The following is a 72,089-nucleotide window of genomic DNA, read 5'->3' on the forward strand; positions in this document are numbered from 1 at the left end:
TAGCTCCTCTTCCAAGCGTCTAAACTCCCAATTTCTCTTGGCCTTGATCGCTATCATTTTCCCTCTTAATGTAGCTTTTAACGTGTCCCAGACCGTGCAGGGATTGATGTCAGGGCTCTCATTATTTTCGGAAAATTCCTCTATTTCGTCCCCTAGCTTCTCTCTCAGCTTCTCGTCTCTGAAGCTATATGCTGGGAATCGCCACCACCAAAGTCCTGGGGGCCCCCCTCCTTCTGATCTTTAATGTAATGGGAGCGTGATCCGACAGTGTTATTGCCCCCACCTAGATATCTGCTATATGATGCGTTAGCATGTGTGAAACTCGTATATAGTCTATTCTCGAGGCAGTTTTGTGCACATGGGAGTCGAATGTGTATCCCCTTACGTCCCCCCTTTTCTCTCTCCATGCATCCACAAGTTCGTGGCACTCAATTTTCCCTTTAAGCTCCTTCGAGGGTTTGTTGTGGGATTGTGAGACTCTTGTGCTCCTGTCCCTGTCTGGGTCCCAGGTTAGGTTGAAGTCACCCGTGAGGATTATTTTCCCTTTTGCGAACCCCTCCTGTTTCCATAGTGTGAGTTGTATAAACCGGTCCTGACCCACATTCGGGCATACAGGGTGGCCAGTGTGAAGATTTTCTCTCTTCCCTGGAGATTCAGTGCTAAGAATGGCCTCCTATTATCACTAATATGATCTATCACTGTGAGGTCCAGGTAGTTTTTTATTGCTATAAGGACTCCCCTTTTTTGGCCGCCTCGTTAGATTGTTCCATTTTACTGTATGTCACGCTCACCTGATTCCCACGGAGGCGCAGGTCCGGCTACGAGTGCTGATGCTTCTTCAATGGTGAAGCGCAGGACTCAGAAGATGGATAGGAAGGGCCCCTCTACTCTGGCTTTTCTGGCTCGCAGGAATATTCCCCTTAGGGTCTGGAAGGATGAGTTCTCCATCCTGCTTCTGATGCAGGGGCGCGTTGAAACCCAGTTACTTCACTGGATTGAGGTTTGATGGGAGTTCAAAATAAGCTTGACTATTCAGGTGAGGCGCTGTAAGAGTTCTGTTGCAAGTTCAAAAGTTCAAGCTTATAATAATGTTCTTTGTCTTATTGCAGCAAGCGCTAATGCTTATGTCTTTTTCCCCTTTGGGGCCGGGGTTCAGAATGCCGGAGATATGGCGCCGACCCGAAATGAAACGTGCAGTTCCAGTAAATGACAGGTAAGTTCTGGATGAGCGTTCTGGTAATGTCTTTGCATTCGCTCACTCAATGTCTTTGTCTTTTTTCCACATAGGGGCCGGGGTCCGGAATGCCAGGAAGCGGCAGGACCCGAAATGAAATGGGAATGACCCAACAGGTAAGTCTTAGAAGGAAACTGAGCCTTTCCTATTCCCTTCCTTCTCTCACCTTGTCTTCTTGTCTTTTTCTCTCTAGGATCAGAGAAGTGGGTGCGGATCCGGATGATCGCTGCTGAAGATGGAGGCGCTCAGGAAAGGTGAGTGAAATGCAGCGCTGCAGCGATCGAAGCGAAATGCTTTTAAAATGATGTCTTCTCTTTCAGGATCGTCGGTGTGATGTCTCCGTGATGCAGCTTTAGCTGGTAAGGTCTTCTTTCTCTCCAGTTCTCTCTTATCTCCCTTTGCAGGCGACCCAGGATGCTGACAGGCGTGGCTGAAGTCCAGATGCAGGAGCTGACACGGTGACCGTCCAGCTGCGAGGAGCAGAACAACGCGAGCGTGAGTTGCTGATCGGGCGTGGTTTAAATAGCTTTGGAAGAAGTTCCAGGTATGTATCCTTCCACCGATCAGGTATGTATCCTTCCCTGACCACACCCAGGTGGAAAGTTGTCCCACAGGTAAAGTAGTTCCATTCAGGCCTCAAGAGGGCCTGGATGTAGCAGCATGGTCTGCATCAGGTAAGTGCACATTAAAACACTTGAACACATGTCTAGCTAGATGAGCCTGGCGCCTAAGGCGCCAGGACAGGGGTCTAACATGAGCCTGGCGCCTAAGGCGCCAGGACTGTGTCCAAATGGCCCCAGCTTGCTCACGCTGGCACTTCCCTGGGGGGAATGATGCCTGCCTCTGGGGTTGCTGGGTCGGACCTGGCTCCTTGGAGGTAGGCATCATGACAGTACCCCCCCTCAAGGCCCCTCCCAAGGTTGTTCCCTCCGGGGTTTTGGCTTGTTCGGAAACCTTCGGTGGAACCTTTGTATTAATCGAGGTGCGTGAACATAGTTACTAGGCTCCCACGATCTCTCCTGAGGTCCATATCCCTTCCAGTCAACAAGATAGAAGAGTTTTGACTTTAACACCTTGGAGTCTAAAATGTCTTTAACTTCGAATTCTAATTCCCCTTCAATTTGAACTGGGTCTGGAGGCTTGGACAGTCGGGTCCCTGGTTGTACTGGCTTCAAAAGTGATGCATGAAAAACTGGATGAATACGCATGTTAGACGGTAAATCCAGTTTAAAGGCCACGGGATTGATTATAGCCTTGATGGGATAAGGTCCTATGAATCTGGGATTGAAGGTTTGCGGGCCCTTGAGGGATAAATGTTTCATTGCTAGCCATACCTGGTCTCCTACTTGGTAAGGAGGAGTTTTACTTCGGTGCAAATCAGCGTTTTCTTTATACTTTTTCTTGGCTTGCTGTAAATGAGTTGCAGCTTCTTTGAAGGCTCGGGTTATTGTGGAATGCAGATGATTTACAGCGGGCATTTCCAGGGTCAGAGGTGGATCTAGGTCAGAGGTCCGAGGATGGTGACCACACAAAGTATAAAAAGGAGTTTGTCCGGTTCCAGAATGCACTGAATTGTTGTATGCATATTCTGCGATCCAAAGGATGTCTTTCCAATTTAACTCGGATTGGTGTAACATGCACCGAAGATATTGCTCGAGAGTCTGATTGGTTCTCTCGGTTTGTCCGTCGGTCTGGGGGTGGTGACTAGTGGATAACCGCACATCTATTTGTGCTAGTTGGCAACACTTCTTCCAAAAATGGGAGATAAATTGACTTCCACGATCCGAGACTAATATGGAAGGGAAACCATGTATGCAAACTATATTCTCCAGAAATTCCTTGGCCAAGGTGGAAGCTGAAGGCAAGCCTTTTAAAGGGATAAAGTGGGCCATTTTGGAGAATAGATCCACAATTACAAGGATAGTGTTGTAACCAGCACAAGGAGGCAGGTCAGTTATAAAGTCCATTGACAAGGTGTGCCATGGTGCCACTGGAATATCCAAGGGTTGAAGTAGGCCGGCTGGCCTTTTCTTTTGACCCTTGTTTTGGGCGCAAATTCCGCAAGACAATACAAAAGACTTTATGTCTTTTCTCCAAGAAGGTGTCATGATCACTGCTTCCAAGGAGTCAGGACCAGCCCAACGTCCTTGGAAGCAGGCCCCTAACCCTGATCCCAGGCACCAGCCGGTCCCCACAGGGACCTTTTGGACCTTGTCCTGGCGCCGGTGGCGCCAGGCTCATCAGAAGTATCGGTCCCGGCACTGGAAGCGCCGGGCTCATCATTGGTGTGAAGGTGCTTGGGTGGACTTACCTGCGGCAGACCATGCTGCTTACTTACCAGACTCTTAGAAGTCCTCGGTGAACTGGGACTACTTTCTTACCTGGGTGGGGCAGCTCCACTCCCTGGATACAGCACTGGAACTCTTCTGGAAGCAGGAACTCTTTTCTTACCTAGGCGGGGCCGTGGAAGGAGACGCCTCATCACTCCAAGGCTATTTAAAGAACACCCGATTGATGAAACGTGCTTCGCGTTATTCTGCATCTGCAGCAGAACGCTCACCGAGTCTGTTCCAGCCTTTTTTCTTTGGATCCTGAACCTGCAAGAATTAAACTTACCCTTCCTGTACCCGATCAACTTCAGCACCTGCAAAAGACCAGAAACAACAGGTTAGCAGAACGAACTTTAACACGCAGTGCTTACTTACCTGATCCATCGGCAGCGGCCGTGTCTTTCGCTGCACCTTCGCCGGCAAAGATAAACAGCATTTCCATACTTACCGGCACGCTGTGCATTCTGGCTTCTTCACGCTGCATCTTCACCTGCAAAGATAAACAGCATTATTCTACTTACCGGCACGCTGTGCATTCCGGCTTCTTCACGCTGCATCTTCACCTGCAAAGATAAACAGCATTATTCTACTTACCGGCACGCTGTGCATTCCGGATTCTTCACGCTGCATCTTCATAGACAACAGCAGTGTTACACTTACCGGCACGCGGCGAATTCCGGATTTCTTCATTCTGCATCGTCGCCTGCAAAGACAAAAAAAGAGACAGTAAGAGCGCTGGCCATACTTACGCAATTCCAGGCGCTTCACCGCCACGCCTAATAAAGACTAAAGGTGTCCAGAAACTTACCAGTCGTGCAGACAACGACGGTACCCATCCTCTGAAGTCAAGAGGCCAACGTTTCACCAGTGAAGGAACTGGCAACGGCACCCTGCACTAGACGCAGATGGAGAGCCCAGCATTCACCTATCTAAGGTGAGCATGTTGACCTGGGAGGGGGGATCAACAGACAAGCTGGGAGGAGAGAGAGATAGGGACATTCACGACCCAGACCTTTAATCCCCATATTATTTCACCTGCAGAAACCTCACCCTTCGAATCCGACACACAGTGAGGAGAGGTTCGACCCCAGAAGCCAACCGAATCCTGCACATCACGTTTCGTGTTACAGACACCTTCCTGCCAAGACCCGCGCCTCCGTGGGAATCAGGTGAGCGTTACAGAAGGCCACCACAAGTGGCGTTTGATTTTTTCCTCCGTTTTAGCGATACCAGGGTGTCCTTCCATTAATGATTCATGATGATGGGCAATAACAAGTTCTTGCAATTCTTTACTTGGCAGAAACAACTGCTCCTGGAAGTAGGGTAAATCATCCTTAACGGTGTAATGAGGACCTTTTTGACTCCATTCCAGTAAGGCTGAAGAGTCTAGAAGTTGTTTTACTTGCGTTTGGATGTCCTCAATAGTTTGCAATGAAGTTAGGCCTAAGATTCTTTGTTCAGGTATGATTGGCACAGGTTCTAAACTTGAATTGGGTTCTTCCATGCCAATCCGGGATAAGGCGTCCGCTTTACCATTCTTGCAGCCAGGGCGATAGGTAATTACAAAATCAAATTCCGCAAAGAATAGATCCCATCGGAGTTGTCGTTAAGATTGAGCTTTGGCCGTCTTTAAATACTGTAAATTTCTGTGGTCCGTAATTACGGTGATGGTGTGTCTTGCCCCGAGAAGGTAGTGACGCCAAGCCTTGAAAGCAGATTTAATAGCCAGTAACTCTTTGTCGGTAATTGCGTAGTTGATTTCAGGAGGAGAAAATGTCCTGGACCAAAAGGCCACAGGGTGTAGTTGTTTAGTTTCTGGGTCTCTTTGCGACAGGACAGCTCCCATGGCCGAACTGGATGCGTCGGTTTCCACAATGTAAGGGAGATCTGGGTGCGGGTGCTTCAATACAGGTGCAGAGGTGAATTTGGTTTTCAGGTCCTGAAAGGCTTGTTAGGCCTCAAGAGTCCATTCAAAGCATTTGTTTTTCTTTAGGAGAGCTGTGATGGGTTGGACTGTTCGGGAAAATTCCGGGATGAATCTTCGATAGAAATTGGCGAAGCCGAGCATGCTCTGAACTCCCTTCACCGAGCTAGGAGATGGCCATTTGAGGATGGCGTCCACCTTTCGCGAGTCCATTCGGACTCCTTGAGGTGTCAGGATGAATCCGAGAAACTCAACTTCTGTGGTATGAAAAACGCATTTTTCGAGCTTTGCAAATAGTCTGTGCTGGCGCAATTTCTCAAGAACTGCCCTAACATGTTTTCTGTGATCGGATTCTGAAGAAGAGTACACCAGGATGTCGTCAATATAAACAATGACACAGACATCGATAAGTTCCCGAAGAACATCATTCATAAAGTACTGAAAGGCGGCAGGTGCCTTGCACAAACCGAAGGGCATCACCTGATATTCGAAGAGCCCAAATTTGGTGCGGAATGCAGTCTTCCATTCATCGCCTTCTTTTATACGCACCAGGTGATAAGCTCCTCGGAGATCTAACTTGGTTTACACACAAGCGTCTTTCACCTGGTCGATAAGCTCAGGGATCAGGGGCAGAGGATAACGATTCTTAATCGTTATTTGATTTAGGGCGCGATAGTCTATACATGTTCTAAGGTCGCCCTCTTTTTTCGGCACGAAGAACAGAGCTGAGGAGACAGGAGACTTGGACGGGCGAATAAAACCATTGGCTAGGTACTGATCTAAATACTGACGCAAATGCAAGTTCTCAGGTTCCGTAAGAGCATAAATCCTACTACAAGGTAGTTGAGCATTGGGTACCAGATCGATTTGGCAATCATAAGACCGATGGGGAGGTAACGTGTTAGCCTGTTCCTTCTGAAAAACGTCTTGGAATTCTTGGTATTCTGACGGTAGCTGTACAGGGGTGGAAGTTGCTGAGGCTAGACCCATAACTGGATTTCTTGGATAACAAGTTGGTTCACAATCAGGAAAACTTCTTTGCTCGCCAGTCAATTCTGGGATTATGTGTTTCTAACCAAGGAATTCCAAGAATAACTTGAAATTGTGGGGCCTTGATCACATCAAACACAATTGCTTCCCGATGTCCATCTTGACCCACCAGTGTCATTTCAACAGTGGAATGCGTTACAGGCCCTGAGGCTATTTCGGTTCCATCTACTGTAGTAATGACATCTTGGGTTACTTTCGGGCGGTGAGGGAGCTTAATCCTGGAAGCCAATTCACGGTCTATGTAATTTCCAATAGCTCCACTGTCGATGTATGCTTTTATAGCATGCAACTGCTGAGGCTGTTTTGGGTCCACGAGCACCATTGGCATGACAAAATGCGAGGTCAAAGAGTTTGTTTTCAAGCTCGGCAAGCGGACCCCTACGCTTGTCGGGCTAGGTCGTTTCCCGAATCAGGTGTCAATAAATCGTTATCAGTGGCTCCAACCACCTTCTTAGGTGGTTTAACCGGAAAATTTCGAAGAAAGTGACCGGAAGTCCCGCAATACAGACAAAGTTGCATTTGCCGCCTTCTCTCTCGTTCCTTCTGCGTTAATGGTCCTTTAACACGCCGATTTGCATAGGTTCGGATACTTCGGTACTCTTGGAGTTAGCGTGGGTTTTGGTCGGTACTCGGGTTTCGTACTTGAACCGATCTGCTTTTCTATTTTGAAGTCTGTGATCAAGTTGAACCACCAAGTCTATGTAGTCTGCGCAGACCTGGGGTAGATTTACAATCTGAGCTAGAACATCCTTAAGCTCTCCGCGCAGGCCTCGATGAAACAATGTAATCCTTTTGTTTTCTGGCCATCCAGTTTCCACAACCAGTCTATTAAAGGTGGCAACGTAGGACAGGAGATCCTGATTACCTTGTCGAAAGGATAACAGTTCGTTATCAAGGGCCTGTCCTTGAGAGTGTCGAGCAAACAATCTTTCCATGCTGGCCTGGAAGCCCTGAAAATCCTGGAGAATGGGATCATCCTGATTTACCAATGGAATAGACCAATCGGCAGCACTGCCACTGAGGTAAGATAGTATAAAGGCTACCTTGGTCTGGTCGTTAGGGAAGGCCCCGGGTCTGCATAGAAAGTGTAAACAACATTGGTTCATAAAGACGGCATATTTCTTGGGATCCCCCGCAAAACGTTCAGGCGGGGCCAAAGGCATGTGTCCAGGTAGATTGATTTGTACCGGGTTATTCAAACACATTGATGTGGAAGTACCTCTGGGATTAGGTAAAGGAGTGTGCCCTGCCTGGGCCTGCAGTAACCTTTTGGCCAGGTCATCTGTTCTTTCCTTAGGATCAGTTCTCTTTTGAGAGCGTTAGTCTCCTGACGGGCTGAGTGCACCTCTGCCTGTAATTCCCCAAAAAGCTGGGCCAGCTGATCTGTCTCGGAAGTCTCCATAGCGCCCGGGTGGGAAATTGTGGGTAGGCTTCGCGTTCTGTCCCGCTCACCTGATTCCCACGGAGGCGCAGGTCTGGCTACGAGTGCTGATGCTTCTTCAATGGTGAAGCGCAGGACTCAGAAGATGGATAGGAAGGGCCCCTCTACTCTGGCTTTTCTGGCTCACAGGAATATTCCCCTTAGGGTCTGGAAGGATGAGTTCTCCATCCTGCTTCTGATGCAGGGGCGCGTTGAAACCCAGTTACTTCACTGGATTGAGGTTTGATGGGAGTTCAAAATAAGCTTGAATAAGCTTGACTATTCAGGTGAGGCGCTGTAAGAGTTCTGTTGCAAGTTCAAAAGTTCAAGCTTATAATAATGTTCTTTATCTTATTGCAGCAAGCGCTAATGCTTATGTCTTTTTCCCCTTTGGGGCCGGGGTTCAGAATGCCGGAGATATAGCGCCGACCCGAAATGAAACGTGCAGTTCCAGTAAATGACAGGTAAGTTCTGGATGAGCGTTCTGGTAATGTCTTTGCATTCGCTCACTCAATGTCTTTGTCTTTTTTCCACATAGGGGCCGGGGTCCGGAATGCCAGGAAGCGGCAGGACCCGAAATGAAATGGGAATGACCCAACAGGTAAGTCTTAGAAGGAAACTGAGCCTTTCCTATTCCCTTCCTTCTCTCACCTTGTCTTCTTGTCTTTTTCTCTCTAGGCTCAGAGAAGTGGGTGCGGATCCGGATGATCGCTGCTAAAGATGGAGGCGCTCAGGAAAGGTGAGTGAAATGCAGCGCTGCAGCGATCGAAGCGAAATGCTTTTAAAATGATGTCTTCTCTTTCAGGATCGTCGGTGTGATGTCTCCGTGATGCAGCTTTAGCTGGTAAGGTCTTCTTTCTCTCCAGTTCTCTCTTATCTCCCTTTGCAGGCGACCCAGGATGCTGACAGGCGTGGCTGAAGTCCAGATGCAGGAGCTGACACGGTGAGCGTCCAGCTGCGAGGAGCAGAACAACGCGAAGCGTGAGTTGCTGATCGGGCGTGGTTTAAATAGCTTTGGAAGAAGTTCCAGGTATGTATCCTTCCACCGATCAGGTATGTATCCTTCCCTGACCACACCCAGGTGGAAAGTAGTCCCACAGGTAAAGTAGTTCCATTCAGGCCTCAAGAGGGCCTGGATGTAGCAGCATGGTCTGCATCAGGTAAGTGCACATTAAAACACTTGAACACATGTCTAGCTTTATGAGCCTCGAGCCTAAGGCGCCAGGACAGGGGTCTAACATGAGCCTGGCGCCTAAGGCGCCAGGACTGTGTCCAAAGGGCCCCAGCTTGGGCCCGCTGGCACTTCCCTGGGGGGAATGATGCCTGCCTCTGGGGTTGCTGGGTCGGACCTGGCTCCTTGGAGGTAGGCATCATGACACTGTATCCCTGCATTCTCATCTTAAATTTGTCCCTGTGTTGTATGTGTGTCTCCTGAATGGTGACCATATCCGGGTTTTCTCTCTTTAGGAAAAGATCAAGCTTCTTTCTTTTTATTGGGGAATTAAGGCCCTTAATGTTCAGTGTTAGAACAAGTGTATTCAGTCTGGCCATCTAGTGGGGTGTGTGCATAATTGTCATGATGCTTACCCCCGGGCATCCGGTTCAAGCCCATCAGCCCCTGGAGCAGGCATCCAGATCTTTTAATAAAACCTCAGCAGCCCCGGCTGGGGGCTGTCTGGTTTCAGTCCTGGCGCCTTAGGCGCCAGGCTCATAATAGAAATCAGTCCTGGCGCTATAGGCGCCAGGCTCATAGACTTTACTTACCTTGTGCAGACCATGCTGCAAATGAATCCAAGCCAACGTGAGGCCTGGAAGGGACTATTTTACTACAGGGACTATTTTTTACTTGGGTGTGGTTCTAGGGACTTCTTACCTGGAACTACTTTGGAGGCTATTTAAGCCACGCCCGAACAGCAGCACATGCTTCGCGTTATTCTGCATCCAGCAGCGCAACGCTCAGCGTGCCTGCAGTCAGCATCCAGTCTTCAGCCACGCCCGTCTCGAATCCAGAGCACCTAGCAATAGAGGAAAGAAGAAGGAAAGGTTAGAAAACAGATATTATTTCAATCCTTACCTGAATTCCGGATCCATCACGTCTATGAACTTGAAAAGGACATTATTCTACACGCGTTGTATCGCCAGCTGCAGCGCCACGCCATACTCACCTGTCCTCACAGCATTTTTCGATCCGGCGCAGCCTCCATCATTTTCTCTGCCGTATTCCACCATCTACGGGACAAAAGGAACATAAGGTGAGCCGAGAGAGCCAACAAATACAACCTCTCCACCATAGAATTACCTGATTAACAACCTGAGGCATAATTCCGTAACAAACCGCAACTTCTTACGCCGCACCTGTAAGGAGAGTGAAACCAGCAATTTAAGCACACGCATCTTTTGACGGACAGTGTTGGGTAATACAGACTCTTACCTGAACACCATCAGCTGCCACAAGACAATCTTCCCTTGGACCCAGCTGCAACACAAGAAAGGAAGGTACAAGAGTGAACATCGGACATATTGAACTCTTTGAACTTTATACTTACGGGTTCTTGCCTGGAACCTCGGAGTCAATATTCATCCGGAACTCTTCCAACGCCTTCAAACCAGTGAAGTAACTGATATCTCCGCGCCCCTGCATTCCACGCAGGATAGAGAGCTCATCATTTACAAACATAAGGTGAGCTTACTGAAAGTGAATATCGGTGGTGATTAGTGGGGAGAACAGTGGGGTGCCATTACAAAAATCCACGGGTGGCTAAATCCCTTTCTCCACTTGCAGGAGAATACTTCTACGGGTCAAGCAGACGAGATTAGGCGGTCCAGTCCAGTCTGTCATCTCTGCACTACGCTTCACGTTGGAGGAGGTCGCAGCTGTCCGGGTCCGATCGACGCCCCTGTGGGAGCCAGGTGAGCGTAACAGAATGCAAAGCCTATCTACAAATTCCCACCCGGGCGTTATGGAAACCTCCGAAACAGACCAACTAGCACAATTATTAGGGGAATTTAGGGCGGAAGTGCACGCTGCGCGCCAAGAGACTAATGCCCTCAGGAGAGAACTGATTGTGTCAAAGGAACGCACAGATGATCTTGCTAGACAACTGCTACAAAATCAAGCTGGGCAAACACCCCTACCTTGACTTGGGGGAAACCCAGCTCCTGTTTCATCAAGCAATCCTGTGCAAGTAATCCTACCAGGGGCTATTCCTTTAGCTCCACCCGAACGCTTTGCTGGGGACCCAAAAAGGTTTGCAGTGTTTATGAATCAATGCTGCTTGCACTTTTTATGCAGACCTGGAGCTTTTCCAAATGACCAAGCCAAAGTAGCCTTTGTACTATCATATTTTAGTGGCAGCGCAGCTGACTGGTCAATTCCACTAGTCAACCAGGATGACCCTCTTCTTTGGGATTTTCAGGGTTTTCAAAGAAGCATGGAAATACTATTCGCCAGACATTCACAGGGACAGGCCCTGGATAACGAACTTTTATCCCTTCGACAGGGTAATCAGGATCTGCTAACCTATATCGCAACCTTCAATAGGTTGGTGGTGGAAACCGGATGGCCTGAGGAGAAACGAATTACATTATTTCTTCGTGGTCTTCGGTGAAAACTCAAAGATGTTTTGGCTCAAGTTGTGAACCCACCTCAGGATTGCGCAGAATATATAGACTTAGTGGTCCAGTTAGAACACTGACTTCAGAATAGAAAGGCTGATCGAGCTAAGTTCAAGAGTCGGGTATGGGTTAAACCCAATGTTACCCCCAAAGGAACAGATGCATCAGAACCTATGCAGATCGGGAGGGTTAAAGGACCCTTAACTCAAAAGAAAAGAGAAAAGAGACAGCAGATGCAATTGTGTCTGCACGTGGAACCACAGGACATTTTCTATGGGATTGCCCTATAAAACCACCTAAGAAAGTAGTAGGAGTTGCTGACAAAAGTCAAATAGAGCCTGATTCGGGAAACGACCACGCCCGACAAGCGTTGAGGTCCGCTTCCCGAGCTTAAAGAAGGACACTCAGACCTCCCACCTAATTATACCAATGGTCCTAATTGATCCAAGGCAGCCATCAGGTATGCACGCAGTAAGGGCATACATTGATAGCGGGGCCGTAGGAAACTACATGGACCACGAATTGGCCTCAAGGATGAATCTACCTCTTTGCAAAAAGACTGCTTCGGATGTCATCACCACAGTCGATGGAACTGAAATTGCCTCTGGGTGTCATGATCTCTGCTTCCAAAAGATCAGGACTTGCCCGACTCCCTTGGAAGCAGACCCATAACCCCGGTTCCGAGTGCCAGCCAGTCCCAATTGGGACCTTTTGGACCCTGTCCTGGCGCCAGTGGCACCAGGCTCATAAAGATGCCCAGTCCCAGCGCTGGAAGCGCCGGGCTCATAATGCTTGGGTGGACTTACCTGCAGCAGACCATGCTGCTTACTTACCTGCCAGTTGAACCCCGGATCCTCTTCTGTTTGGGACTACTTTTCCTGTTGGGTGGGGCAGGAGCCACTCCCTAGGTTCAGAACACTGGAACTCTTCTGGAAAGCAGGAACTCTTTTCTTACCTAGGCGTGGCTGTGGAAGGAGACACCTAAGCACTACAGGAGGCTATTTAAACCACACCCGATGGATGAATCTTGCTTTGTGTTATTCTGCATTCTCTGCAGCAGATGGCTCATCGTGTCTTCTGCTTCTGATCCTGGGCCTAAGGAAACAAAGGCTTACCATCCTGGAATCCAGTCTTCAGCAGCACCTGTAAAGACAAAGAAAGAACAGGTTAGCACTACGGTCTTCAGTGGCAGCGCATCTCTGACCTGGTCCATCGGCTGTCACCAACGCCTCGCGCTGCATTCCGGCATCTGAAAGACAAAGGCTTACCTACTCTTCGCATGTTCCGGAGGTCTTCGCACTGCATTCCGGCATCTGAAAGACAAAAGCTTACCAGCTCTTCGCACGCTCCGGAGGCCTTCGGCGCTGCATCCCGCATCTGAAAGACAAAAGAAGGTGCGTTTAAAGACATTGGGCAACTTTATTACTCACGTGCCATTACTCCTTCCCACGCCGAATCCAGTGGGTATTCCAGCACCCTTCAGCTTCTCTAAAGCTCCGAACTTGTACCTGCAAGATAAAAGGGACAGTTAGTGCGCATCGTGAAGCAGGCTACAAGCGCTTACCTACGTGCTTCCAGGCGCTTCTATTCCTCACGTGGGTTCGATCCTCAACTCTCATCAGCCCGCCATCCGCCATCGCCGGAACTCTGCAAAACAAGAGATATCATTACAAAAGACTTTTAAGACATTTGAAGCGCCCAGAACTTACCGTTCGTGCAGTTAACGACGGACAGCAGTCCTCTGAGGTCAAGAGGCCTGCACCCTTATCCAGTGAAGGAACTGGTTACGGCACCCTGCCCCGAGGCAGATGGAGAGCTCGGCGTTCACTTACCTAAGGTGAGGGCGTTAACCTTTGGGGTTCTACAGGAGAAGACAAAGGGAAGAGGAGAGAGGCACCCAATAACCCCAGTTCATTAATCCCATATTTTCTATCTGCAGACATCTTACTCTTCGAGTCAGACATACAGTGCACAGAGGTCCAGCCCAAAGAGCCAACCGTGTGCTACACATCACCTTTGAAGATACGGCATTCACCCAGTCAAGACCGGCGCCTCTGCGGGAATCAGGTGAGCGTTACAGAACACAAAGCCTACCGCAAAACTCCCACCCAGGCGCTATGGAAACCTCGGATACCGACCAACTAGCCCAGTTGCTTGGGGAACTAAGAGCAGAAGTGCATGCAGCCCGTCAGGAAACGAATGCTCTAAGAAGGGAACTGATTATTCCCAAGGAGCGAACAGACAATCTCGCTAGACAATTGCTACAGTCACAAGACGGACAAACTCCGTTACCCGCATCAGGGGCAAATCTTCCTTCAACATCCTCTACGAACCCAGTGCAGATCAACCTACCTGGGAATGTACCTCTGGCTCCGCCCGAACGATTTTCTGGTGACCCAAAGAGGTTTGCAGTATTCATTAATCAGTGCCGGTTGCACTTCTTATGCCGGCCAGCAGCCTTTCCAACTGATCAAGCTAAGGTAGCTTTCGTGCTTTCGTACCTTAGTGGCAATGCGGCAGACTGGTCGATCCCTCTAGTTAATCAAGATGATCCGGTTCTCCATGATTTTCAAGCTTTTCAGCTCAGTATGGAAAAACTGTTTGCAAGACATTCACAGGGGCAGGCCTTGGACAATGAGCTCCTTTCATTGCGACAGGGTAATCAAGACCTTTTGGCTTATATTGCGTCTTTCAACAGACTGATAGTGGAAACTCAATGGCCTGAGGACAAAAGGATTACGCTGTTTTATAGAGGTCTACGTGGAGAGCTCAAAGATGTGTTAGCCCAAGTAGTGAATCCCCCGCAAGACTGTTCGGACTATATTGACTTAGTCGTTCAAATAGATCACAGACTGCAGAACAGTAAGGCCGATCGTTCCAAGTTTGATGCTCGAGTATTTTCCAAACCACCAACTCCTTCCAAAAGAGTAGACTCCGGGGAACCCATGCAAATAGGGGGCCTGAAAGGACCACTAACACAAAAGGAGCGGGAAAGGAGAAAACAGTTGCAATTATGCCTCTATTGCGGAAACTCAGGGCACTTTCTTCGAGACTGTCCGGTGAAACCAGCCAAGAAGGCAGTAGGAGCTGCAGTTACCAAGGTCACAAACTCTGAGCAGGGAAACGACCTCGCCCGACAAGAATAGAGGTCCTCTTGCCGAGCGTTAAAACCAGTTCCGTGACCTCGCATTTCGTGATACCTATGGTCCTCATTAACCCTGATCATCCGGATCGATTACATGCGATTGAAGCTTACGTCGACAGCGGTGCCATCGGCAATTATGTGGATCATGAAATGGTTTTGAGGATGAATCTAACTCTTTGTCCCAAGGCTGTAAAGGACGTCATTACTACGGTGGATGGTACGGAGATAGCCTCCGGACCAGTAACGCATACCACTCAAGAAGTGACGCTAGTAAGTCAAGATGGACACCATGAGAAGATCGTGTTCGATGTGATCAAGGCCCCTCAGTTCCAGATTATTCTAGGAATACCTTGGTTAGAGAAACACAATCCTCAGATCGATTGGCGAGCAAGAACGGTTCAGTTTCCAGAATGTGTCTCTACTTGTCACCCTCCACCTGGTGTTGCACTGGCAGCAATTTCTTCGGAGACTCCCCAGTTACCTCCCGAATACCTAGAATTCCAAGATGTTTTCCGGAAGGATCAGGCTAACTCTCTACCTCCTCATAGGTCTTATGACTGCCAGATAGACCTGATACCTGGATCTACTCCTCCTTGTAGTAGAATGTATGCCCTCACCGAGCCTGAGAACCTTCACCTCCGACAATACCTGGATCAATACCTAGCGAATGGGTTTATTCGTCCTTCCAAGTCCCCTGCTTCCTCAGCTTTGTTCTTCGTTCCAAAAAAAGAAGGGGACCTTAGAACTTGTATAGATTATCGCGCCCTGAACCAGATCACCGTTAAGAATAGATATCCGTTACCTTTGATCCCTGAACTCCTGGACCAAGTCAGAAAAGCATGCATATATACAAAGCTGGATCTTAGAGGAGTCTACCACTTGGTACAAGTAAAAGAGGGCGATGAATGGAAGACGGCCTTCCGCACCAAGTATGGGCTATTTGAATATCAGGTCATGCCCTTAGGACTTAGCAATGCCCCGGCCGCCTTTCAATATTTTATGAACGATGTCCTCAGAGAGCTCATAGATGTGTGAGTTGTTGTTTACATTGACGACATCCTCGTTTATTCTTCATCGGAAACTGAACATCGGAAACACGTGAAAATGGTCCTCGAGAGATTGCGTCAACACAAACTTTACGCTAAATTGGAAAAATGTGTTTTCAACGTGACTGAAGTTGAATTCTTGGGATTCATATTATCACCTAGCGGAGTGCGTATGGATTCAAAGAAGGTCGATGCAATTCTCAAATGGCCATCGCCATCCTCCGTAAAAGGTGTTCAAAGCATGTTAGGCTTCGCTAACTTTTACCGCAGGTTTATCCCCGAATTCTCTCGAATAGTCCAGCCCATCACCGCCTTGTTAAAGAAAAACAAACGTTTTGAATGGTCTACCGAGGCGGAACAAGCTTTCCAGAATTTGAAGACTAGATTTATCTCTGCACCGATCTTAAAACATCCTCGGCCAGAACTCCCCTACATCGTTGAAACTGATGCTTCGAGCCTTGCCATGGGGGCAGTTCTATCACAAAAGGACCCAGTAACTAATCAGTTGCATCCCGTGGCATTTTGGTCCCGCAAATTCTCGCCTCCTGAAATCAATTACACTATTACTGATAAGGAACTTCTAGCTATCAAGTCCGCCTTTAAGGCTTGGCGGCATTATCTTCTGGGGGCCCGACACACCGTTACTGTGATTACAGATCACCGAAACCTGCAATATTTGAAAACCGCAAAAGCTCAATCCTCTAGGCAACTCCGTTGGGCACTATTCTTTGCCGAGTTTGACTTCATAATTACCTATCGACCTTGTACAAAAAACGGTAAAGCTGATGCCCTTTCTCGGATGGGAGTGGAAGAACATTTGATCAATCCTAAACCTGTACCTATCATTCCCGAACAAAGAATTCTAGGTGTAATCGCCACACAATCCATAGAGGAAGTTACGGATAAAGCCAGGCTACTGGTAACTCCAGCAGACATACAGAATTGTCATCTGCAGGGAAAGGACTTTACGGTGAAGGACAACCTATTATATTTCCAAGAACGGTTATACCTGCCCAGCACAGATTTACAGAAAAAGGTAATCTCTTGTTATCACGATTCTTTAATGGAAGGACATCCCGGTATGACCAAGACCTCGGAAAAGATCAAGCGCTACTTCTGGTGGCCGTCTTGGAAAAAAGATATCAGAGACTTTATAATGTCCTGTGGAGTATGCGCCCAAAACAAGAGTCAAAAGGAAAAACCAGCCGGCCTCTTACGCCCTATTGACATCCCGCCTCGCCCTTGGCATACGCTTTCTATGGACTTCATCACCGATCTACCTCCATGCTCCGGATACAATACGATCCTAGTAATCGTGGACTTATTCTCCAAGATGGCGCATTTCATTCCACTCAAAGGCTTACCAACAGCAGCGACTCTGGCCCGAGAATTTCTCGAAAACATCGTCCGACTGCACGGTTTTCCTTCAGTTCTAATTTCGGATCGAGGTAGTCAATTTATTTCTCATTTTTGGCGAAGTTGCTGTCGGTCGGCTCAAATTGATGTGAGACTTTCGACCAGCCACCACCCTCAAACCGACGGACAAACCGAGAGGACCAATCAAACTCTGGAACAGTATTTGCGCTGCATGCTACAGCAAACTGAAAAAACTTGGAAAGATATCCTTTGGATAGCCGAATATGCCTACAATAATTCTGTCCACTCGGGAACTGGGAAGACCCCGTTTTTTCTTTTATACGGTAGTCACCCTCGAACCTCGGAGTTGGATCCACTCCAAGATCTTGGAACACCAGCAGTAGACCACCTGCATTCTGCAATCACCCAAGCCTTTAAGGAAGCCGTTTCTCACCTTCAAAGGGCTAAAGAACAATACAAGAAAGGAGCAGACCAACATCAGAAGGAAGCCACCCAATATCAAGTAGGAGATCAAGTCTGGTTATCCACCAAATATCTACCTCTAAAAGGACCACGCACATTCAACCCAAGATACCTTGGTCCCTATTCCATCACTACCATAGTAAATCCAGTAGCGGTCAAGTTGGACTTGCCCCTTCACATGAAGATACATCCGGTCTTCCACGTCTCTCTATTAAAACCCGTGCAACCTCAAACCCGACTAACTACATCTCCAAAACCTATTCTAGTTGATGGAGAACTCGAGTTTGAAGTCAAAAGCGTCCTGGATTCCAAGATCTCCAAATCTAAACTATTTTACCTGATTGACTGGAAAGGCTACGGTCCCCAAGAAAAATCCTGGGAGCCTGCAGAATATGACCACGCGCCTCGTCTAATCAAAAGATTTCATCGAACATTTCCTAACAAACCCAAACCCCCGGAGAAGCCTGGTTTGGGAGGGTCCTTGAGGGGGGGTGCTGTCATGATCTCTGCTTCCAAAAGATCAGGACTTCCCCGACTCCCTTGGAAGCAGGCCCATAACCCCGGTTCCGAGTGCTAGCCAGTCCCAATTGGGACCTTTTGGACCCTGTCCTGGCGCCAGTGGCACCAGGCTCATAAAGATGCCCAGTCCCAGCGCTGGAAGCGCCGGGCTCATAATGCTTGGGTGGACTTACCTGCAGCAGACCATGCTGCTTACTTACCTGCCAGTTGAACCCCGGATCCTCTTCTGTTTGGGACTACTTTTCCTGTTGGGTGGGGCAGGAGCCACTCCCTAGGTTCAGAACACTGGAACTCTTCTGGAAAGCAGGAACTCTTTTCTTACCTAGGCGTGGCTGTGGAAGGAGACACCTAAGCACTACAGGAGGCTATTTAAACCACACCCGATGGATGAATCTTGCTTTGTGTTATTCTGCATTCTCTGCAGCAGAACGCTCATCGTGTCTTCTGCTTCTGATCCTGGGCCTAAGGAAACAAAGGCTTACCATCCTGGAATCCAGTCTTCAGCAGCACCTGTAAAGACAAAGAAAGAACAGGTTAGCACTACGGTCTTCAGTGGCAGCGCATCTCTTACCTGGTCCATCGGCTGTCACCAACGCCTCGCACTGCATTCCGGCATCTGAAAGACAAAGGCTTACCTACTCTTCGCATGTTCCGGAGGTCTTCGCACTGCATTCCGGCATCTGAGAGACAAAAGCTTACCAGCTCTTCGCACGCTCCGGAGGCCTTCGGCGCTGCATCCCGCATCTGAAAGACAAAAGAAGGTGCGTTTAAAGACATTGGGCAACTTTATTACTCACGTGCCATTACTCCTTCCCACGCCGAATCCAGTGGGTATTCCAGCACCCTTCAGCTTCTCTAAAGCCCCGAACTTGTACCTGCAAGATAAAAGGGACAGTTAGTGCGCATCGTGAAGCAGGCTACAAGCGCTTACCTACGTGCTTCCAGGCGCTTCTATTCCTCACGCGGGTTCGATCCTCAACTCTCATCAGCCCGCCATCCACCATCGCCGGAACTCTGCAAAACAAGAGATATCATTACAAAAGACTTTTAAGACATTTGAAGCGCCCAGAACTTACCGTTCGTGCAGTTAACGACGGACAGCAGTCCTCTGAGGTCAAGAGGCCTGCACCCTTATCCAGTGAAAGAACTGGTTACGGCACCCTGCCCCGAGGCAGATGGAGAGCTCGGCGTTCACTTACCTAAGGTGAGGGCATTAACCTTTGGGGTTCTACAGGAGAAGAGAAAGGGAAGAGGAGAGAGGCACCCAATAACCCCAGTTCATTAATCCCATATTTTCTATCTGCAGACATCTTACTCTTCGAGTCAGACATACAGTGCACAGAGGTCCAGCCTAAAGAGCCAACCGTGTGTTACACATCACCTTTGAAGATACGGCATTCACCCAGTCAAGACCGGCGCCTCTGCGGGAATCAGGTGAGCGTTACACTGGGCCTGTAACTCATTCCACTACTGAGCTGACACTGTTGGGTCAAGATGGGCATCAAGAAACTATTGTGTTTGATTTAATCAAGGCCCCGCAATTCCAAATAATTCTGGGAATGCCATGGTTGGAAACACATAATCCTTGTATTGATTGGTGAGAGAAGAGAGTGACCTTCCCAGATTGTGCACACACCTGTTATCCGGAAAAAACCTTGAACATAAGCCTGGCCACCATTACTAATCCAGTTGTGCAGTTACCTCAGGAATAGCAAGAATTTCAGGATGTTTTTCTAAAAGAACAGGCAAATACCTTACCACCTCACAGATCATACGATTGTCAAATTGACCTAGTACCCGGTCCACAACTTCCATGCAGTAGAATCTATGCCCTTACGGAACCTGAAAATCTTCACCTGCGACAATATCTGGACCAATGCCTTGCTAATGGCTTCATTCGTCCATCCAAATCTCCTGCATCCTCAGCTCTATTCTTCGTGCCTGAAAAGGAAGGTGACCTTAGAACGTGCATAGACTACCGCGCATTAAATCAGATTACGGTAAAAAAATGATACCCATTGCCTCTGATCACCGAATCACTAGACCAAGTAAAGGATGCTTGTATCTACACTAAGTTAGACCTCCGAGGGGCATATCATCTGGTATGTGTAAAGAAAGGCGATGAATGAAAGACTGCCTTCCACACCAAGTACGGGTTATTCGAATACCAGGTGATGCCCTTCACGTTGTGCAATGCACCAGCAGCCTTCCAGTATTTTATGAACGATGTCCTTTGTGAACTCATTGACGTCTGTGTTGTCGTATACATATACGATATTCTAGTGTACTCCTCCTCAGAATCAGACCATGTGAAGCATGTTCGTGCAGTCCTAGAGAAACTACACCAGCACAAGTTATACGCAAAATTGGAGAAATGTGTTTTTCATTCTACAGAAGTTGAATTCCTGGGATTTATCCTGACTCCAAAAGGAGTTTGAATGGACTCTCGAAAGGTGGACACAATCCTCAAGTGGCCGTCACCCAGTTCTGTTAAAGGGGTACAAAGCATGCTTGGATTTGCTAATTTCTATCGCAGATGTATTCCTGATTTCTCACATATTGTACACCTCATCACAGCACTTTTGCGAAAAAACAAACATTTTTTGTGGACTGAAGAGGCTGAAAGAGCCTTCCAAGAGCTAAAATCGAAATTCACGTCTGCACCTGTCTTAAAGCATCCACGCCCTGAGCTTCCATACATAGTTGAAACCGATGCATCCAGTTTAGCCATGGGAGCTGTCCTGTCCCAGAAGGATCCCGAAACCGGTCAACTTCATCCAGTAGCATTCTGGTCAAGAAAGTTCTCAGCACCCGAATTAAATTATGCGGTTACTGATAAGGAGTTATTAGCCATCAAGTCCGCCTTCAAGGCTTGGCGGCATTATCTTCTCGGTGCCAGGCATACCATCACTGTAATCACCGATCACAGGAATCTGCAGTATTTGAAAACAGCCAAGGCCCAATCATCACATCAACTTCGGTAGGCATTATTCTTTGCCGAATTCGATTTCGTGATCACTTATCGACCAGGTTGTAAAAACGGCAAGGCAGATGCCCTATCACGAATAGGGATGGGAGAAGTATATTCGAACCCGGAACCGGTGCCTATAATTTCAGAACAAAGAATTCTTGGCATAACTACTCTACAGACTCTAGAAGACATTCATTTAAAAATCCAACAACTTTTCGATCCAGCAGCCCTACAGGACTGGGTAAAGAAAGGCCAAGATTATTCAGTCATCAATGACCTGCCTTACTATCAAGAACGTCTATTTCTACCACACAAGGAACTACAAGAACTAGTCATCTCCAATTATCATGACGCCCTTATGGAAGGACACCCAGGTATTGCAAAAACTGAAGCTAAAATTAAAAGACAATTCTGGTGGCCCACCTGGCAAAAGGACGTGAAGTCATTTGTGATGTCTTGTGGTATCTGCGCCCAAAACAAAAGTCAGAAGAAAAAAACAGCTGGCCTTTTACAACCTTTGGCTATTCCACCTACACCATGGCACACCTTGTCTTTAGACTTCATTACAGATCTACCTCTGTGTAATGGATTTAACACCATTCTAGTCATTGTGGATCTTTTTTCCAAAATGGCCTACTTTATTCCTTTAAAAGGATTACCTTCCGCTTCGATTTTGGCCAAGGAATTTCTCGAAAACATTGCTCGAATCCATGGATTTCCTTCCGTATTGGTCTCTGACCGAGGTAGTCAATTCATTTCGCAATTTTGGAAGAAATGCTGTCAATTGGCGCAAATCGACGTAAGGCTATCAACCAGTCACCACCCCCAAATTGATGATCAGACGGAGAGGACCAACTAGACTCTTGAACAATACCTACATTGTATGCTACACCAAACCGAAAGCAATTGGAAAGATATTTTATGGATTTCCGAATACGCATACAATAACTCCGTACATTCAGGAACCGGACAAAGCCCCTTTTATACCATATATGGACATCATCCTCGAACCTCAGAACTCGATTCGTCTCAACACTTAGAAATGCCTGCAGTGACTCATCTGCACTCTACTATTACACAAGCCTTTAAGGAAGCAATAGAACACTTGAAACAAGCAAAGGAGAAATACAAGAAAAATGCTGATCGACATAGAAGTGAAACTCCACAATACCAGATTGGAGATCAAGTTTGGCTGGCTACAAAACACATACCTCTAAAGGGAACTCGAACTTTCAATCCTAGATATTTGGGACCTTACATCATTAAGGCCATTATTAACCCGGTGGCCGTCAAATTGGAATTACCCTCTAATATGCGGATTCATCCTGTCTTTCATGTTTCACTTCTAAAACCAGTTCAACCTGGGACAAGATTAACCAAACCACCTGACCCCATCCTAATAGATGGAGAACCTGAATTTGAGGTAAAGAATATCCTGGACTCTAAGATGGTTAAATCAAGACTTTTTTATTTAATCGACTGGAAGGGTTACGGACCACAAGAAAGGTCATGGGAACCTAGTGACCACGTTCATGCACCTCGGTTGGTGAAGAAATTCCATCGGAACTTCCCAGGCAAACCAGGACCAAGGGGAAGAGCAACTTTAGGAGGGGCCTTGGGGGGAGTGCTGTCATGATGCCTACCCCTGGGCATCCGGATCAAGCCCATCAGCCCCGGGAGCAGGCATCCAGATACTTAATAAAACCTCAGCAGCCCCGGATGGGGGCTGTCTGGGTTCAGACCTGGCGCCTTAGGCGCCAGGCTCATAATAGAAATCAGTCCTGGCGCCATAGGCGCCAGGCTCATAGACTTTACTTACCTCGTGCAGACCATGCTGCAAATGAATCCAAGCCAACGTGAGGCCTGGAAGGGACTATTTTAGTACAGGGACTATTTTTTACTCGGGTGTGGTTGTAGGGACTTCTTACCTGGAACTACTTTGGAGGCTATTTAAACCACGCCCGAACAGCAGCACATGCTTTGCGTTATTCTGCATCCAGCAGCGTAACGCTCACCGTGCCTGCAGTCAGCATCCAGTTTTCAGCCACGCCCGTCTCGAATCCAGAGCGCCTAGCAATAGAAGAAAGAAGAAGGAAAGGTTAGAAAACAGATATTATTTCAATCCTTACCTGAATTCCGGATCCATCAAGTCTTCGAACTTGAAAAGGACATTATTCTACACGCATCGCATCGCCAGCTGCCGCGCCGCGCCATACTCACCAGTCCTGACAGCATTTTTCGATCCGGCGCAGCCTCCATCATTTTCTCCACTGAATTCCACCATCTAGGGGACAAAAGAAACATAAGGTGAGCCGAGAGAGCCAACAAATACAACCTCTCCACCATAGACTTACCTGATTAACAACCGGAGGCATAATTCCGTAACAAACCGCAACTTCTTACGCCGCACCTGTAAGGAGAGTGAAACTAGCAATTTAAACATGCGCATCTTTTGACGGACAGTGTTGGGTAATACAGACTCTTACCTGAACACCATCAGCTGCCACAAGACAATCTTACCTTGGACCCAGTTGCAACAAAAGAAAGGAAGGTACAAGAGTAAACATCGGACATATTGAACTCTTTGAACTTTATACTTACAGGTTTTTGCCTGGAACCTCGGAGCCAATGTTCATCCGGAACTCTTCTAACGCCTTCAAACCAGTGAAGTAACTGGTATCTACGCGCTCCTGCATTTCACGCAGGATGGAGAGCTCATCATTTACAAACATAAGGTGAGCTTACTGAAAGTGAATATCGGTGGTGATTAGTGGGGAGAACAGTGGGGTGCCATTACAAAAATCCACGGGTGGCTAAATCCCTTTCTCCACTTGCAGGAGAATACTTCTACGGTCAAGCAGACGAGATTAGGCGTTCCAGTCCAGTTTGTCATCTCTGCACTAAGCTTCACGTTGGAGGAGGTCGCAGTTGTCCGGGTCCGATCAACGCCGCTGTGGGAGCCAGGTGAGCGTAACAGTAATCTCTGTATAATGTGTTGAGGTGCTTGTGCTGTTTCGGCCCCCCCTCGTGCCCCTCTCCGCTCCCCTCCTTTCCCCCCTCCCCCCTTCTCTTCCCCTCTCACTGGTGTGACCTAATCGGCCTCTGTCCCCCCCCCGATCTGCCTCCTCAGGGATTGGGTTCACTACCACTCCCAGTGCGTCCCCATGTGGGTCCCCCTTGACCCATACCTCAATCCCAAGAATTCCCCTTTCGTGTCTCCCCCCACAGGTTAGTGTTACATGCCCCCTCCCCGGGAATCTTTGATGCCTGGGATTTTTCTTGTGAAGACCCCCCTCGCAGGCATCTCCCAGGAGTTTCTCCTCGCTCCTTTGGTCCTTGCGGCTGTCTCGATTTGTTCTTTGTTCCCTGGGTGGACCATTCCCATGACTTTCTCCTCCGGTTGGACTTAGTTTGGCCCTGGTCTTCGTTGTTGGTTGCCTCAGCCTCAAGGCTCAGAAGGACTATAACCTCCTCAGTTGATGTTATTCTCCTTTGCCTTCCTTCGTGTTTGAAGATAAGCCTGAAAGGGAGCGTCCATCTGTATCTAGCTCCCCTTTTCGTCAGTTCCTGTGTGACTGGGCGCATCAATCTCCTTTTCATGAGAGTGACCTGGGAGATGTCTTGGTAGAGCTGCACGGGGACCCCCTTGCAGCTTAGATCTTTCTCCTGATCGCCATCCCAAGGATTTTTTCTTTCTGAGCGTAGTCATGCATGGCCACCACAACATCTCATAGGCACACCCCTGGTTTGTTTCTTTTTGGTCCCACTCTGTGTACTCTGTCCACTCGGATCTCATTTTGGTCTGGAGAGGAGACTAGGTCTGCGAACAATTGTTGAATTGTGTGGGGTAGTTCTGCCTCTCCCACTGCCTCTGGAAGTGACTTGATCCTGATGTTCATTCTCCTCGACCTGTTCTCCAGGTCCTCCATCTGGATTTCCAAATTGTAGGTGGCTCTGGCCAGGTGCTCCATCAAGTCCTCCATTCTGTGCGTGTCGTCGGCCATGTCCTGCAGTGCTCCCTCGTTCATGTCCACTCTCGTTTTGAGGGAGCGCAAATCACCCTTCACTTCTCTTAATGCCCCAGTTAAGTCCTCCCTCATCCTGTCCATTTGAAATTGTATGGTTGAGACCATTCTTTTCCCGAAGGATTGAAGGCATCGCTCAAGAACCTTTTGGGTGACCATTTGGTCCGCTAGTCCCTCCAGTGGCTGGTCTTGTGGGGGAATTTCATCCTCCCTATCCCCTTCTTGCTCCATGTCCGATTGGGCTCCCCCTTCCTTCCTCTACAACTTCTGTGTCGGGCCCTCTTGAGTCCTTTCCCCCCCCCCCTTAGCCGGGGCCTGGTCGGGATCTTTTCCTCTGTTTTACCGCGTTAACCTTGAAGATTCTTGCGGGCGCATGGCTCCCTTCAGTTGGGTGGGTTGTACACCCCATGCCTGCCTTCCTGAGCCCGTCTTCCCTCCTGCTCTTCTAAGGATGTCTGTCTCCTCTGAGGCCCCAATTCTCAACTTGGGCCCGGTTGGTGGATTTCCTGGCCTGCTTGGTTTGATGTGGCCCCTTCTCTTAAGCGTTCATTCTAGTCCTGCTGGCCAAATTCCTTGTGGGGGCCTGGTGTCAGGTTTTGCTTTGATGGAAATTTCCCTTGATGAAGGTGGTGGAAGCTCTCAGCAAGTGGCCAGCCTGCCTTTCCCTGGGTGGGCCAGGCCCTCCCTGCGCTGCACCTGCAGAGCGTCTTCTTTCTTTCCATGGGGTTTGTGATTACTTTGTTGGGGGCCCCTTTTTCCACAGAGGGACCCTTGGTGTTGATGCTGCTTTCCTCTCTTCCTCGCAGGGGGCTCTGTGTGCTGCCGTTATTTAGAAATGCCCGGGGAGTTGAAGTGTCTCCCCCCCATCGTCGCTGTGGATTTCTTCTATTCTCCGAGCTATGATCTCGGAGTGCCGGGGGTATGAGAAGCCTCAATGGGGGCTCAGTTGGTGTGCAAGCGGGGAGGGGGAGAGCGGGCCTTACTGTCGCTGCTACGTGGGATGCTCAGGGTGTTCAGATGCTAGCCCGGTCGTCTCTCTCCCTCACACTGCTCTCCTCCTCTGGTCTGCGTCTTGCTGGCTCCTCCTTGCTAGTCTCCGGGTAGCTTCAAAACCTTGAGGGACACAGCTGAGGATGGCCTGGGACACTGCGTCTCGGGGAGTCAGATCTGGCTGTTCGGAGAAGTTGACTGGCGGTCCGCCCTCTGGGTCCCTCTTTGTCCCTCTGTCCTTCCAATTCGGCTTGCCTGCAGGAGCTATGTCCTGCTGACTTGCCATGTTTCCCCTGACCGGAGCGGGCTTCCGTCCTCTCCGGCTCACTTCCCCTTGGGGGTGCAAAGGTGGGCAGGGTGCCTTATTTCGTGGCGTTTCCGGGTTTTGCCTGATGCTCAGGATTGTCTTAGCAGTTGAATTGCCCAGGGAAGGGTATGCTTCAGCGTTGAGGTTCTTCTTCTGGCCTGCGTGAGACACAGCGCACCTCTTCACGATGTGTTCCCTGCAGCGGCCATCTTGGAAATCTCGGATTGGACTTTTTTTTAGTTATGATGGGAGAGGTAGGGAAGGGTGTGTTATGGAGACAACGATACGTGATGAATAGTATCTTGAACTGAATGCGAGCATTGCTTGGAAGCAAGAGAGCTTTGCGTCTAATTAGGAAATCTGATCTGATCATTTCAGGCCCCACACTGCTCTGAGGGCATTGTTTTGGATCAATTGGAGTTTATTGATGTTTTTTAGCTGAGGTGCCAATAATGGCTCTGGGTAGCGTAAAGCAGTTGTTGGGGGGGTAAGGAACTTTCTGGATAGGACAATGATTTTTGCGAGTATGTTGCAGACGATGCTATGGCTTTGACATGTTTGTGCATGTTGAGTTCTGAGTCAAGGTAGATCCCTAGTGTTTTGACATGGGGTGAGACAGGGGTGGTGTTCCCGTCGAGGAGGAAGGTGGAGAAGGCAGGGTCCAGGCGTTGTAGGCTGTGCGGAGAGCCGACAATAAGCAGTTCTGTCTTGTCATCATTCAGGCAGAGATGGTGATTAGCCATCCAGGCCTGAATGATGCTGTAGACATGATTGATGCTGGCAGAGTCGAACTCATAGTTGCATGTGAGTTTGAGGAGAGCTTGTGTATTGTCGGCGGAATTTGGGTATGGGATGTTGAGGCTGTCAAGATGATCAAGAGGCTTGTTGTACAAGCCCTGTACACATTGCCTGCTTTGCAGTGGGTCCCTCTGTATTTGCAGAGTGTGAATCAACTATCAGAAAAAACTTTGATAAGCAAAGGGAACAGTCCGGAGTGCCTGTAACCCTTCTGTTGCTGGAAAAATGCAACTTTGCAATACTTTCTTTGTTACTGGGAGCAGGAGAATAGTTTTTGTTTATTTGGTCCCTCGCACCGACAACTCGCCTATGTTTAAATTCATTCCTTACTCAGGTCGAGTGCAACCTTGTATCTGCAAAACTCCCATGGTCTGCGCTTTTCTCACTTACACTTGAAAACAGCGGAAAGAAATGTGTTCACCCGCTCGTCGGTGAAATTAGAATGTTCCAAGTCTGTTCCTTTTAAAGGAAAAGGCATTAACCCTATGCTTGGAGCTTGGGCCCTGCTGGGGAGCTGAATAGCACTCGAGGAGTAACAATACTTTGGAGCTCATCATGCGTTCTTGGTATCCCTCCGGTAATCCTGGCGAGATACTTGGGAACTACTGTATTATCTCCGCCGTCTGATATCCCAGTGTTACCGGCATATTACGGGCGGCAGAGACACTGGTAACTCCCTATTCCATGGAGTCACATAGGACTCCATTTGATGGGGTTGCCTGAATCACTGGCAATGTTAGTACTGGTGCCGGTGATTCAGGCTTTTATCTGCCGATAGGGGCCTGATCTACAGGCTGGTCAGACCTGCCAGTATATCAGAGCCCCTACAGGCTAACTTGTGGCCAGTCTGGGAAAGTGACAGTACATGGAAATACCGGCACTTTAATACCATGCAGGCCAACCGATAATGAGCCTGTATGACTGGAGGCATTGTCAAGGGGTTTGTACTTGCCTCTTTCTTCATAATTCTCCTCGGGTTCTCGTGAGATTAGGTAAGCTCCTGTGACTGCCCTCTCCCTTAGTGTGGGGACACAGCTGGCATGGCCTGGGGATCCCCCAGGCCATGCCAGCTGCCACCTCCTGGCCAAGCATTCATTGCATGGGGCCTTGTCCCCTTTCACTAGCCCTCTGTTCATCGCCAAGCTAGGTAGGGGATTTAGTCACAAATTGCAAACTTTTTTATTATTAAAGTTTTTTCAGACCGCTATTAGGTAAACACGGGGTTCCAATCCAGTAAATGCGTTTAACAAACCTTAACGGCTGAGTTGGGTATCGTGTCGGTAGTCGAGGGGACCTGTCTGAGGACTACTGTAGCACTTGTCCTAAACACTGTGCTAGGGGATACAGTGTAAAGCCGTATACTGTGCTCCCAGTGACACTGTAAATCTGCATTCCCATGATTAAGTGTCTTGTCTCTTTGAGGTTGCCCTTCTTGATAAGCCCCCGTCCCCACAGCTGGGAGTCCTCCTTACGCCTCTTTAGCTCTCGTCCCCCACTCGTTTACACCAGACTGACTACCAAGAAGGACAGTATTCAGGCCATTCACGTTACTTTGGGCTGCGCCCCTGACAGCACCATGTCTGCCTCCTTAGAAGGAATGTGCAAACATGATCTGATATTGTCTGTTTTTCCGTATTTTGGGGGTGAATCCACTCCTTTCAACTTTTAAATACTTCTCTCCCCTCTTCTAACCACTCTTCTCAGAAGTGTTCTAATTTTATCAGGGTCGTAGCAATAAAAAAAAATAAAAAAAGCATTGTACAGGTATTCAAATATACCCCTACGGCTTGCATTCCCCATTCCTTTACACTAGAATGTCTGCGAGAGCTACAGCGCCCCCTATCCAGGGCATTTTCGCGCTACATTGCCTGACCCCTCTTCTATAGCAACTGTGGCGCATCAAACAGAAAGTTGGAACTTCTGCTAACATGGCAATGGTCCCGGTACCACTTAAAACCACGGGAGGGATTACAAGTGCCACCATTCCAGGCCGCTTAAGTCTGAACCCAGGATTCGGACACATCCGGTCTGTTAAGTGCCCTGACTAACACGCATAGTGAGGTCCTCTGGAGGTGCAGGCCAAGGAAAAGAAAACGCTACACTTGACTGCTGTATAAACTGTCTCCTTGTACTTCCCTGTTCTCCTGCTGTGCATATGAGTGAGAACATATGAGAGAAGATTTGTGCGAGGGTCGCTGGAGGATGGATCCTGGAATGTTGTGCCTGAAATCTGAGTGCAGACTGTGTGTTACGGGGGAATGGGTGTGCTGGTGGATGTTCCTTCCAATGTGCCTTACCTCATACCTGTGACTGAAGACTACTCAGGACCTCTGCATGCCTTCTTTACCCCCTTCACAGCTACAGTGTAATTCTGCCTGTGTAGAGGCCTTTCGAAGTTGTATTACTGCCTGTGATGTGGCTTTTTTACCTGCCTATTTCATGTAGTTCCCCTAACCACGTGGTGAGGCTTTCCCAAATTGTGCACCTATCCTATTTGTTGCATTTTACTTATTTGTTCCTACATAGTTTGATGAAGCCCCCTGCACCGGCTTAGGGCGAGGCTTTCCCAAATTATGCACCCAGTACAATGGCGTTTTTCTTTCGGGCCCTGTGCTGTGTCTGAACCTGTTCACTTGCCCTCCCCCTCTCCTGTTACTCCATGTGCACCCTGCGAATCGTCTCATGACCTAGTAGGAAAGTTATTGTTGCTTTGTCCCTGTCCTTCTCCAACCTTCACGCCCCCTCCCTCCACCCTCTCCCCTGCATTCTTGTTATTGCACTTGCAGGATCCGAATGTCCCCAGACCTAGCAGGATCGATATTGTTTTTGTTTTCTTCCCTGTACCCCTCCCTTCTCTTGATGCGCCTTGAAACACTATTTTGTATAGGCACATTATAAATAACCAACACACAAATAAATAATGAATAAATAAATATATACTTGAACCAGGAAACGCGAACCACACTTTACTTGCAATAAACCTACTCCAACCTGCAATATGTTCCCTATATCGTCCTGACCCTGATCTTTATTTCCCCACTCTGGTGTTAAACTACACAGGGCCCACTTCAAAAAGATAACTGTGAGGGGAAGGCCAACTAAACATCCACTGCCCCTCTAAAACATCCACTGCCCCTCCAAAACACCCACTCTTCCCAAGCAAAGGTGCTTCCATCTGGCACACAGTCAAGCAAGTGGGGCACCTCTTTTAATATGTGATCCTCATCATCCATTCAGCTTGCCAGTTTCCTGACCTGAAAGCTTAGCTACCAGCAGCAGAATGCCAATGGCCAACCAGGCAGCCCTTCAGTGCCGATGGGGTACAAAGATAATGTGGCACCCAGCACTCAAGACCCTACCACCAGGAGTGTTGCTAGGTCTGGAAAAGACCCGGGGTTATGCTAATGTTGGAACTATCGGGACTCGGGTCTAGCTAGCCTTATGGTTTAGCTCCTGAGATTCTATCCGGGGCTACAACCAAAAGACCAGGGGCTTTAGCCCCCTTAGCCAGCCCCTAGCAACGCCCCTTCCTACCACAAACCACAGCAACTGGACCCCTTTTTAACCTGTGTGGACCCATACAGGACCACAGCGTGTCAGGTTGGTACCTTGGTCCCAGGGTAGTGGGGGCATCGCCTTGCATTTGAATGATATTGGCACTGCTTAAGCAGGCATACCCCTTCTTCCATTGTGCACAGCATAAAAGAAGGAGGGACCCCACCTCCACGCGGGCTACCATGGACCTTGTAGCCCGCGTGGCACTCACCTTGCCCCATGCAGCGTCTGCCTTCTCTGCCTCTGTAGCGTCCACCACAGCAATGAACCTTCTGTCTCTATTGCTGCCCATGCTCTCTGCACACCCTTGCCCGCATGCCCAGGTTGGAGCCAGCCCTACTAGATTCTCCATGACGACCCGGCTTTTGCATACATCTTCATAGGTCCCTTCCTTGCCACCGCAGTGCACGTGCTGTGTTGCGCTGCAACTACCCAGTAAAGTGAAGGGTCTGTGTTTATGCAAGGAAGTAAGCCAGCTAATGTTCTCATAACCTTCAATGCCCTAGTTGCCTTCTGATCTTTTGTTTTGTTTGTTTGTTTGTTTGTTTTATTCACTTTTTATGCACGCCAGACCCAAGGGTAGCAGGGCGCAGTGGCAAGAAAATGCAAAGCTTACAGGTTACATCAAAGCATAACGTACAATATAAAATACAGTGATTACAAAGTATACGGATTTGAGAAAGGTCAATCCAATTACAGGTTACATCCTAGCACATGTACAGTAGAGAAAACTGTGAGGTCATGGGGCACACGTATTTACAAAATATAAGTGGGACACAGATAGTACAAAATATACAAGGTTCGAGTGCGGGCAATCGGGTTGAAGGTGACAACGGTCAAGTGAGATCAGCTGAGGTTAGTCGAGGTGAGGAGTTGGATGACATTTTTTCTAAAGTGAGGGTAGGGTAAGTCAGCTCTCAGGTCTTGTGGTAGAGAGTTCCAAATCTTTGCAGCCTTTACCTGAAAGCTATTACCACCTATCGTCTGAAGTCTAAAGTTCGGTATTGTCAGGCAGTTGGAATTGACAGCTCTAGTCGGTCTGGAGGATGTTCTCCTATGGAATTTGTCAATCAGGTATTTGGGGGCGGAGTTATTAAGGGCTTTATGGGTCAGGGATAACATCTTAAGTGTTATTTTGTTCTCAGTGGTCAGCCAGTTATGATGGCGTCTAGTGGCAGAGATGTGGGATCTTTTGTTTATGCCTAGTGCTGCTCTCAGGGCATTATTTTGTAATATTTGTAGTCTTTGCGTTATAGTTTTATTTGGTCCGGCGTAGAGAGCGTTGCAATAGTCAATCCTAGAGAGTATTAAGGCTCTAGCCAGGATTAAGCAGCTCTTGTTGGATAGGAACGGTTTACCGGCTCTTATCAGTTTGCACGTGTAAGCCGTGGAGGAGGCAAGGGATTTTAGCTGTTTGTCAAGAGATAGGGTGGAGTCAAGATAGAATCCCAGGGTTTTTACGTCCTTGGACACTTGGATGATATTCCCATCTATGTTAAATGAGGAGAATTCCTGACCTAATTTTTTGATATTAGTTTGAGTGCCCAGGATAATCAACTCTGTCTTATCATCGTTCAGACAGAGGCCATGGGTGGCCATCCAGGCCTGGATGATAAGATATACCTTGTTCACCAATTCCGTGTCTTTCGCATGATCCCCAGAAAGCGGGAGGAGGATCTGTGTATCATCTGCATAGTTAGTGTAGGTGATACCGAGATGGTCCAGATCATCAAACAAGGGCTTGGTGAAGATGTTATAAAGAGTTGGGGAGACGCAGGAGCCCTGAGGGACACCGCATAAAATAGGGGTGGGATCTGCTGCTGCCGAGGGGGAGAAGACTCTCATTGTTCTTTCACTCAGAAATGACTCAATCCATCTGATGGCTTCCGGGGAGAAATGGGCAGCGGAATCCAGGTGACTACAGAGGACTTTGTGATCCACCAAATCAAAGGCGGCGGAGAGGTCAAGGAGTAGCAGAAGTACTGTTCTTCCTTTGTCTCGAAGCTTGTCAATTTGGGATTTCAAGTCAATAAGGGCTGTTTCAGTTCCATGTAAGGGACGGAAGCCCGATTGTCTCTCTCCTAGGAGGTTGTGTAGTTCCAGATGCTTTTGAATTTGGTTATAAGCGGCTTTGTCCAGAATTTTGAGAAGAAACGGTACCGTAGTAATGGGGCGGTAGTTAGTAGGGATGAGAGGGTCTAATGACTGCTTTTTAAGTAGGGGAAGTACCCAGGACTGTTTAAGGTTGGCAGGGATGGTGGCTGAGGCGAAGGAGGCATTAATCAGTTTGGTGATAAAGGGCGATAAATCTCTGGCAGCGTCTTTTATTAACTGTGCTGGGCAGAGGTCACCTTTACAGTTAGATGGTTTAAGCGACAAGATCATTTTTTCTACTTCCAAGGTGGTCAATTTGGCGAAGTGGAAGGAGTCACTATGTGCCAGTAGATTATTGGTATTGGGCATTTTTGGTGAATCCTGAATTTTAAGTACTTCTTTTTTTTGCTGGATTTTATTTTGGAGAGTAATAATTTTGTGTGATAGGGCTTTCTGGATGTCCGTGCACCAAGGTTTGTCCTTGGTACAGGCGTCCGGTGTGGCGATCGGGGACTCAAGTTCCTTTAAAATAGAAAAGAGCTCTTTCATGCTGGAATTAGAGTTGGCTATACGGTCATCATATGAGTTACGTTTAGCCTGGCAAACTTCTTTTTTGTAAGCTGAGGAGAGAGAGGTTAGTTTGGCTTTATTGTCGACTGAGGGACAGAGCCTCCAAGTGGTTTCACTTTTTCTTTTCAAGATGTCAATTGTGGAGTAAACCATTTGTTTAGGTGGGCTTTAGGTTTGCTTGGTCTGAGTTTGAGAGGTGCCAGTTTATCTAGGGTGACGAGCATGATATTATTGAATTCTTGTACTAGGGTGCTGGGGCATAGATTAGCTGATAATGCATTGAGGGTCGGTAGTATAGCTGGGATCACTTTCTCTACCGTGATGCATTTTTTATTTCTGGTTAAGCAAGGCGGTGCTATTGGAAGGATTGTAGGGTTAGGTCTAGACGTGGCTAGGTTAAAGGACACTAAAGAGTGGTCTGTCCAAGTTAGGGGTCTTATGGATAGGATAGTGGCTGAGCAGTTACAGTCGGCTATCCAGTCTAGCGTTCTTCCCTTCAGATGCGTAGGCTTGTCAACTCTTTGAGATAGGCCTAGTGCGTGAATAGTGTTGGCTACCACTGTGGCATTGGTATCTGTAGTGTCATGGAAACCTAAGTTAAAGTCTCCAAGGAGGATTGTTTGGGAACAAGGTTTGAGGTTATGAGTGAGCAGGTTGTGGAGATCCTCATCAAAGGTGCCTAAAGGGCCTGGTGGTCTATATAAAAGGTGGATAGTGAGAGTTTGATTATTATTTATCTGGAGTTTAGCAGATAAAGTCTTGCAGGATTGGAACGATTGGGTAGGTACTAGTCTAAGTGAGAGGCTTGTTTTGGAGATTATGGCAATGCCGCCGCCTCTTGCACCTTCTCGGTCATTTCTGATTATCGTGTAGCCATCTGGGATGGCTAGCATGAGCGAAGGTCCTGCTGCATTGTGTAGCGAAGTCTCTCTAATAGCGAGAAAGTCAAAGTTGCCTTCTGAGATTAGGTCAGCAATGTCTAGGGCATGGGCGACAAGCGATCTCACGTTCAGGAGTGCTCCAACGATAGTTGGGGTTTTGGAGATCTCTGTGGCTTGGGGGGATGGACTGGTGAGTGTATTAGCTGTAGTGAGCTTATTGTTCTGAGTAGGGCAAGTATTGGAGTTAGGTGGGGGCGGTAGTCTAACATAGCGAGGATTGCAGATCTGCTGGCAGTTAGTTTTGATGTTGGTAGGGGGAAGAGACCTACGGGGAGGTTCATGCAGTTTGGTTAGCCTGGCACGGAGTCTAAGGTTTCTACTAAGTGTATCACATGGACGTGTTGCAGAGGTGGGTGTCTCAAGGGATCCAAGGCTGGGATATAGGTGTTGGCCTGGAGAGTTACAAGTTTGATGTATTACCGATGTCAGAGGAGGCAAGGTGTTAGGTAGGCTAACATCTAGCATAATGAGTAGATGTAGGATAGTCCTCAGTAGGACTGTGTAAATGGCTGGTAGATACATAGTTATATAAGGAGGTCTATCTGAGATGCCACATTAGTAGTTAGTGGGAGCAGTTGGTAACAGGTATGAAGCACAATGTACGCTCGAGGTATTAACATATAGGAGCAATCTGGTGATAAGAGCCACCTAGATACTAAGTGCTGATATGATATATGTAGTCAATGACTCAGTAGCAATATGTCTGCTATACCGTGGGTGCTAGGTAGGTGCAGGAGCAAATGCAAGCAAGTCACAGGGCAGAGGTTCAACTAAGCTGGCTAAGAGGTACCTGAGCACGTGTAATCAATGACTCAGGGGCTAGGCCGACTAGGTAGGTGCAGAATCAAATGCTAAGCAGGTCTCAGCAGCAAAGGTTCAGGTATGCTAACTAGGAAGGCGCAGGACCAGAGATACAATGAATAATTCTAGGCAGTGGTTTGGCTAGGTCGAGTGGGTGAGTGCAGCCGGATACAGGTTAAAGTGGACTGTTAGTGACCATAGGGCACAACACAACTGTCGTGGTCTGATAACGACCATAGGGCACAACACAATTGTAGTGGTCTTTTCCTCGAACCCCTCTACTTCCTCATCCTCGTGTAGTCTGTCTAAACCCAGGAAGACGATGGAGTGCTGTACTTTTCCTCAACCATCTCCTCTCCACTTGCCTTCACTGATAGCACTTCAGTAGAAGATCTCAAACAGTCAACTTAGCAGGGCCAGCCGACCAAGTAATCCCCAGGGCCTTCCCTAGTGCAACGGACCAGCATTAAGAGACTCTACCACCAATTACCAGTCTTGATCAGGTATGAGGTTGAAGTAGGGATGCTGTTCTGATGTTGCAGGGCGTGCTGAAGGGCACAATGTCGGGGAGCATACACTTGTGTCAGTGTATTTGGTTATACTCAGAGCAATTTGGCCCACATGTTTTCCATATCTGAAGCCGCTGCAGCAATTGCAGCATTCCACTAGTGGTAAAGCTGTCAAACACTCTGTGGATTGGCAACATCCATTCAAGCAAACTTTAGGCCTCCTGTCCCGCCTCCGGGCTTCCTGCTCTGCATGCTGCCTTTGTGGAAACTGGAGTCAGCAGGTCGCCTTTGAGGTCTCAGATTGCATTGTGGGAACAAATTTATTTATTTCATTTATGCATTTCTAAAGCACACTAAACCCTCAGGCATCAAGATGTTCAAGTGTACATTTCAAGTAAACGTGGTAATTAATGTGAACAATTATTCAGGAATGTGGATTGTCGACTCGTCGGTTTAGTATAAGACAAGAGTGGAATATTGTCCTTGGAGAGCGAGATCACAATAACAGTGAATTCGCAGGGAATAGCAGTCTTGAGCTGTTTTCTAAACACCCAGTACTGCCATATAGTGGCTGGGAAACTATGAGCAGTCTCCCCGTTTACTTGTGAGAGGAACTGGGTTCTGGAAATCCCCTGCCCCAACAACGGGAGACTCAGCCATAGGACAAAGTTCACTGTCTTTATTAAGTTAAAATGACAGGGATCGCAGCATGAACAGCGCAAAATTCTTCACAAGCTCTCCCTCTCCAAGTGCATGTCGTCCCATTTTGTCAATTAGTGACGCCAGAAAAACAACGTTAGATCACAAAAAACTAACAGGGGAAGGGATTGGTTTATTAAGCAAACTACATATACAATCTATAAGGAATAAGTATGATCATTCGGTAAGCCATATCCGGTGGCTCCTCCTGAGACCTCCTCTATGTGTTACAAATACAAAGTTACAGGTTAGTATAAAGATGATTGGCTTGTGTAACATAGTGTACGCTTATCATGGAAGGTGTTTTGGGATTGGACAGAAAAGGAATTCTCAGCCTTCAAGCTTTGGGCAGTTCCAAGCCAAGTCCAACTATTCAAGGTATTGGAAATGACCCCGAAGATACTTCATGTTCCCATAAGAGACCATTTCCTCGGCCCAGAGACAGAACATTCAGCTTTGAACCTGTATAAATATTGTAGCCTTCTACCTTTAGTTCACTGGAAACAGCTTTTCTCCGGCTGCCTCGAATGAATAGGCTGTGTCTCGTAGATTCAGGTCACGTGTGTGGGGACCACGAAATGGAGCTCTCCTGCTTGTAATTAAGAGGATTTTTGACTGTTCACTCTTAGGTGCCCTATCTCCTCTGCTACCTGAAAACGTTCCTTCCCTACTCATCCTTGGCGAGGCTGTGCACAGTGTCTGCGCTGGAAGCTTTGTCTGCATGATTAAGAAGAATCAGTCTGTCAGCCCTTCCCTGTATTCTGAAGTTCGTCTAGCTTTTCCCAGTCACTCCAAAGTACCTATAGCTTCCATCTTTATTCGCATAGCTGTCCATGTTAGTTACAATTAGGCGTGGGCAAGCCGTTCATATGTATTCTTAGGCATCTTGCAGTTTCCGCATAGCAAAAAGGTATAAGTGTGTCAGTCCTCTAACTATAAGCATTTGCTTTGTGTCTATCAGCAATCAACTAAAGTGTTTGTTCAGCTCCGTGCAGGGATTCCTTTGTGCTTCATGCCTAACGTATCTGTCATGATGTCAGTTGTGATGCCATCGATGTTCATCGAGGTTGCAGTTAGTCGACTTGTTTGATTGATGACAGCTGTATCTCTTTAATACTGTTATCTGGGTATGGTCTAACTGGTTGTCTGAGTGAGTAGCGCTTCTCACACCTGCTATACATAAACGATGGTGAGGAATAGCCCAGAAGCAATGTACTTGTTTCTCTGTCGCCAGGCTGAGAATGGGAGTGGTGTAATGAGGGCCACGGTTTGTTCTCCCACTTCAACCCCCCCTCTGGTCGACAAGTCGAGCACACTCCAAAGACAACCCTCTCTATTCACGTGTAGTCTTGGAACCCAGACATTTCTCACTCCTCCCAGATGTCCATAGTAATTCACGTGTTTGTCTAAGCTCCAGGTCATATGGCTGTAATCTACATCAGAGTTGCACCATGCCCATTTTCCCCAATAGTTGCGTGGATCTGGGGGCAAAGAGAATGCTGTACCTGACGTAAACAAAGGGCACTGCGTCAAGTGTGATTTCAACATGTCAAGAGTCTGCGTTTCTCCATCAGTCTTCGCCTCTACATCCAGTAATATTTTCAACCCTATCGTCTTTTCAGTAGTCTTCTTGCACTGTGCTATAGCTACTCTGATAGCGCAGAAGGCAAATAACATAGCACTAAGTCTGCTATCAACACCTTCAGTCCAATAGCCATCTATGATGGTATCCAAGAAAAGATGTACGTCAGCCAATCTTAATCTTGTCATATTGGGTCTGTCACTGCCTCCATTCTAGAGTGCAGGTCTGATAATTGCATGATTTCTTTGGTTAGTGTCTCATTCGCTCCATCATGGGAAGGCACCTATGTACAGCAGGAAGGCCCAATCTTGGTGCAAAGGCCTCCTCCCATAGCTGTAAGACGATCCAGGACATATCTGCTCTGTATTGTCATATATCTGACCATTCTCAACTCTTCTTTGATGGTGTTAAACCCCTTGATGGTCGAGCTTATCGTCTGCAGCAGTTCCCTTCTGGTGATCTGGAGCCACTTGGCGTTCACATTGGTCTGGATTGCTGGAATGATTGATGCATAGAACATCTCTGTCCTGCTGAATAATCTGTGTTCTAGTGGTATCGCATCTAGCGCTTCTTCCATTTTTGATGACACGTAGTTTCCTTTCTTCACTTTTGTCAGCTCTACAGCTCTCTTCTTCCTCTGGTGTGTGACCATTTTGGGGAATCCATCTACTTGTATGTCTTTTCGAGGCAGTACTAATGCCGGTGTGTCAGCTGTACTAGAGAGCATATCCCTCCCCAGTTTGGCCACAATTGCATGTATGCCTTGGATCCGCAGGCCCAGTAGTGATCCATCAGCAGTACCAACCTTCATGCCTGGTATCTTTGATATTTGCTTGCACACTTTATTCGCCCCAACCTTCATTGCACCATTATTCTGGAATCACAAGGCAGCACCTCGAGTGGTATGATTGGCATGGGACCTCCTTCAATTTCCACCCAGGTGAGCAGCTTGGCTCTTGCTGCCCATTCTTTGAGGCAATCGTCATTTTCCTTCTGCACCACTTCTACTGGAAATGTAAGAAGTGCATTTGCTTTGCTTCCTACCATCCCTTCCTTCCATCCTTCCATCCTTCTCCTGTGAAAATATGTGAATATCTGCCCATATACTAGTAACTGAGGCCGTTCCCAACATCCTAGCATTTGTCCTATCTCTTTTTGTCCTGTCTTTGGGCATTGCAACTCCTTTTGTGTCACTATTCTCGCTTCTCCTTTGTTTGGGCCCCGAGGAACTGACTCTATTGTCTTGAACAGAGGATAGCACAGGGGCAACGTGCTGGTCTTGGAAGCAGGATCACGCAGAGTAACAGAGGTTTGAATCCGGGATCTGCGCTTAGAAACCAAACTCGGATATTAAGCGTGTTATAGATAAACAATTAAAATTAAATGAAAAAATCAATGCTCCAATAGTCAGCTATCATTTCTTGGTTTTAATATAGTTGTCTTCATACAGGAATGTCTTCTGGGACATCGATCTTAGTGTAGCCCATCTGTCTTGGAATTGGCCTCTTGTCATGCAGAACGACTTATGTCTGCTCTCTCATCCCCTATGCAATGAGTGCTGCCAGAACATTCATTGCTACAGAAATGCCAACAGCCAGAGCACAATGCCATATGCGCCTGTCATTCTGCTAAACAAAGAAGACGAAAAAAAAAACATTACTTTCATTTGTGAAGCAGATGGCACATGCCCTGTTGTTTGTGACATGTGTCTTTTAACAAAGTTTAAACAATTCTAATAATTGTGTAGAAAAGATTAGTGATAGGGCAAGCTCCTTTATCCTATCCCCTCAACCTAGATAAGTGGAGCAACCAGCGCAATCTAGGGATAGAAATACACAAAGTACACAAAGGGTTTAGTTTAGTGTGGTTGAAGGGCAAGATAGATTAGGGCTACATATGTGGTAATGCGAGAAAGCAGAACATTGTGTATAATTAAATTACCTGGGACTTTTTGTGTGATAATACGATAAGGGGAGTCTCGAGGTGTGAGACCCAGAACAGTACAATACGTGTGTGTATTTTGGTTCAACATTCAGAACGCCATGTATTTGAAATTAAACACCCTACAACATAAAATTGAAAAGAAACACGAAGTGAATAAATCACTCTCCTCTCACTCCGATGACCAAACAGCCAACCTCACCCCAATTCCACTTCAGAGAAATCTCACACATCGAAACGGCCAACAAACTCAAAAACCTGAAACCCTTAAAATGTAAAGGCGACATCTGCCCACCTGGCCTCATCAAAGACTGTGCACAAGCCTTCGTACATCTCATTTTCACATTTATTAATGCTTAATTCACTTTCATTCTGGTCCCAGCCAGCCACAAAAAATCATGGGTCCTCCCACTTGTAAAAAAGATGTCACTCAACCCCGCAGCCCTGAACAATTACTGCCCCATCACAACTGTAACATTCCTGCTGAATATCTTGGACAGGGTAGCATACAACCAAATTCAAGCCTACCTAGAACCAACCACAACCTAGGGATGCGCCAATCTGGAATATAGCTAGCCCACGACATGGAATCAGTGCTCCTTGACCAGAAAAATCAGCTAGACTACTTTAGAGGTGAGGGCAAAGAGGCACTCCTTCTCTTTTTTACCTTTCAGCTGCCTTCGAACTGGTGGATCACACAACCTTCTGCAACCACCTCTCAGATTCAGCAAATTTCTCGTGCTAAGCGACATCATGGATAGCTTCCTTCCTGGAAGGAAGGTCCATGAGTGTTTTCTCAGACTATGCCTGTGCACCTCCAATACCCACACCATGTAGCGTCCCGCAAGGCTCATGCGTCTCTCCCTTCCTTTATAACATTTTCAGCAAGCCCATTTTCGACATCCTGGATGACATCGGTATATCCTACACAAACTATGCAGATGTCACACAAATCCTCCTCCCACTGTCAGGCATATATGAAGAGGACTCCCTCTCCATTAACAAAATGTATTCAACTATACAAGCATGGATGGCGCCGAACTACCTAAGCCTAAATGACAACAAGATGGAAATCCTGTTGGTGGGGTCCCCTGCCATGCCGAAGAAACTATTGACGTGATATAGATCCCTGTCTCAGCCTCGGTAAAAACTCTGGGCGTCCACCTAGATGCAGCCGTCACTTCACTAAACAAGTGAATGAGAGCGCCTCCTCAGTGGCATACACAGCCAAACTCATTAACGCAGCCAGACAATTCTTGACACCGACTAGCTGTCTAACTATCGCCCGAGCAATCACTGGAGCCAGAATCGACTATTGCAACCCTCTTTGCAGGGATGTCCAAACAGAACATAAACACATTGCAGATAATCCAAAACAACGCCCTTCCTGCTGCTCTCAACATCCCAAAAAGAGACCCAATTTCAGCGCTGAGAAAAGAAAGTTCACTTGCTCCCTATTTGCAAAAGGATCATATTCAAAACTCTCTCAATCACTCACAAATGTATATCCAACACTGCCCTGCAATACCTCTCGCCGAGAATTGTGAGAACCAAAATGACCAGACCATTAAGCGCCGCCCACGCTCATCGACTGACCCTACCTAAAGTAAAAAGAGCCAGAGGAGAAGGCTCCAGCTTCCCAACTGTGTCAAAAAACAATTTGAACGCCCTCCCAACTGCCCTAAGAGCAGAAACCTCTTACTGGCCATTTCGAAAGGCCCTTATAACTTGGCTATTTGCCTAAAGTCTACCAAACAGATGTCCCTCAGAATATGAATAAGAGTCTCGAAATACTTAAGTTTCTCATGTCATGTCTATCAGGTTGTATGTCTGTGGACACAGCAAGGCATTGTTGAAGATTTTATTCATGTGTGTAACGTGTGTGTAACTGGTATTCGCAACAGCCCCCTGATGCCCCCGGGCCAAGCTGCTTTTTAAATAAAATAAATAAATAAATCCCCACTAGTTTCTTCAGTTGCTTATGAACTGGCTCAGGTAGTCCTTGGCATAATATGTGATATAAAATGGCTATTGTCTTGTCCCACAGTTCACGAGTCTCTCAGACGCCAGCACTCTTGAATCTCTTTAATATATTCAACAGGGCCTTCCTGCTCCCGCATTCTGTGTGTCATTATCACGCTCATATCCAACATGCTGGGATATTGTACACTGCTGCCCTGCAATTATTAAATGGTGCTCTGTCATGTGCTGTATTCTGCAGTCATCCCAAAGTACCCTGCTCGTTTACAAATGTTGTGAGCTCCCTACCCAATAATGGCAGCAAGCAAACCTTTTATGTCCCTCCGTTGCTAATGTCATACCCACACACACAGAAAACGAAAACCAAAAAGTGATGGGTGGAAGGTTTCCAATTAATCTGAACCACTGGCATTGCTCTTGGCAACCTGCCACACTACTGTGCTTTAGCCTGTCTGTGTCTTTGCAAAAGGGGTCCAGCCATATGCAGTTCAGTCAGGTACTGCCATGGGAGCAGCCCTGCCCGAATTGCTAGGCCAGGTCCCCTCTGCACAGAAATACAAGCAACCTCAGACATGTTTTGGGCGTGTTGGGCCTCCTCAATCAGGTAAGGCTTGGTTTCCTATGGCGCAGCGAGCAAGAGACCCATGTCTGGGCATACCCTCTCTCATATAGGTAGACAAACTTAAACCAAAAAATTGATGAGTGAAAGGTTTCGAATGAATCTGAACCACTGCCATTTCTCTGGGCAACCTTCTACACCACTGTTTTTTAGCCCGTCTCTGTCATTGTAAAAAGGGTCCAGCCATATGCAAATCAGTCACTTTCGTTTTTTCAACCTCATAAATCAATTTTTCATATGGGTGCACCCTCAAACACAATAACGCCAAATGAAAACCCTCATGGCCATCATCCTGTCTTAAATATGACAAGGTATTCTTCATAAACAATCTTCCTATCCTGACTGCGACAAAGTAACTATCATAAATAACCTTCCTGTCTTAACTTCGACAAGGTATCCATCATAAATATTCTTCCCGTCTTAGCTTCAACAAGGTATCCTTCTTTTATCAAAAACTGCCCCTCAAACCGAGACGCCTTCTTCTATGCCCTGGACATAGGATAACTCTTTTACCTCTGTTTTTTATAGCTTTTGAAAGGTTTATTTTTTCAGAACTCTATGCCCCTTTTCAGAGTGTAAGACGTCCCTTTCAGTAACCCAGGCTACAGGTAAACTCTCATGAATTACCTATTTTTCCCACAGCTTACACAAACAAATCTTCAAAATATGCAAACAGCCCCCTCCCACCTCTGTTTGTCAAATCCATGCTCTCATACTTACATCCATGGGTCAGGCGAAGCCTTCAGAACCGGTCCTCCCACACAATCCACCACTCTGCCTTCCGATCTGTGTGGCATCCCACAGGGACGGGCAAGACTTTTACTCAGGGGGTTCCCGACGACCGTGTCAGTTCACGCGTGATTGGTTATCCGGTCCTCACAGGTCACTGCGGGAAAAAGCAAGAAAGCACTGAGGACATTGGCCAACCATCCTCTGCTGTCACATGTAAAAGTGGGGGGGGGGGGGAAACCCCTGTAGATAGGCCAGCAGAAATCCCACATCCCCAAAACATTTTTCACAAAAACCTGTTTTAATTAACAAAACCCATATAAAACAGAGACAGACGTGGGCATCAAGACAATCTCCCAACTCTCAACTAATTCCAAGCTTGACAGTACCTTAAAAACGGGTATGACATCACAATTGATGTTTCATTTCAGAAAACCTAAGGTAGGAGGGGATTGGCTAGGGGAATCAACTAAATATATATTACATAGGGATCAGTGCCTTCATTGGCTACCCCCTATCTGGTGGCTCCGCCTGAGACCAGCTACTAAAAAGATACAAGTAAAACAGGTCATCATAATGCAGTATAATTGGCCGTTGCAACACTGTTAAATAAGCGTTGAAGGTGGGTAGCGATTGGTCAGTGGTGTCTTTCTCAGCCTTGGCACTTTGGACGGTTACCAGCACATGGGCAACAATTGGAGGTGGTGAGAATGGCACCAAGATGCCACTTTTCCTGATAAGGTTACCATTTCTGATTCTCTAGGCCACAGGCCAGGGCGTTTAGCTTTCAACATTGCACTACCTTGTATCTTTTTTCCCAAGAGCTGGAGGGGAACGACGGTCTCAGTCTTTCTGTGTCTGACTCTAATAAATAGACATTATCCTGCGAATTTAGGTCACGTGTGTGAAGACCACGGTTTGGATTATTGTGCTCAATATTTATGAAGATTTTTAGCCTTCATTAATGCAGGTGTCCTACCTTCCTTGGTCTCTAGAGACTTGACCGCATTACTTTCCCCTCACTATTAAGCCTTAGCTGGCAGGAATCTGACCTTACAATGTTACTTGCTTCTTTTGCTTAAACTAAGAGATCTGTGTCTCACGCCTGGGAACTGCGATTGTCTGTACTTTTGAGTGCTGATTCAAACCTTTCTTTCCCTAGTAACTTTGGCAAACATATATGCTTATTGTCTGGGCCGTACAGGTTTGTTTTTTCTGCTAACTCAGCGAACCAGGTCCTCCTACAACCACAAGGCTTCCCAACATCGCCCATTTACCTGAACACAGCGACGCTGTCCATCTTGGTTTACATGGCCACTCATTTTAGTTGCACTCTGCATTAAGCAAGCTTTATGTGTATTCTTATGCATCTTGCACATCAGCGTAAAGTGAGAGTATATGTTTTCTAACCTAATGGATGCAAGCATGTACTTCATGTCTAAATGCATTTTGACCTGGTGTCCGTCTATCTTCGTGGTGGATGCGTATGTGTTGTGGGTTTCACTGGTGACCTCATTTGCATTCAACACTTCTGGTCACAGCTCATTTATGTCCTCAGTAGCCTGCAAATGTATCTCTTCTTTGATTGATCCAGGATAAGGGCATTAGGGCTGCCTTAGTGATCAGTGTCTCTCACGCCCGCGGTATAACTTTGTCAATGGGGTAGATGCCATAAACTATGCACCACTTCTACTTCGATAGTATTGTGGTAGGGGAGGGGAGTATTTAGCTTTCAACATTGCACTACCTTGTATCTTTAATGCATACCACATTCATTTGCCTCTCGTCACCACGGTGTGAAACTGAAGAGTAGATAAAACCAGGTGTTTCTCATCCTGACTTGGCTTTCCTGAGGGTAAGTCTTATTGTGTCTGTATCTCTTCCTCTGTTGTTCAAAATGTAAAGGAGGAAGATGCGTCCTGTCCTCCAACTGTGTGCCAGTGAGAGTGTCAGAGTGATGCTGTGTGCAAAAGTGGCTGGATGATATCACATGTAATGTTATGACTGAAAACTGAGTGAATGCTCCAGCAATGACAGACCGTGAGCAGTTGAGTAGATGTGCCAGTGGATAGCCCTTCCAACGTACCTCACTGCACACCATTAGCTGAAGACTTGAACCAGGAAACTTGAACCCCGCTTAATTGGAATAAACCTACTTGTTCCAATTTACAAACTGTTTTCTGCACCTCCCTGTCCCTGATCTTCATTTCTCCACACGTACCGTATTAACTAGTACAGCTCTTCCTTATTTCTGGAATATGGGCCCTGTAAGGGTTTTATATGGGATTCACAGAACTGTGTGGTGTCTTCTTTCCATTTGCCAGGGTGTCATTCCCTTTCTTTTGACATTGGAATACTCTGATACGGATAGCAGCATTGTGTGTTGTGTTGCTGTGACTTCCCATTAGCAAGTCTTCCATTACATTAACTTGCTGTATGTTTGGTTTCTCTAGCACCAAGACCGATGCTGCGAGGATGTACAGTTATCTGCAAAAGAGCATGGCTCCTGCATGGCGGCCCTTGCACCCCATGCGTCTGGATAATTCATAATGGGCAGTGCAACAAACTGTGCCATTCGTCCCTCCTAACAATGTTGTACTTTAGCTGAGACTGTCGGAAGCAGCACATGTGGTTGGTTGAGGAAAAAACTGAGATGGAATGCCAGTGATCCTCACACTTTTCTCACCTGCAAATTATCCAATACACTTCTCACTCCACTTGACACCCTACCCATGGCTTCCACGGTACCTTAGCATTCGCATCCTTCCATGACTTCTACCCCTAGCACCCCCAAATAATTAGGTATTTTGCCATTTATGCCGTGTGAATATATTTATTTTTAAATAACCTTTAAATGTAACATAAAACAAAAATAATAATGTGTATCTTTCTGTCTCATTTTACATTTTCTATTCGTGATCTATTAGTTGCTATACCATGGGGGTCATTCCGAGGTTGGAGTAAAGGGAAAAATGATGCCGGTAAGTGATTACCGGCATCGTATACCGCTACGGCCCATTCCAACCAACCAGACCGCTATTTACGGCACAGCAAAGTACGATGCAGTAAATAGCGGTCTGGTGTCGCGCACGCGACACACTGTGCCGATATTTGCAGCATGGCGTAAACCGGAGCTGATCACAAAGAACACGCACACGTAAATGACGGCCTCCTTAAGCCTGTAAAGTACCTTACCGGCATGGAGTTAATACAGGCATCTCAGAGAAGGAGTAAAGAATCCTGAGCAGTAGTTCCCAGAGCCACAGGTGCACACAATCAGCACAGGTGTAGTCAATCGAGTTTGCCACAGCCCAAAAGGATGACACCCACACACCACACCCCCTCCCACACCAAGATGCTACCAATAGTGGTAGCAGTACATGAAGCAGGAGGCCCTGCTTGCAAGGGCACAACCACAAGAACAACACTAACAACACCAGGCCCCACCACTGAGGAGACACAGGGAGAGAAGGAGGGTGAGACAGGCCCAGCATGCAGCATCAGTGCAGCCTTCGTCACCACCCCAGCAGCCCCCATTCCCACGCATCAGGTCCGGTCCCTCAAGCGAACCCCTGAGCAGATACACACCCTCTACCAGCTTGACTGTGACACCATCACCACCATAGTTGGCCTGAGAAATTACGAGATAAGTGAGCATCATACAAATACACAACGCTATCCCCGCTCAACTGAAGGTGGTGCCTGTGTCCCACACCCATGCACAGGCACCTACCAGCACACAGTGGGGCCCATGCATGGCATATCACAACCGCCCATTTCACGGACGCAGAACCAAGTGCTGGATCACCTCCTCAAGCACACAAGGGGCTACAAATCCCTACCATGGACTACCCAGGAGATATACGACACAAAAGTTGCCCCCCATGCATTGGCAGGCATGCCAAATTACATGGGTGCCCCTGACTGCACCCACGTGGATTAGGCGGACCTGCATGGCATGCAGGTGGCGTATTGCAACCGCAAGCAATACCACTCCACCAACGTGCAGACGGAATGCAATGCAAGCAAGAACATCACACAGGGGTGGGCCTGACATCCTGGACCAACTCATGACTCAATGGGCCAGCTGAACTCCACGCTACCCTGCCGCATGGGGCGACATGCAGGATGACGTGCCTGGCTGCTTGGTGAGTCGTCTGACCGTGTCATGCCAGTGCATCGGTGCCATGAGGTGGGTACCTGCATAAGCAAACTGGGTCGAAATGATGACGCCAGTGCACGATGTTCACCCCACCAAATACTGTGCCACAGATCCAGTGTAACGGCACATGAGTACAGATTCCCACATTGATGAAGTAAGGCACACACCTAACACAACATAACCAACATGTGACAAGGCCAAATCCCACAACACATGCACCATTCATTGGCGGCCCCCACACACCGTAAGGGCATATAGGAAGACACACTGCATATGCAGAATGTGGCTGCCTCCAGCATGTCACCACACCGGAGAGTCATCCCTGGGATTGGATTGAACTGAGGGCAGCAGGGATACCACACCACATCACCGGTTCGGCACAACCATAGGAGTGGTGGAATCCACCAAAGTACGGATCAGAGCAGTATGATGAATATGCCACTGACTACAGCCAACACACCCAACTACGGAATCACACAGTACACAGCACTTCATGGATCTAACCTCAAGACTGCTGCATGCATCAATGAAGCACGTACCACGAGATGTGCGTGCCATTGTTCATAGACCATCTCGAAGACGCTCCCCCCTACAGCATTCCATTGCACAGGACACATATTGGGGCCATGAATGGGCTAAATTCATCCATAGACATGTGCGTATAGGCATCAATGACCTGCTGCCATTTAAGACAAGTTCAGTTCTCCACCATGTCAGTCCAAACACTTACCTTCATTGGCTAGACATGCAGGTGTTGGTGGCTGTCCCTTGACACCATGGTACAGGACCCCTGTCAGAAACCCACAGAACAGGCCCAAGGAGGCCTACAATACTGCCCATACCCGGGCATGCGTGGAGATGAAGCAGCCACTTGGCTTGCATAAGGCACATATGAGTTGCCGAAGCTGGTCTGGTGGGGGACCCATCTACCGCAATGTGTAGGTGTCCAAGACCCCCATGTCATGTGTAAAGCTGGACAAAATGTGCATCCCTTAGAATGTGGCCCTGTCCCCTGACATGGGACTGCTAACACCAGATGAAGATGGAGTGAAGGAGGAGGAGGAAGGGGCAAGACAGCATCATGGAGCCGGTGCACAGGAGGGACATGTCGTGTGGCAAACATTGATTGGACATCAAAACCGAAACACAAGACAGCAGAGGGTGGCATGACATGGGCACACAGGGCACTGGGTGTGTGGATACTTGTAGACAATGCACTGTCAGACATCATAATACACATGCTCAATGATGAATGTCCACACAGGTCAAACTTTGCGACACCAACGGTGTATTGTAAATTTAAATGCATAAGTGTAAACATTCCCTCCACCACCCCACCCCTCAGCCCCCCTCCCCCCCAACTCTGCAACAAACCCTCACCCCCCACCCCACAACTCTGCAACAAACCCTCACCCCTCACCCCCCTCCCCCCAACTCTGCAACAAACCCTAACCCCCACACCCCCCCAACTCTGCAACAAACCCTCAAACACTACCCCCCTCCTCCTCAACTCCGCTACAGTAGTCCCATGGTGACCATCAAGGCCACATGTGGCAGCTATGCCAACTACTCCATGCTCCCGGGGCCCGGGAGAGGCATGTCCCAGCGGCGCAGAGAACGCAAAGAACGTCGCAGTGGGCTTGCCGGGGTAGAGCAACTGGATGAGGGGGTGTCCTCATGCTGAGGCGGCTGAGTGGGATGCGCAGCCTCAAGGGCATCTGCAATGCGTCCAAGGTCTTCGCATAACCGGTTCGTACTGTCCGTGACCACCTGACGCATTGCCCTCAGTTCGTCTAGCCACTCCACCCTGCCCTGGCGGTTGTCTTCCATCACCTCAGTGATGAGGGAAGTGAGCTGTGCCGCACGCAGTGCATCCAGTGATGGGGTTTCAGCCCTGCAGGGGATTGGGCTTACATGCCCTGACAGGGCCTCGACTGGGGGACTGGGCACAGGATTGGCGTCTCCCGGTGCTTCGCCACGTGCACATCGGCCAGGTGTGTCAGGCTCCCCTGAGTCACTGCACGACACCTGGGGGACATTGCTGGGCTCTGGGGTGTGGACGGTGGGGTAGAAGTCCTCCTCTGACGCCCCACAGATGGACAAGGGGCTGTCCACGGTTTCCAGGGGGGCCGTGACTGCCACCTCCCCAGCAATGCTCGACTCCTCTGACCTTGGGGTGGGCATTGTGGCAGGCGCCGATGCAGGGAGGGATGGGGCGGTGCACCCTCCATAGGCCTTGGAGGAGCCGGGGTTGGTGTGTCGTTCCGGGCTGGTATGCGGCGGACCATGCCGTTGCCCCTGGAGGGGGTGGGACGGCTCGTCTCGGTCTCGTCGCTCTCATGCTCACTGCCTGTGGGGGTAGAAGAAAGGGACGGCATGAGTGATTGTTTGAGACGCTAATTACATTAATGGCTGCATTCACATTTCAGCCATTTGGGGTTTGTGGCCTTTTGGGCGTTGCAACATGTGTCTGATATGTACGCAGGTGTCAGAGTCACTCATCCTGGCCTGGTACTGTGCAGTCTGACTCGCACACTGCCAACCCAGCTGCACAGTGTGCATCATGGGATGTGCCAGTTTGTGCACTATGTGTGATGTGCGTTATGTACCTGAACTTGGTACTTGCTTGGGTGGCAGTTGGCTCAGTATGATTTGGATAGGAGGGAAGGCACCATGACAAGGTGCCTTGGACGGCCCTTGGGTGTGTATTTATCATGTAATTGCCATTGGCAGTGTTGACTTTGGACACTCACCTCCATCAGCAGACGACGGTGCCCCACACTCCATTTCGCCGACGCCCTCTATGGATGCGGGCCCAATCAGTGCAGCGCATGTCTCCTCCCATGCTGTGAGTTTCATGGGGGAACTTGGGCCCCCTCCGGTCTGCTGTGCCTGACTCCGGTTGGCGGGGAGGATGCTCCGCACCCTCATCCGCAAGTCATCCCACCGCTTGCGGCAGTCCCTGGGGATGCCGGGGGTGGTGCCTACTGCGTTCACCCTTTGGGCAGCTTGTGCCCAGATGTTCTTTTTATGGAGCACCGCCTCCTGGCGCATGTCCCAGCTGAACACGACGTCAGCGTGCTCCTCCAGGGTGTCTACCATGGCCTGCAGCTCTTCTGGGCTAAATCGCTGCTTGCGGAGCCGGTCTGCTGACTTCTTCGGGGCTTTTGACATTACTGCAGGGTGTGATGGCCTTTTCCGTAGTTCAGAATGCTCCCAAGGGTGCTGCCTGATGAGGATGGCAATGGATTGTGTTTTTAAAGATGGCCGCCGCACTCCTTCCCGTTCCTGTGCGATGACGATATTTCCGGTTCCGTTATTTTGCAGTGTCTGTAATTTACGGTCTCCGTTATTTACGCACACCGCTATTTCCATGGCGGTATTGTTACTTACGGTACGCATCATGCCATTAAGGGGTTTTACGGGCCCTTTTGCGGCATGTCGCTTAGTGCTTTACCGGCATGGTGCAAAGCTCGTGCCCGCGAAGTCGTAATGGGCCGCAATTAGCGGTCTGAGGCCAGATCGGACTCATTCTTTGCGCCATGCCGGTAAAGCCCGGTACTTACCTCTAATCTCGGAATGAGGGCCCATATGTCTTTGTATACAGAAATTTTAGAGTTAACTCAACTCTTCCATCTTGTAGAGCTATCCCTCCCTTGTCCACTCCCACTTGCCACCATGACAATCAAGGAAGACTTTGCATGCCAAAAGCACTCCCACAATGTTATTTCCCTTAACCTCTGCAATCCCTCTACCCTAAAACAGGTTCAAAAGTGGGAATGACATATAATATTCTGATACAAAACACATATTGGTATTATTTCATCAACATAGCAGGCATGAAAAATATAAACAAATTCATAGAACAGGCATTAAAATACAGACATCAAATATTTGTTATTTCCCCGTTCATTCCAACAACCACTGGTTGGACCTTTTTAACATAGGAAATTGTCATGCAGTTAATGTGATGGGAAAGTACTTCAAACCAACACATTGTGATGCCATTGTTTAGCTCAACCTTGTTCATGGGGTTATGAACCTCCTTCAAGTATCCCTTTAGCTGCATCTGTACCATTTCAATTGGATTAAGATCTGGGATCTTCGGAGGAGTACAAACCCAATTAAGACCTTGACACTCAATAATTATTGCAGCTGATGAATGGATTGGATCGTTGTCCTGGATTGTGCTGAGTTTTTGGGTGTCCTAGGCATAAAACCTTTTCACGTGTGGGACCTGCTCCCCACAAAAATGTGCTCCTTGAAGAAGGCTGCATCTTTTATCCCTTCAAAGATGATCACCAGGTCAGGTCCATTCATGAAGAACCTCCCACCCTCAGGCATGGACTTTCACATGGTTCTCTGGCTTACTTTATAAGACAAGTGTCCCCCCTTCTGAAATGGTATCCTGTTGAACCATTCAAACTAAACAGATGTCTCGCCCACGAACAGCATGTCTTTGAAGTGCTGACCTGCCTTTAACCACTGTTATGTGTGCACTATCAGCTTCTCCTTGGTCACACCACTGATCACAGTAACAATCTAGAACACATCAAAACACACCAGAAGTGCATGATACATACACAAGGCATATACACACTGCAAAATATGTAAGGACGCTTTGTTATCCCCTCGTTTTACAGCCCCACTGCCCTCTGTGCAATGGAACCCTTTGACAGCCCTACTCCTATTGCTCAAAACTGTTTAGTCTCCAAAACTGGTGAAATCAGAAGTGCTTGTCAGATGATGTCATGAAGTCAGCTTAATCCTCCACATGAAGATGTTTGACAGGCATTCCTTACAGTACTATAGATAAACACTTCACATAAACACAACACAGAACAGAGCAGAGCACTCCAGTAGAGGACAACTGTAAAGTCTGACTCATGTTTTAGTGTGCCATTTCCAACCATGAACTTACAGAGCACTGTAGATGGCTTTGTTCATATCTTGAATACCATGAAGAGTGGGCAGCAGAGAGTTGTGCTAGGACACCTTTTGTTAATTAACTTCTTTAATCAGAGAGACAGTGACCTCAAACATGCTCCTGAAAATACAGTACAACAAAAACGTACAGCAAGGGAAAGTAAAAGGGAATTTTTCAGTTTTTACCCATGCAAAAAACCAGATAAGACATTGGACTTCCCATACATAAGTGGCACCCACCACCTCTGTCATTATGCCAGAAGGATGCACAACATGTACTAGAATTAGGTAACATTAGCAAGGGGCTACAACAAGGTAACTTTAGGAAAGGGCCAGAACTGGATAACTAGCAATCTGTAGCGAAGGACCAAATCTAAATAACTAAAGCAAGCTGTAGAACTGGACTGGAAACATAGGAGCTATAGGAAGGAGGGGTATAGGGCTAATAACCAGACCTAAGGAGAAAAGGAGCAAACATCCACCAGAGAAACAGGCTGATAATACAGGGGTAAGCTTGAAAATATACAAGCCTGAAAAAACTGGAACTGGATACTGCAGGAACACAGCATGAGGAGCAGAGTCTGGGGACTGAAGTGACAAAGGAGACTGGCTGGAAGTAGACAGGAAAAGATGGAGTCTTCAAGGTAGGGCTGTAGAAAATGGGGCAAGTGAGCACGGGTGCAGGTCACAAGCACTGGCAAAGTGCAAGACAGAATGATCAGCAAAGCCGACAGAAATTTGACAAGGGATCCAGTTGCAAAAGGTTCAAAACGCAATGCATGAGCATAGAGCTTCAGGGTGTGGCAGATTCTAAGCAGTATTAGTGGTGAGCAAACCTAGGGTCAGGTTCTGTGATTAGGCTGCATATAATCTCTGACAGGTGTGGTTAGTTTCCGACCCTGGCATGACTTCTGAAGTGCAGACAAACTAAGGAGTTAATGTACTGAATTTAACACACAGTAATTGCATTTCTACAGTATTGAAATAGGCTTTGCTTCTTCCATTCTTCAATAAACCTGTGTTCATACAAAGCAAAGTCAGAGATGGTTTCTGGATTAGGTTGCTGGGGCTTCAGGATATCCTGCACAGGCATTATGGGAACGATAAACCCTTCTACTGGTAACACAGGTTGGTGCAAGAAGCAATTTAGTTGGGATTCAGGGTCACAACGGGTGACAGTTGGCAACCGGCCGGTATGCAGACAACATCACCCAGATGCATAGGTACTGGGATGTGACTGTATATTGGATGACACCTTCTACATTACAACACCCCACAGGGCTTACAAGTCCTGATGATTTATTCTCCTCTTCTGTGCTTGCGCTCTACCACTGATATGGAAGTGGATGGAAGACCGCCTGAGGAAAATCCAGAGAGTTACAAGAACAGCTGGTGTCACCCAGAAGGAAAGATGCAGTGCTGAGACAGTATGCTCCCTCCGAAGTCCAATGTAAAAAGGAAAAGAGGTGCCAAAAGTCATGGATTGCATGCCACAGCACAAGAACCCTGTTCACACCAAGTATCACAAAGGATTTGATCTTTCAGTGAAACACATAAGCCATCTTTATACTCTTTTCAGGGCTTGATAACTGGCCTTTCACACGTACCCTGAGGTCACAGTCTCATCTGAAACGGGAACTTGAACTTAGTTCTCATAATCAGACAATAGACCTCATCACGAGTTGGGCTGTAGCCCTTTAATCCGGTAGTAATGGTATTACCGCTGCATTTAAGGGCTGGCCCTATCACGAGTTGGGCACTAAATCGGCTGTTTTACCTCCAGTTTTTCTCTGGAGGTGAAAATCCCTGTTTTTGGCGGTGTAACAGCCAGCTGTATTAGCCCGCAGTATTAGCACCGAAAATTCCCCATTGGATCCAATGGACCCAATCAGGAATGGGGATTTACCGTTAAGGCCCATCCCATGATCCGGTGGTAATACCACTGGGCCTGACGGTGCTAGGGCTATTACAGTCGGAGGTATTACAGCCAGGAATACAGCCCAACTAGTGATGAGGCCCAATGCCAGGCGATCCAAAACGGAGGATGAAGCGACTTCCTGGTAAGTTGAGACTGGCAGACACTTTTAAAAAAATTGTATTGTTTAAAGCACAGACCTAGCATGAGAGCAGCGGAGAGACCAGGGGAATGCTGTACAAGGTTTGGGTACCCAGTGTTTGAGCTGGCATCTTTTAACAGCAGCGCAGTACTGTGAGTTACATTCTGTGCGTTCATTAGGATTGGTCCACAGATCTCTTTGTGTGCTGAAATCGCATACCTTTCAGGGTTATATTTTGTTGCAGGCTGAACTGTGTTTTCAGTGGCACTGGAGCGTTTGTGTTCACTCACAGCATCAGCACAAGTCTCTAAAAGCTGGAATTCACTGTTCAGTTGAATTAAGAGTGCTTATCATTAGATATTCAAAATCTGAACGAGAATGTAAGTCTTCCTCCATGGTTGGAAGGGACACATTTACTGTAGAATGGTTTCCAGTCGGTGGCTGGGATTCATAGGTTTTGGGATTCAGAAAGCTAGACGGTGCTATTTCACTGGTGAGTTTCAGTTCCATATCAAGGACTACCTTGTCAAGAATGAAACAATCATTAAACTCAGAGCCTAAGCTTTGAATCAAAGCTTACGTTAGAGCTACCCTAGAATCAGACACTTGGGTGGTTTTGGTGTCTGACCCTATAAGGGCATGGAGTCCGAGGCCTTTTCTGTAGAAGATCTGGGATGCTGATAACAGAGGTATATTCCAAAACAACAGTAGATTTAGTGTTAGGTAAGGCTGTAACTTGACCAGTACTATGAAAAGAGGAAGCCAGGCCCTCTTTGGCCATGCCAGAAGTGGTGGAGATGGGATCTAGTAATATGCGTACTTGTTTGTTAGCTGCAACTGGTAAGTATATGCGATTTTCATATCCTCTAATTGATCTTGGTATCTTGAATCATGATCTGGTCAAATGCAACCATGTGAAATATTTTGCCAGTACAAACAAACATATTCATCATAAAGTTTATTCAGTGTGTCATCTAACCTGTCAGAGATGTTCTTGTACTTGGTCTTTGTCCACATTGATTTTAAACTTCCTCATGCCAGGTGCTGATTTTCCAGGAATTCTAGGTGTTGCAATTTGAGCACTAGCTACGGGCTTTGTATTAGTGCCAGCTATTAGTGCTGAAATTATCATTCTTTCAGTATGTATTTGTCAGTCAGAGTGTGTACCAATTTGTCTTCAGGACATTCAAAAGGAAGGTTGATACCTTCTTCTGGACTAACTGTAAATAATATGCAGTGATGGACCAATGCATTTTCTTTCAAAGTCCCAGACACTTCTTCATAAAATGGTGCAGAGTGAAAACATACCTGTTTAACTAAATATTTCTGCAGACTCCTGGCTTCTTTCCGTCTCTTCCTGGTTTCCCCGGCCTTGGCCATATTTGTTGTCTCATCTCAGTGCTCTTAAACCCCCGGGTCAGTGGCCACGCTTTATAAATTATTATAAATAAAATGATTGGAAAACAAATACCCACTAGTCCGTTTACTCTCAAAGCAAAGAAAACAGCATTGTCAGTTTAAATTCCATTTGGTGAAGGAATAGTATGCGGAGAATGCAGGCATGGAAAGACTGCCTTATCTAAAGGACCACAAAACTGCTGCAAGCTCGAAATAACACAATAGCTTTCACTGAAAAAAGTCTTGATTTCTAGCGGATAGTTGCATTTTAAGAAAACAAACCATATTGAGATGAAAGTGTGCTGAAGTAATTTCCTAAAATGATTGATGTTCTTCAAGAAATGTATGGGAGTGAACGTTTTAATAGCCTACTATTGGAAAACAGGGTTAAGTTTAGCATTTTCCTCACACAATCTACACATGTGTTTTTCAGCCTCTTTGTAGTGTCAGAACCATGTAGTAAATTCAGTTTACAGTGTGGCACTACAAAATATGTTTGCAGGGTTAAACTGGTGCAGTCTCCAATGTTACCTCAGTCTTCACAAAGTCTGCTGTTATATCTTCTTTATTTGTTTATTTTCCATTTTCTCCATTAACAGTTAAATTTTCTTTTTCATTTATATTTGGTTTATTCAAACCTTTCATAACTTTCCATCCGAACACATCAAAGATAAAAGAAAGTTACAATTTCATCCATCAATATCCTTCCCCAAATTAAGAAAACAAGTTAAAATCCCAACCATAAAATCACATTTTCAATGTCATTCTTTCAGACCCACTAGTAACCTTATCACTATGAAGGTCCAAACCCTCTTTCATGAACTTCAGTTGCCCTATAATCGCTAAATTATTACCACCTATTTGAAATGTTAGCCACCATTCCTTTGGAGACAGGGATTTGCATTCTTTAAAAATCTCTTCCATGTTTTTTTACCTTAACTCAGTTAGTGCTTTACAATCTATGATTAAGTGTTCGAGAGACTCACTCCTAGATTAAGCTCACCCAACATACTTCTATTGTCCAACACTTCTCCAGTAGGTAAAATATTTAACCCCAGCTTTAAGAGGAGGTTGCGATAGCATGGATTGAGAAATGTTTACAAATATCTCTGTAATTGATTTAATCCTTTACCTTCCAACTCCAGATTATGAACTAGTTTATGTGTCATTCTCTGGGTCAAAGTAGCAATCCAGTCTAGATACATTATTTGATGTTTGACTTTCTCTGGATTTCTCAACAGAGTTTCATTAGGACGGTCTAGTTCTTCAAGCCAGGAGTCGAAGCTCCTTGTCCAAGGAGCCAAACAAGCCTCCCCTCCTGGTTAACATGGTGTTTCAATATTTCAAATGGAACAGGAGCCTCCACATCTAGCTGTCTAGCAGAAAGTGTTAAAGTCTTCCATTTGATCATTGAATGCATAGATTGGAGGTCCAACTAGAACCTAATCATTGCATTTTGTAAAGAGTTGGACAGACACAGTACTCTTTTCCAGATATAACCTTCAATGTATTCCCAGACTTTTTTGGGGGCAGTTTCGTATTCTTTTGGCTCCATAAATCAAAATAGGGACCACCTTTTGTTTGAAAAGGGATTAAGGAAAATTTGCCAAATCTTTTGTGAAGAATTATCCCCTGGGTTGTGAGTCACTTGCATTTAAGTTTCATATTCTCCAACCATTGCTTTTCACTGGTACTGTGGTTTACCAGAACTCCCAAGTAGGGCAGTGAATCTACCTGTTCCAGAGTCTCTTTGCCCACACACCATCTAAATTTTGAGGATCTTTTCCCCTCTTTGTGTTCCAGCGTCATTATTTTAATTTTTTTAACTTGTTCTTTAGACCATCCAGCTCAAAATATTTGACCAATTCATTAAGTCGTCGCTGGAGACCAATTTGAGTCTGGCCTAAGTTCTCTTATGTCATCTCCGTAAAGGATCACTGGGACAGGTTGTTTGTTATTCTAGGGGGAAAGGCCAGAACAGCATCTTGACCCTCCATAATATCAGATCGGTAGAGATTAAATAGAGCAGGTGCCAATGAACAACCCTGTTTCAAGCCTCTAAAAGTAGAGATTTTCTCTGAAAATAGGCCTTGAGTAGAGAGTCTAACCGTCACACTTGTATTCGAATATAAGGCCATGATTACCTCAACCAGGTCTCTCCGGCAACCCCAGGCTATGAGCTTTCCCCACAACCCTTCTCTGATAATACTTTCAAAGGCCTGCTTGAGGTCAATAAAGGCCAAAAACAACATAGATGTTGTCCCAAAGGTTTTATTCTTTACGGTATTCAGCAGGAAAAGGTAAATGTTAGTCCCCACTCCCTTAACAAATCCAGTCGGACTCGGATGGAGGCGCACCGCCTCTCTTGCCCACTTCAGCAGATGTCAGAGGAGATTGGATGAAAACAGTTTCCCCAGGGTGTCCAGGAGAGCAATAGGCCTAGACATTCCTTTTATACACTGGAATTATCAGGGCAGATTTCCAAGATTCAGGAATCTCTCTATGTTCTAGAATTTGGTTGAACAGTAAGAGACAGAAATCGTCCCACAAGAACGGATTCTGCTTGAGTATTTCATTGTGAAGGCCATCCGGGCCATCTGCCCTAGAGGATAGAGGAGTTCAATTATTTGATTAAGAGCACTAAAAGCTCTTTGTCAATTTCAAGAGCCCATTTGGGAGTCATACCCCTTTTTTATGGGGGTCTTCACCATCTTCCGGATGCCCTACAGTACTCGAAAGATGATACCAAAAGGAATCAGCCCCCTTCAATAGCCTTCTGGAGAAAAGCTGGGAAAAAGGGTTAATCCAACTAGCCTCTGACACTGAAGGCAGCACACTAGCTGGTTGAAAAACCTTGTTATTGTTTAGGGGGACCCAAAGAGCTCTAGTATTCCTTTTCGCAATGGTTTTAAGCATTTCTTCAGCATCATGCTGGAGGCGTATGGTTTCCGAAGAGAGCAGCAAATTGCGATATTGTTGTTTCCTTTTTTTTATCACAGCCAATCTTTCATTTGTCTTCAATCGGGGCAGTTTTCTCGGGTCAGCACGGAAGATTTTCCTTTGCTCCACCAGGGCTTTATTATCGAAGTGGAGACGTGTTGCACCATGTCGTGGACCAAAGATAGTTTTAATTTGGAACTTACCTGAAAGTATCAGTTCCCCTTTGTTGCCTAGGAGTTCCCACCCAGCTCCATTACAGCTCTAAAAGATTATGGTCGCTTTGCCCCATTAAATCCAAATCCCAATTGTGGATGTTGGTAGAAACAAAAAAATAATCTAAACAAGAGTGTTGGCAACCTCAAAACCATGTATAGTTGATCAGTATGCCTCCCCTAGTATGCTCATTCAGCATAAGGATGTCACGCTCTTTTAGTTCATTTGTCCATAGAAAGGCCGTTTTCTCAAGACGGGAGGTGGAAGCATCTTGCCCTCGTCATCAAACCACAGATAATAATATAGGGGTCATGATCTGTCATATGCACTTTATCAATTAGATTCATAATTATGTTAAAAAACGAGCTGTCCTTCATAAAGACAGGGTTCCAGTAAATGTTAATAATCACTAAGCACATTTTTGGTAGCCTCCCTGCTTGCTCCCAGGTTAGAGTGGTCACTTGGGCATATGGGTTCAGATTTATACTTGCCACTATATTCAAACCCCTGCCCAGTTTTACCATAGTAAGGAGACCAGAGGGTGGGCGTCCCAGAAGATTCTTTATAGCTGGATTACTTTTAACTTCGGACCCAACACAGATAGGGGGAACAGAGAGCCAGTTTGCTTGTAGACAGGTGACATCATATTTCTAAAACTCTGATCCTTCCATTTGGAACAGATGTTCATGGCCCCTGTACTCCATGAACATCAACATAACGTATTTACTTCCTCTTCCCTCAAACATTATTCTCCCAAGATTTGAGCTGAAGCTCCTGCCAGCCATGACCAGTCTTGACCCATTTTTACTTGCAGTTTCTCTTCCTGGGCCATCTTGATCGATCTTTTACCCTGCCTCGAACAATCTGTAGTGACTTGGAACAATGGAAAGTCCTTAACTCACTGAAGTTGTAATGGGTCTTTCAATGTACCTGCTGTGCCAATCAGAGATGATCTCAGATCATTATTGTCTCTGGATTGTCATTATCCACTTTTCATTTAGGATCCCCATTATGGGGCAAGTCGGGAGAACCAAATCCCCACAACCCATTAGGAGGTTTTTCAGTAATTTCAAATGCTAGAGGACTAGAGGAAGTAGATCTCCTGCTGATTTAAACCAGATACTTAGTACCAATGTGGAGTGTAGATGTAATATTATCCAATCCATGAGAGTCTAATTTACAAATCAAACTGTTTTGAGGTCTTCAGATTTTATATTCCTCAGCTTCGGTACATGGTGCAAGAGTCTCAACACGTTTCCACGAGTTAGGATTAAACCATCCTTAGCAGGAATAAGTCTTTCAATCGATACCACCAAGTTATATCGACCATCAGGGGCAAATGGTTTGATAAGATTGTCACTCGATTCACCCCTCGTGTAGCGAGTAGATTGTTTTCCGCCGGCCCATGACACATTATCTCTGGGCCTCATTACGAGGTTGGAGGTAGTCATGGCGCTATTAGCGCCATGACTACCTCCAATACCGGTACCGTGTCCGGTCCCGTTCAATGGGGACTTACCGGTCTATTTGCGGTACCGGTAAGTCCCCATTGAAAAAGCCATTCCCCATTCCCATTTCAGCCCCCATAGGGCTCAATGGGAAGGGGGAAGGTGCTAATAACGGTACCGCAAATTGCGGTACCGTTATTAGCTCTGAAGTCCCTTAACGGGTCCCTTCCATAACGCCTGGCAAAACCAGGCGTTAAGGAAGGGACCCACTAAGGGACCTCGTAGTAGGGCGGTAAGGGATTACTGGCACCGGTGCCCTTACCATTGCCGGTAATCCCTTACGCCCACCTCGTAATGAGGCCCACTGTCTTTTTTCTTTCCTCCAAGGTGATAAAGGTCGGCAAGGGCAGTTTATGTTATACATTAATTTTGGTGAGGGGGTGGGGCATTTAGGAATCTAGAGGGGTGAGATGCGTTTCCTTGGTTAGATGATGTTGACTGATTTAGCCGTTCCTCATCTTGTATTGCTTCCTCTGCCGCAACTTCCTCATATATTTGGTCGACTGAAAAGGTAGAAAGATCCAGACAAACAATCATCTCTTCTTCCATAAACATGTCTGTTTTGTCAGAATTTCTGGTTGCGTCCCCTCCTGCCTCTCCTTTTGGAGTTATCATTGCATTATTTATTTGTGATGCTCTTACTTGCATGGATTTCATCCGGCGTGGTGTTGTCAATTTATGCAAGAAGGACCTTGACCCATTAGATTTAGGTTTGTTCATATTGTGCAGCATTAGGATGGGTGCAAAAATTGGGAATGCCTCACCACATGGTATGGGGGCTACATCAAATATGCAGGTGCAAGTAGATAAAATACAACATTAGGATGGGTGCACAAATTGGGAGACACCTATGTCAGTGCTTTCCGCCAGACAGGCTCTCACCGACATCCTCAAATATGCAGGTGCAAGTAGGTAAAATGCAACATTAGGCTGGGTGAACAAATTGGGATAGCCTCACCTCATTATACGGGGGCTACATCAAATATGCAGGTACAAGTAGGTAAAATGCAACATTAGGATGGGTGCACAAATTGGGAAAGCCTCACCTCATGGTTCGGGGGGCTACATCAAATATGCAGGTCCAAGTAGATAAAATGTCAAATTAGGCTGGGTGCACAAATTGGGAGATACCAATGTCAGTGCCTCCGCCAGACAGGCTCTCACCGATATCCTCTTTGTCGTGCCTTCTCCTCACCTACATACCCTTCATATAGTTGCACTTCTCTCTCCTTCTTCCTCCTCTCCCATTAATGGTGGCACCCGATGGGAGGTCCTCATGGCTTCCTTCCTGTCCTCAAGAGTCATCATTAATGTCTATCTAAACGGCACCGTCATGGTCCAGGGCCCTCAGCCCAATCTCCTCCCAATTGATAGGCACCTCCCTCACCTCATCAATTTTGTTCATTCTCCTGCTACTCTCTCTATTTCCTCACTGGCTCCTCTGCCACCTCCTCTCTCCACCACCACTTCCTATGGGTACTCGTCTCTCGTGTACCTCTCCACAGGAAATCTTTCAATAGTGGCAACCGGCTCCACTTAGCTGCTCGTAACTCTCGATCTGCTGTCAAACACTCCTCCGAAATCTGCCATCTTCTTGAACTCCAGGACCTAGATGTTCTCGCTCTCACAGAGACATGGTTCATGGCCTGCTCTGTAACGAGTTTTGACACTGCCCTCCCATAGGGCTACAAGGTCCTCTCCGAGCCCAGGTAAAACCGGCCCGGAGGTGGAGTGGCCCTGATCTTTCCTGAGTGTATCCCTGCTTCTGTCATCCCCACTCAGACCTATTCCTCCTTTGAATGCCTGGTCTTTAGGCTTTCTATCTTTCCTGGCCTCTCTCCGATCTTGTCCACCATCTATAGGCCACCTGAACAGGTCACCCTCTTCCCCTCTCAATGGGCTGACCTCACTTCCGCTTTCCTTTCCTCTAGCTTGGTTGACCTCTTTCTTCTCCGATCGACTCTACCAGGTCCAACTTTAGTCCTTCCTCTCCTCTATCTCTCTCTCTATCTGCAGTGTTCCAGAGGGGTCTAACCTCTCCCCCTGGCAGTTCAACCAATACCTGGCATTTCTTGCCCACCGCATTGCCACTCTCTGCCCCAACTTTCAGTGCTATGCGGCTGACACTCGGCTCATTTTCAGGCTCCCTTCTGCCACCTCTTCGCCTTCTCTCATTTCTGACTGTCTGTTTGCTATCCAGGAGTGGTGTTCCGCCAATGATCTCTGCCTTAATGCCAGTAAGACTGAGATTCTCCTAATCGGCACACCTGCTCCCTCATTTCCTGTCACTGTATGGCCTGCCTCTCTTGGCCTCTTCCTGCTCCCACCTGTGAGGCTAAAATCCTCTGGGTCATCTTCGACTCCAAACTCTCCTTCTCTCCTCGCATTTCTGACGTCTCTAAGAAGTCACACTACCAGCTGCACCTCCTTCCCCAGAAGCTCACTGTCTCCGGAGCTCTCGTTCTCTCTAGGCTGGACTTCTGCAACAGCCTCTATCTAAATCTGCCTGCCTCTCCGCCCTCTGCAACTCATCCAAATCAAGACTGCAAGACTTGTCCTTGGCCTCAAGCCCAGGGATCGTATCTCTCCAGGACTGAAATACCTGCACTGGCTCCCAGTGGCTGAGAGTATTACGTTCAAAACGCTCTGCATTGTCCACAAGGCCTTCTGGGGCCTGGTGCCTCAATATCTTCAACTCTCTCTTCGTAAATATCTTCCTTCTCCACCTCCAACTCCCTCAGGGTCAATCGCTTCTCCAAGCAACAAGTTGGAGGTAGATCTCTTTCTTCGGCTGGTAACTCCCTCAGCAACAGCCTCCCTGCCTCTCTGAAACTTGAGGAGAACCATCTCCGGTCCCGGGAGCACCTCAAAACCTTTCTCTTTGCTTCTGCTTTCTCTCTTAGTCTCCCCTGCTGAACTCCTGGCTGAAACCGAAACTCCACTGGCCACCTGGCTACCCTCTGATCTCAGGCCCAGGTCCTCACCCCACAGGTTGCACACCTGCACTGCCCCCCTGGCAACCCGTGCACTCGGGGGCTGTTTCTGTATCCCTACAGTCCCCTACCAGCACTTGACACTTGATGTCTGCACTTACCCTTGCACTGGCCACCAGCTGGCCGCACTTTTTATTTATTGGTTTTTATTTATTTTTACTGTTGATCCCATGTACTGCACTGTCCCCTCCCCTTTGCACTCGCACTTTTCCCCCCTCCTGTGAACTTGCACGATCTCAATGTCACCTGGCCTAGTAAGATTGTTGTCTCTGTCTTCCCTCTGTTTCGTCGTTTCTTGAAACACGAGGCGCGTTAAAAATGCCATATCATATCATATCATGTCTTCCTCTCAGCTTCTCCCCATTGGGGATCTCAAGATCCACCTGGACTCCCCAGACCCATCCTCTAGGCTCTTCCGCAACCTCTGTGACTCTCTCTCCCTCTCCATCCTACCCTTTGGTTCCGACACACTCAGCCGGACACACCCTGGATGTTCTCATCTCTTCAGAAATCCCCCTCTCTAATCCTCTTACTACTCCACTCTCCTGGAATTATCACTTTCTTCATTCTTCTCACTTGAAACTTCCTGTCCCTTTGGCAAAACCCTACCCAGCACTGCCATCTTCCTTTGCGGTCATTCGACCTATGAAGCGAGTGTCAGTGGCCGCCTTTGCCTCCACCTTCTCTCCCCTTCCTGCCCCTGCGGCTGACTCCCACTCTTGACACATCTCTTTCCAACCTTCAACTTTCTATCTCTAACACTCTTGATATATTTGCCCCTGTCATGAGGATCCGCCTGAAGCCTGCTGCCAAGTGCAACTCTTGGTATGACTCCAACCTGGCCACTCTGAAATGCAAGTGCAGAGTAGCTGAGCGGAAGTGGGGAGCTTCGGGTGCACCCTCTGACAAACTGGCCTGCCATCTGCTCTAAAAGCAATAAAGACTCTCCATCCTCTCTAAAAAGAGATTCCATATTCAAGCTTGCATCTCTGCGGCCTCTAATAACATGGCCAAATTTTTCAAGATCTGCAAGGAGCTGGCCAATCCTACTGCAGTCTCTACCTCTTCTAAACCCACCCAGGCCCATTGCACATCTCTGGCTTTTCGCTTCACTGCCAAAACCCAGGACATCATGTCTGTGCTCTCCTCTGCTTCTCATCTCTCGCCCTCTGCCTCTCTCAGGACCCCCTTGGCCGCCCCCCCATCCTCTCCTTCTCTCCTTTGTTACGCTCACCTGGTTCCCACAGGGGCGTCGATCGGACCCGGACAGCTGCGGCCTCCACCAACGTGATGCGTAGTGAAGAGATGACAGTCTGGACTGGCCCGCCTAATCTTGTCTGCTGGACTCGTAGAAGTATTCTCCTGCAAGTGGAGAAAGGGATTTAGCCACCCGTGGACTTTAGTGATGGCCCCCCAACTGTTCTCGTTCTCCCCACTAATCACCTCCGATATCCCCTCTTGGTAACCTCACCTTATGTTTTTAAATGATGAGCTCTCCATCCTGCATGGCATGCAGGGGCGCGTAGATACCAGTTACTTCACTGGTTTGAAGGTACTGGAGGAGTTCCGGAGGAATATTGACTTCAGTGTCTATAAAGTTCAAAGAGTTCAATATGTCCAATGTTCACTCTTGTTCCATTCCCTCGTTCGGTTGCAGCTGGGCCCAAAAGAATATTGCCTGGAGGCAGCTGATGGCGTTCAGGTAAGAGTCTGTATTACCAAACACTGTCCGGTAAAAGTTGCATGAGTTTAACTTGCTGTTTTCTCTCCCTTTATAGGTGCGCCAGAGGAAGATGCAGCGAATTTAAGGATAATACCTCCGGTGGTGAAGCTGGTAAGCCTATGGTGGCAAAGAGATTGTCTTTGTCGGTTTTCTCGGCTCACCTGGTTATTCCTTTTGTTTTCCTCCCAGGTGCTGGGTTTCGACGAAGAAAATGATGGAGGCAGCGCCGAGTCGAAAGATGCGGTGGACTGGTGAGTATAACGCGGCGCTGCTGCTGGTGAAGTGACGCGTGCTGTAATAATGTCCTTTCCAGGCTCGGAGATGTGCTGGGTCCAGAATCAGGTAAGGAATCAAAAAATGTCCGTGATCTAACCTCTTCTCCTTTTTTTTCCTTTTGTCTAGGAGCTCCGGATTCGAGGCGGGAGTGGCAGAAGACTGGATGCTGACTTGCAGACACGGTGAGCGTTACGCTGCTGGATGCAGAATAACACGAAGCATGAGCTGCTGTTCGGGCGTGGTTTAAATAACCTGCAAAGTAGTCCCAGGTAAGAAGTTCCCCAGAACCACACCCGAGTAAAAAATAGTCCCTGTAATAAAATAGTCCCATCCAGGCCTCACGTTGGCTTGGACTCATTTGCAGCATGGTCTGCATAAGGTAAGTAAAGTCTATGAGCCTGGCGCCTATGGCGCCAGGACCGATTTCTATGATGAGCCTGGCCCCTAAGGCGCCAGGACTGAGTCCAAACAGCCCCCAGCCGGGGCTGTTGGGGTTTTAATGAGTATCTGGATGCCTGCTGCCGGGGCAGATGGACTCGATCCGGATGCCCGGGGGTAGGCATCATGACATCCTTGCTCTCTCCTGTAACACCTGATGATGTTTCTAGACAAGTCTGGTCTATGAAAGTGTCGTCCAAACAGGTGACCCCCTGATCCTCCAGAATTATTAAAGACAACATTGCTTCTCTCGCTCCAGCCTTGACTGATTTCTGTAATCACTCCTTCGCTTTGGATCTTTCGCCTCTCTTCTTAAGCAGTCCCTTGTGCAACTACTACTAAAAAAGCCTTCTGCCAACCCCTCCTGCCCGGCTAACTATCGCCCGATCCCTATCACTCCTTTCCTGGGAAAACTCCTGGAGAAGTTGGCTGTCTCCCAGCTAATCCTCCACACTGAATCTGTTGGTTGTCTCCATGACCATCAGTCTGGCTTCTGAGCAGCCAGAAGCATGGAAACTGCTCTCCTGAACACCCGTGAAGATCTGCTCTCTAAACTTGATTCCAGCTCTCCCTCTGCCCTCATCCTCCTTGACATTTACTCTGTTTTTGACATGGTCAACCACGCCATCCTGATTAACCAACTCTGCGAGAACCTGGGCATCACGGCTCAGGCCCTGGCATGGCTGACCTCCTTCCTCTTGGACCGGCCCTCTGAGGTCCAGTTTGGGTCCTTTCTCTCTACCACCTCTCTCTCCGCATTTGTTGTTCCCCAGGGCTCTATCCTCTCACCCTGGCTCATTAATGTCTATCTGGCCCTCTTTGGCCCTCCTAAACTCTACCTTCACCTCTAACTTTCAGTGTTATGCGGATGACATTCAGCTCTCTTTCAGGCTATCCTCAGCCTCCTCCCCCGCCTTGCTCATTCTTGACTGTCTATCCACTATTCAGCCATGGTGCACCGCCAACGATCTCTGCCTTAATGGCAGTAAGACAGAGATCCACCTAATTGGGACCCCTGCTCCTGCTTTTCCTCTCTCATTCTGGCTGACCCCCCCGGCGCAAGAAACCTTGAGGTCATCTTTGACTCCACTCTCTCCTTCTCTCCCCACATCACAGACCTTGCCGAGAAGGCCCACTTCCAGCTGCACCTACTCAGAGGTAGTCTCCCTTTGTTCACCTTCCCACAGAAGCTCACTGTCTCCAGAGCCCTGGTTCTCTCTAGGCTGGACTACTGCAATAGCCTCTTTCTCAATCTGCTGAACTCTACTCTTCGATCCTCTGCAAATTATCCAGAACAGGACCGCAAGACTTACCCTTGGCCTCAAGCCCAGGGGCGTCATCTCATCAGCCCTGATATCCCTCCACTTGAAAGGATCAAATTGAAGAACCCTCTGCATTGTCCACAAGGCTTTTTGGCCCGTGGCCTTCACTATCTTCAACTCTCTTTTCCTAAATACCTTCTTTCTACAGCCCTCCACTCATCTACCTCTAACTCTCTGCGGGTCAGTCGCTTCTCCAGGCAGAGAGTGGGGGGAAGATCTCTCTCCACTGCAGGCACCTCCCTCTGGAACGGCCTCCCTGCCTCTCTCCGCCTTGAGACGGGTCTCCTTAAGTTCCAGAAACTCCTCAAGGCCATACTTTTCTCCTTTTCTTTCTCTCTCTCACTCTCCCCTGCTAACCTACCCTTGCTCCTGCTTCTCCTACTGACTGGCTGCTTGGTGCCCTCTGAGTCCTCCTGAGCACCAGGTCCCCCCAGACCAGTCCTCCTGCAGTTGCCACCTGGCCCACCTTGCGCTGCCACCTGGCCTACCTTGCACTTCCTGGCTGGGATTGCCCCCTGTTGTCCCAGCCTCACTCATACTTAACTCAGAGCCTGCTGCCCTGGTTGCACTTCCCCCTGCATCCTCTCTCCTGCACTTCACGTTGTGCACGATCTGAATGTCACAAGCCCTAGTAAGATCATTTGTCTTGTCTTCCCTTTGTTCCACTTTCTTGCCTTGTTGCGCCTTGAAACACTTGTGTATAGGTGCATAATAAATAACAAATCAATCAAGTAGGTAAAATGCAACATTAGGATGGGTGCACAGATTGGGAGAGCCATTGGACACAATAGGTGTGAACGGGTGTATGCATACAGACTGGTAAAGCCTTGCATCATGGTACAGGGTCTACATCAGGTATGCGGGCAGACTAGAGACACAAAATAGGGAAGAGTATGCATTCTGGCAAGGTTTAGACTTGTTGCAGGATAAGGTGCATCACAGACATATTATTAAAAGTATAGCAACTGATTAAGGCGACCAATCGGTAACCCTCCTGTGAGTTACAAGTTAGCACCATGCTATGAGGCCACACTGTGGAATGTTATGGCTATGTGGCAAAGTGAGCAGATTTCAAGGTAGTCAAAATCAGTGAGTTCCTAGCTGCTCTCCCCGTGAGAGCGGTAGGCTTGGGATGAAGGGAAACATTGATGGAAGAATCGTTCCCGGCATATAGGGCAAGATAACGGTTTTGGTGTGTACAGCAGGCCGTCATGGCGGTGGGCAAGTAGCGCGAGTAGATGCCCTTACCTGATGGATCCCAGAATGAGCATGTTGCTATGCGGGCAGTGCGGCTGAGTGGTAAGCAATTGTGATGGTAACGGAGCGATCACGATGTAAATGCATGGTCATGATCTTACTACACATTCTCCTGAGCACTGTCATAAGAGTGAGGGAAGACGGCACAGCATTAAGAGGCGTGTAGTAATGTACAAGTCTAATACAAATAATAAAAGTAGGAAAAATAAGAAGAATTTGATTATTGCCTCTGAGACAGATACAGTATTGCTTGTCGAAAATATGGAGGGTCATTATGAGTTTACCGTCAAAATGAGAAACAGAATAACAACGTAATGAAAAGAAAAGGCAAAATAATTAAGGTGAGTGCAAAGGATGGCTCTATGACACCTAAAGTGGCTGCATGCAATCAGGGTTCACACTTAATTAAGGAGAAATTAAGCAGTGATAAGGATATTAGGACCTAATTTACCAAGTCAGAAAAAATTAATATTGGCAGTGAACTAGCAAATTACCCGCACTGGGTCCTGTAAAGCAGTGGGTCTTTTGGCAAGATGGTATAATTAGATCCTGAGTCTGCTAGCACCGCGGTAGTCATATTGTCGATGCATGTGTCCCCAGTAGGGACTTCTGGTGTGCTTGTTATTGTTGCCAATCACTGATGATACTAGTTGTTTGAGTTGCTCCTTTGGCTCCTCATCTTCTGAGAGGTCTTGTACTTGTGCTCTGGTGTGTCTCATTCTGGAATTACACATTGTGGCGATAATGGCCTCTCTGGTGGCTCTCCATCCCTTCCTTGCCTGTGGCAGGACACATTCTCTTGCTTGCTATGTGGTTGCGATTTCCACACCTGAAACATTCATGCCCTTCATTCATGCCCTTCCTGTGCTATCGGGCAGAGCTGCCATCGTCTGTCATCTGGGAATCGCGGATCTTGGCTGTTGTTACCCCTCTCTGTTCTTCTTACCGTGCAGCCCTTTTGGACAGGGCTCACTAATTTGATTGGGCAAAGAGAGCGTTCTACCATCTTGGCTATGACAATGGCTTGTTCTAGGCTGGGTTCCCTGTTCACTGTAGAACTTCCTGTGCTTTCAGGTCTGCAGTGAACTATGAGCTGGTCTAGTAGGAGTTTGTCGCACATAGTTACGTAAGCCCACAGGCTTGCCAGTTATTTTAATGCAGTCACAAAACCGTCTCTGTCGATTCGGAAGTTGCTTGCAGTCTGGTGTAAAACGTTTGCCTTTCCAAGACTAGATTCAGAACTCTCCCAAATCTGGTTTCTAGCCTGACCAGGGCTTCCTCGTATACGTCCTTGTGTGCTAACCCATCGGGTTTCTTACAGATATCCGCTAGGGCAATTCATCTTGGGCCTTCTGTCCCCAAAGTGTTTGAGTAAAACAGGGCTTTCCCTCTAGTGCAAGCTCTGTTCCATCTATGGCTTTCATGTATGTGAAGAACTGAGTTTGCTACTGGGCCCAAGGGATTGAGGGGTTCATCTGGAGTTTATATGAAGATAGGTGGTGGTGCCATTCTTTGCATCTTTTGCTTTTCTCTGTAGTTTTTCTGGGGTGATCCCTCTGCCTGGATGACTCTGAGATTCTTACTTGGGGTGAGGGACTGGCGTGCAGTCCTCATTCCACCTACATCACCACTGTGAGGATTTTCTGTAGTTCACAAATGAGACAAACCAGACATGGTTGACTCTGGATATATTTGAGAAATTATATAAATACATTACACGGCCTGCGGCAGCGGCCGTGTAGTTACGATTAAATTGCTACTCTCATAGGAATACCACTTTTTTGCAGGCATATAACTTCGTTCCTCCTGGAGGAATCCTGACCAAACTTTGCAAACAAAAGTATATGGGCGGGTCTGAATGTTTTCGCCAAGTTGGGTGAGGTTTCTTGCAGAGGGGGGCAAAGTTATAGTGGGGTCCCAAATTTTCTTTTTTTCCATAAACTGAATGGGCAAAAACTTTGCGCACGGCTACAGCCCGAAGAGCTGGACGGATTTGCACCAAATTTGCAGCAGGAGCGGGGGCTTGGTTCAGAAAGCGTACTTTTGTGTGTTTGGTGGAAATCGGACCAGTACTTTTGTTGCAAAGGACTGAAACGTACGTCTCTAAAAATTTGTGATATCTGGGTCGGCGCGCTGTGCTTTTTAGCAAACATTGGACGCGGCCAGTGGTTGGCTGGAGGGAAGCGTGCTGTGCGTCAAAGGGTTTGGGAAACGCTGCCATGGTGTATCAGAGGAGAGTGCGCCGGCGGAAGGGTCTGGAAAATATACCGTACACCATGTGTTGGCGGCAAGAAGGGAGGGAAAGGGTGGTGGAGTGAGAAGTGGTTCACGTGAGATATGTGAATAGGTGGAAGAAGACAGTGGAATGGCTCTAGTATTTGTGTGTATTGCGCCAAATCACGGGTACCTAGACAGGCGGCTACTTTGCGTGGTGATTGGAGGCAGCTGTCGTAAAAGCCTGATAGCTTGTGCCGCGACCTGATTGCGCCAACCTCTTTCCGTGGTGAATGGTGGCAGGTGCTTTTCAGAAGGAGAGTGATTTGCACATGACATAGGTTGGGTGGGAGCGCGGGTGGCTCTGCTGTGCGGATGGATTGCGGTAGTTGGGCACATGGTGGCATGCATGGGTGCATGAAATTGCGGTGGGTCTGTTGAAGGGTTAGACTATTGGGTGCATGGCCCAGGGCCATAGGCCACAGGGCATGCAGTCAAGAGACTAGGCCTTCAGCACACCCACCGCAGCAATGCATGTCTGGCTCTGCATTCGGTAGAGGGTGGTACGTGCAGATAGGTTGGAGTAGTGCCAATGTTGCGAACAGTATGTGGGTAGGTTGGCAGTGACAGAATACTTTGTGAATGGAAGTAGGTATGGCCATAGTATGTGAATGAAAGTGCACAGGGGTGCAGGAGACAATGCTTTCTTTCAACATTATGGTAACAGTTCCACTTTTTTGCTGCATAGCTCCATGGCGATGCACAGGTTGGGTAGGAGTGCTGGTGGCAGTGGTGTGCATGTGGATTGTCGTACTTGGTGATATGGTGATATGCATGGTGGCATTACATTGCGGTGGGTGTCTTCAAGGCCTAGACTCTTGGGTGCATGGCCGAAGGCTGTAGGCCGTGGGCCATGCACTGAAGAGCCTAGGGCTTGAGCACACTCACGGCAGTAATGCATTTGTGACTCTGCATCAGTTACAGGGTGGTGACTTGTACCGAATGGGTGTGGAGCACATTTCAGATTCAATAGAGTAGCAGAAGTGAGCTGACATGTGTGGACGTTTGGTTGCACAGGTGAGGTCACTGTTAGAACATAGTAAAGTTTTTCATATGTGGTTGGAGATGGTGCAGTGAAAAGTCACGCAGTGTGAGTGTGGGCACTGGGTGCAGTGTTTGCATACTGTCAATATGGACGAGGGTTTTGATGAAGTGCAGCTTATATATGCTTGGATAGTGTGCTGTGTGCATATTGCTTGGAGTAGGGGCAATGTGAACATTTTGTGGTTAGGTTGGCAGTGACACAATATTTTCTGAGTGGAAGTGGGTAAGACCATACTATGTGAATGAAAGGGCCTAGGTGGGCTGGACAGTGTAATGTTTGCAGATTATGGTAACTGTTGCATTTAATGCTGCGCAGCTCCATTGC

The sequence above is a fragment of the Ambystoma mexicanum genome, chromosome 3q (assembly GCF_040938575.1).
Source record: "Ambystoma mexicanum isolate Mex_15411 chromosome 3q, UKY_AmexF1_1, whole genome shotgun sequence".
Classification (NCBI taxonomy): Eukaryota; Metazoa; Chordata; class Amphibia; order Caudata; family Ambystomatidae; genus Ambystoma; species Ambystoma mexicanum.